The sequence below is a fragment of the Neltuma alba genome, unplaced genomic scaffold (genome assembly GCF_004799145.2).
Source record: "Neltuma alba isolate B1F8T4 unplaced genomic scaffold, ASM479914v2 tig00012416_pilon, whole genome shotgun sequence".
NCBI lineage: Eukaryota > Viridiplantae > Streptophyta > Magnoliopsida > Fabales > Fabaceae > Neltuma > Neltuma alba.
The window spans coordinates 121,909-182,856 of NW_021636907.1; the positions used below are offsets into that span (position 1 = coordinate 121,909).

The 60,948-nt window shown below is 32.8% G+C and overlaps 2 protein-coding genes, 1 long non-coding RNA gene and 1 pseudogene across 3 annotated transcripts; 3 read left to right on the forward strand and 1 right to left on the reverse strand.

Moving 5' to 3' along the window:
• Positions 1 to 17,158: 17,158 nt before the first annotated feature.
• LOC114726975 (uncharacterized) lies at positions 17,159 to 17,821 on the forward strand. The gene is made up of 2 exons (XR_003738548.1): positions 17,159 to 17,288; positions 17,449 to 17,821. It is a non-coding gene; the product is annotated as an uncharacterized LOC114726975 (long non-coding RNA).
• Positions 17,822 to 35,510: 17,689 nt separating this feature from the next.
• Positions 35,511 to 38,713, forward strand: LOC114726965 (uncharacterized). The gene is made up of 4 exons (XM_028913674.1): positions 35,511 to 35,820; positions 35,915 to 36,741; positions 36,880 to 37,083; positions 37,739 to 38,713. Exons 1-4 carry the CDS (start codon positions 35,511 to 35,513, stop codon positions 38,711 to 38,713), a joined length of 2,316 nt encoding a protein of 771 aa, XP_028769507.1.
• A 375-nt stretch (positions 38,714 to 39,088) lies between these two features.
• LOC114726966 (uncharacterized mitochondrial protein AtMg00240-like) lies at positions 39,089 to 39,472 on the forward strand. The gene has a single exon (XM_028913675.1). The coding sequence runs from the start codon at positions 39,089 to 39,091 to the stop codon at positions 39,470 to 39,472; it is 384 nt and encodes a 127-aa protein (XP_028769508.1).
• An 18,439-nt stretch (positions 39,473 to 57,911) lies between these two features.
• LOC114726958 (cytochrome P450 81E8-like) lies at positions 57,912 to 60,129 on the reverse strand (annotated as a pseudogene).
• Positions 60,130 to 60,948: the final 819 nt, after the last annotated feature.

The window sequence follows — 60,948 nt, forward strand, 5'->3', positions numbered from 1 at the left end:
ATTTTTAAACCGATTTACTTAACTTATCAATCACTATATAATCTAATGATATGTATAGGTATTTTAAAAATATTATATAACATACGTTATAATTAAGTAATTTATTTATTTTTTAATTTTTTAAATTAATTAAATGAGTCTTATATTAAGAAGAGGAAGTAAAATATCAAACAAATTGATTTAAATGAAAGAAGAAATTAATTAGATAATCACTACTTAGCTAGTATTATTGGAAGCAAAATATTCAGGTGGGTGGAAACTGGGAGAAACCAATACTGAAGAACTTTTACGACGAAGTCAAACTCACTTGCACCAATTGAAAGCCCTTTATTTCAATTGTGCTCCTCTCTCCTAGAGACTATAAATAGAGAGGAAGAGTAAGTGTAGTATACACACAAGCCAAATCACAAGAGTCTTATATTGCTGCAAAATATGAAGAACGCTATTCTAATTGCTTTTCCCATTTGGGTTTCTACCATATTTCTCTCCCTTCCCTCTTCCACTCATGCTCGTCTACTAAAAGGTAACAACTTCAACTTCGTTTGTTCTGCTGCTTAACTGCTTTATCATCATCATCTTACAATCTTAGTCACTGTGACTAGCATCTTCCCCCAGTTATGAAATTACTATTACGCTAATTAATTATTTTTCGTTGTGATTTCTGAATATATTAAAGTGATACTCCCATGGCCCAATTTATAAATCATTTATTTCCAACATATGTTTTCCTTAAACTTTATTAACTCTGCTTTAAAATTTAATAGCTTTTTTTTTCCCTTCATCTTTACATAATATATACACCTTTTAAGAAAATAATAATTTATACGTAATAATAAATAAAGAATAAAACAGCACATTCATATTAAAAATTTAATCACATGAGTTATATAAACAGAATCAGATGAGCATGTTATATTGATGTTATGTAAATATTATATATGATGACGATGCAGAAACGACATCAATAACCTCGTCAACGCCGGAGAAGAATAAGCCTGCAGTAAAATGTCCTCCTGATTCTCGTTATGCTGCTTGCCTTCCACCACGAGCAAAGCCAATTCCCAAAGCTCCTTGCAATCCCTATGGGCGTGGCTGTAAGAAGTAGGAAATAAAAGAAATATATGAATGATACGTATAAGGTATAATAATAATATATAGTCCTTTTGCTCGGTGGAAGATCATAACAGTCTCCTAATAATCCATTCTTAAATAAATTACTGTCATCTTTCTGTGTCACGTGTGTTGTTTCAGCTTTTGATTATCATTTCTCTTTTGAGGAATAATGTCTTTCTTCCTAGATTATTTCATGGGAAGTCGAGGTTGTTTCTCATGAATTCTATGTACATTTGAGTGTGAGAATTATGTAATTCTTAAATTTATGTGCTAGTGTTGTACTTGAAATAAAGAGCTAACTCCACTCCTGGCTTTTTTGCTATCTTTTTAATTAGTTAATTCGTAGAGTTACTTCTGGGAAGAAAAAGAAAAACCGAGGGAAATGGTCCCAATCTTGAATTATTGAATTTATTGCATCACTTGAGGAAAAAAATGTTAGAATTAGATCAATTAAAAGTGATAAAATTAAGTTAAGTATAGCATATTTGAGTAATGCGCTCAATTTTTTCTTTTATATTATTTAAATGTTATCTGGCCATCTTTTCTACTTATGCAAGTAGCTCAATTTAGTTTTCTCTAATCATCCCCAAGGAAAATTTCTCACGAGCTGAACCCTATGAGAAAACAGTTAAAAACATTTAAAGAAAGTGTCCATTTCTCACTCTAAATGTTCAAGAAATGACTCTTCATACATAAATGGAATTCGTAATCCCAACATTTTTAAAATAATTATTTCATATTAACAAATGTTTGCCATCTTTTGTGTTTAACTTACTTATATTAAAGGAAAAACGATACAAAATAATACCCATTTCCTAGAAATCGCCTTTAAATTGTTTTCATCAATTTCAAGTCGACGATCAAGTCTTTCTGTGACCTATTCAATTTGGAAGTTTATTTTAATATTCATTACTCATTGGTTGGACAATTATTGTCATGTGTCTCTTGTTATACATTTTAACTTCATGTTACTTTCTTCTTTGGCACAATATATATACACGTATATGCGTGCCTATGTGTGAATTTCCTAAAATAATAATATCGCCATCTTCAACATCAATAATACACTGTCATTTCGAGGTCATAATTAATCTTTTGTGGCCAAAATTTCTGGTTAATTGCGGCCGCCTAATTGTGGAGTTAATTTTAATCCTAAATATAAGACCTATTTTTTATATCTATCAATTTTTCCAAATCACCCCTATTGATACTTCCTCAACCATAATCAAATATGAAAAAGAATGAGGATATAATGAAGATGATTAAGGTATTTTAGGAAAAATATATTATATATATTTATTATACTTAACTAACTCATCTAACTTTCTCAATCTAATCAAATTAGTTAAATTTGTCTTATATTAAAGACCGGAGGAGTATAACTTTGTAAAATTATTTAAATATAATCCACAATTTCTTAAATCCATTTCTTGAAAATAGCCTTAAAACTGACTGCGTTCTCAAGTCAATGAGCAAATCTTCTCCAGCCAAAACTAGTCAATTCTTCCGTTTTTTTTTTTTAATATTAAGGCATTTTTATGCTGAGCAACATGTACTTTTTCTCATTTTCTGCATTAGAATTTGTTATTTACTTTTTATAATACTTTTTGACAGCTGTATTGCCTAAAATTAAAGAGTAAATTATATTGATATAATTTAGGTTTAAATATATTTTATAGCGTTTTCTATCCAACTCATGTTCTCTCAATTTTACCTCAATGAAACTATCTTTATATCCAATGTCTGTTCGTTTTAAAAATAAATTAATACATTAACACGCTATATTCATCATCATATATTAAATAAATCATAATATATCGTGTTTATAACATATTGTTTGAACAACAGTTTTCCTAGATAGTTTAACTCGTGGCTTATTTCTAAATATTATTTCTCACCTTTGTTATTTTTATAAGTAAAGATTATACACCATCACAGTCAAGTCTTTGTTTGAAAATTTTATTAATTATTAGAAGGACCTGAATTAGAATATTGGTACCTTTGTCTATGAAATCCTATAGAGTAATGCACTGGCACAGCCCAAAAAAAAGCTGTTAACGGAATTAAGGTTTTCCCCGGCAGTTTTAGAGGCGAAGTGGATACTGTTAAAGTTGAAAGGAGAATAAAATATGACGGTTGTAAACCACCATGAAATATTGACTTTCCACGGTGGTTTTCTAGACAACTGTCGTGGAAAGACATTTTTTTCACTGCGGTTATTAAAATAATCACCGTGATAAATGTTTTTAACAGCGGTTATACAAATAATCACCATTAAAAGCTCAATTTTTTTTAATTACCTCCTTGCAGTTTACAAACCCCAATCAACTAGTAGAGCAGAAGAATATGCAAAACAATTTCAAGATGACCATATGAATACTAACATCCAATTCTTATTGAATCACCTAATATATCAACAAATAATCAACAAGTTAATGATCAAACAATGAACTAAAATGTGAAGAATGACCTAACAATGTGAAAAGACTATTTCACATTTTCAAAAATCTCTAGCAATGTAGTTGACAAAGTGTCACTCATCAAGTTGATTTCCTCCATGTTATGTGACACAGCATTTTGGAATGCTTGTAAATCAAAAATAACATAGTCATTAGTCAACTTGATCAAAAATGTGAAAAGAATTGAAAAATTACATGCAATGTAACCTATATTTATTTTGTTTAATTTCTCAGTCACCCCTGTCTCAATGATGTCATTCATATAGTGGATGACATAATATCCGCATTCAACACTCCCAAGTTGACAATAGTACTAACAAAATAAAATATAATATTGAATATCAAACTTTGATTATATAAAAAAATTTATAAGCATTAACTTTGATTATTGAAAAGATCTATAAGCATATATTTAGCTCAAAACAACATACTTGCGGGAGAATCCATGTTGGTGGTTGCCTATTTTGCTGCTTGGCCATAACATTAAAACTATGAAAAGCCTTATCCGCAATGAAAAAATAATATTAGAATTTACACGTAATAAATATATAAACATAAACTAACGTGTCAATGACATCTCTGGTTTTTTTTTATTGGAAAGGAATAAAAACAATAGACTTTGTTATCAAAAGGAGTACAAATAATTAGGGTCCAATGATAACTGCAAAATACGAACCATGTTAATTATAATCATATATATAACTTGTGTATCTGAAAATATACAATAATATACTTACCCTTCCACGTAAGGTACAAAATATATTTTCTTTTTTGACTGAGTCATTGTGGTTATCATGTAGATCGACTTTACTTCCATAGTATTGACTACTTTCTGCACTTTTTGAAGACACATAAAGCCATATGTGCCCTCCAGTCCTCCTTGCCAACAGACTCGAGTAAAGTGCCTGTTGTTCAAATAAGAAACATTAGGACATGCATAAGTATAATATGAAACAAGAAAATGATATTGTAACTTACAAAATAGCTAGCTGCATGAAGACTATATCCAATTCTTTAAAGTTGAGGAACTGAATGAGGTTCTTTTTGTCAATGGTGAAGTGGTATGTCACATCTAAACCCATAATTCCTAGCAGCATATAAGGGGGCTTTCCATATTTTTCACCATAGAATAAAGAAGCACCAAACTTCCATACATAACCTTAACGTCAGTAGGAATAAGCTGGAGGACAAGATCTGCACTCCTTGTTGCCTTCTTCGATGGTGTAGGCTTTCGAACAAGTCTGTTTCGCCACAAAATGAAATTTCCTTTACCTTGAACCAGTAACATCATGGGAAGACTCGCCAATGATGGATATGGACAAGCCTGGAATATTAAAATGTCCTCCTGGTCCTGGTTATAATACTCGTTGCCCTTCCAGCATCAAACCCTATTCCAAAAGCTCAATGTGGTCTAAATTCTGGTCTTTTTTCAAATAAATTGCTGTCTTCTTTCTGATAGTACCTCTGGTCATTAATATACAACCCAAAAATTAAGAAAGTTACTAAATTATTTTAAAGTGTTTATATTTATCATTTTTCTTCCAACTAATTCATCTCACTTGTAAATTGATATATAATCTAATAATGTACAAAAGTATTTTAGAGAGATCATAGAACATATGCTACATTTAAGTAATTTAATAACTTTCTTAATCTCTTCAAATTAATTAATTAGGTCTCATATTAAGAACAAGAGGCGGTACCTTCTATAGCTGCCTACTAAATAAGTCATGAGTATCATTGTTTCTATTTAATTGTCATATGTGTGTGCAACTTTTAATGATCATTTCTGTTATGAAGAATAAAGTCTTACTACCTTGATTTCATGGGAAGTCGAGGTAAAGGTTGCTCATGAATTCTATATAATTTTGAGGGTACGTGAGACATATATAATTCTTAAGCTTATGTGCTGTTGTTGTACTTGAAATAAAGAAGCGGCCTCCTGGCTTCTTTATTAATTAATTTATTAATCAATCAATACAGTTACTTCTCTGCTGGTAATTTTTCTTTTGTTTTGGGAAAGACGATGAAACTGGCGGTGGAGATTCGCCGGGTAATTGAAAAGAAGTAGGGCCTGTTGTCATATTTCTGAATCTTCTTTTTCTGAGAAAGAGGTTAAGGGTGAGGAAGAAGGCAGGGCAAAGGATTGAATAATTGATAATGGAATTTGTGGACATTTTTTTGCTTCGTGCTTTGATAATTTGTGTGCTTTTCTTTAAAGGGATATGTGGGACAGATGAATTTTATTATATTTTTTTTCTTGTCTAAAATCAAATTAACTCACTATAAAAAAATTGACTTTCAGTGGCGACAACAAGTTGTTGCTAAAAATATAAAAGTCGTTGCAGAAAGTTTTCAATGATGACTTGTCGCCGTTAAAAAGTTGTTGCGGTAGCAACTGTGGCTGAAAATTTTCAGTGGTGACAAAAAAGGTCGCTGCTGAAAGACATTTTCAGTGGCAACATTTATCGCCATTGAAAGATACTTTTGGTAGCGACCTTCTTGTCGTCGCTAAAAGTCTGTCGCCACCAAAAGTGACTTTCAGCAGTGACAATTTGTGGCCGCCAAAAGTGACTTTCAGTGGTGACTTTTTCGTCACCGCTGAAAGTGATATCCAAGAAAAATTGGCTTTTCGAACGCCACATCATCACCGGCCACCTCCACCTCATCACTGCTGATCAACACATCATCACCGACTGGATGCCACATCATCACTAGCCACCTCCACGTCATTGTCAACCGCTCCACGTGATTGCCACATCACTCCTCCCCACCATGTCATCGTCCAAATATTTTCACCTTAAACATGTCTTCTTTAAGGTTCGAACTCGTGACCACCTCCTTTCATGTCTAATTTTTTTACCGTTGAGCTGGATTGAATTTGTTTATTACTATTATAAAATAAAATATATATTATTATATTATACTTTCAGTGACGATATTAGAAAGTCACTGCTGAGAGTCAGACCTTCAGCGGTGACATTAGAAAGTCGTCACTGAAAGTCAGACCTTCAGCAATGACATTAGAAAGTTACCACTAAAAGTCTACTTTCAGTGGTGATACTAATAGTCGCCATTGAAAGTGAACCCTTCAGTGATGACATCACCATCGAAGGTCTTATATTCAGCGGCGACACAAAAAGTCACAGCAGAAAGTCAACTTTCAGTGTCGACTTTTTTGGTTACTGCTGAAAGTCGCGCCTAAAGTCTTTTTTTGGTAGTGACTGTGCTGAGTCACATAAGATCACTTCAAACTATATCTTTCTCCATTAGAATAACCTCAATTTTTGTTAAAGAAAAATATATTATTTTAAAATATTTAATTTTTGTTGAAATCAATTAAATAGTTAATAAGACTAAAATAACAAAAGACCTAATAAAGGGGTATTGTTTAGCATCGTTTTGAGAATACGTATGAATAAAATATGTATATTTATACTGGCAATTTTTTTTAAATATACTTATATATTTTGGTCTTATCCTTTGCCAATATAATTTGGTCTTTGTTTATAAGCCAACTTTCAGAATGCTTTCATGTTTTTATTGATAAGCCACTGTACCAAATCTACGCGGCAGCTGCTTTTTTTTTTTTTTTTTTTTTTTTTTTTCATAACGCCCTTGCATCAAGAAAGTATATTTATGGTAGATAAAAGGATTAAAATATATGAATTAGATTGTGTTAGTATTTGTTGGCAAAAGAAAAAAAGAAAGATAGGGTTAGTATTTGCTATGATTAATTAATTAAGCTTTTTGGCCGAAAAGAATTAATTACGCATAATATTAAAAATGGGATAATTTTAAAAGCATTAACTAAATTGAATCATCCTTCTTTCTTTTTTCCCTTGATATCATGAATCATCTTTTTTATTCTTAATAATTTATTTAAAAATGACTTATATATAAGATGGAAGAGAATATATATATATATATATATATAGACACATACTCAAGTGCGCGTCACGGCAATGCAGATTTATGAGAAAATTACACACAGGTCTCACAGAAAACAATTAATTCTGAAAAAGTTCCTCAAAATCCCCAAATGCTTCCTAAGTCCCCAGAGACTTCAGAGCAAAAAATTAAAATTGTGAAATTACCTACTTGCCCTCACTGATGGAAAAGGTTGTGATTGGCTACTGTGTAGGTTGTGACTATATGCTGTGCATGTTGTCATTCGGTTGAGTGTGGGTTATGATTGGTTTCTGTGCATGTTGTGAATGGTTCAAATGTAAGTTGTGATTGGCTGCTGTGTAGGTTGTGACTGTAGCTGTACATGTTGTCATTCAGTGAGGGAAAGTAGGCAATTTCACAATTTTAATTTTTTGCTTTGAGGTCCCTGGGGACTTGGGAATGTTTGGGGATTTTTAGAGACTTTTTCAGAATTAATTGTTTTTTATGGGACTGCCTGTAATTTTCCCCAGATTTGTTGGCATTCTTGCGCACTATTAAATTCCACTGTGTACTATTCTGGATCTTTTTTATTCTTTAATCTTCTTTTATTTTATTTTTTGTGATAGAAACTTTTTTTCTTCCAAAAACTCGTTTTTTGGTCATTTAAGAGAAAGGGATGACGACTGAGACTCGTCGCATCATGGATGAGAAAGACAGAAACGTCAAGGGAGGGAGTTGGACAAGTCAATGGTTGAGTAAATGCTAAAATAGGCACTAATCTGCCTATGCAATCTATCCATATCGAACAAAGCGCACCCATACAATGGGTCGTTTCAAGATTTTTCTTTCATTTTATATACTTTTTTTTAAAAGATATTTACTCCTTTAGTTTCTCTAACTCTAAATAGTATCTATCTCCAATTCTTAATATATAGTTAAATTTTTTTATTAATTTAGTTATTTATAATAAATATGAGTCAGAACTTTTAAAATACTCTTACTAATCATGTATATCAGCTAGAACTACCAAATGATAGAATATTTAACATGTGCAACTACTATAAGGATTACTTTAAAAAAATAGAAAAATATGAGAGACAAAGTGTTTTGGGATTTTATATTTATGAACAAATTAAAAGTCAAACTGGCTCTTATATTAATGACTGAAGATATTATCAAAGATGGATTAAAGATTTAGTTTGATTTTAAATAAGATTTCAATTCAATTTGTCTCTCAAAATTATATTGTTTTTTGGCTAAAATATTGTAAATATTGTGTAAAGGACTAAAGGGGTTTCCATTAAGGAGTTGCCCTACTACGTATGATTAAATAAGATATTTTAGAAAAAATCAATACATATTTTTTATAAATAACTAATTTAATTACTTAATTTTTTTAATATTTATAAATTAATTATTTATATTAAGGACCTGAGGTTGTAAATATTTATTAATCTCATGAAACCACTTTAATATTATTTACATGATAGAGAGAGAAAATGTTTTTATCCGAGCATGTCATTATATTTCTAACATTTATTAAATATACAGACAGTGTCAATGAAAGAGGGAGCGAGAAAAAGAAAAGAATTATATTATTTACTTCCTCCATTCATTTTTATATAAAAAAAAACAATTACCAAAATCAGGCAGCTCAAAATATTAGTTAAATTTAATTAAAAAAATAATTGTATATATAATATAAACAAATATGTTCTATTTATGTCCTTGTTTATAAAAGGAACACATGGAAGCCAATAATTGAAAATTTATCACGGATAAATGACAAGTAGCATGTATTTTTAAAGGGAGTGAAAATTAAAAAACTAATTTAAAATTTTTAGACAAAAAGAATTTTGTTCTTATATTTAGAAATATTATCATAAGAGAAATTGTTGCTTATAACTAGAAACTGATGGTGTGTATTTTATACATAACTTTCAGCTAATAATTTTACCACAAATTAAAATGTTGAGTAAAGAAATTTATCTGCATAATATCCACACAAAGAAGTCAGAATTTTTTTTTGGAAGAAAACTCAGAAGTCACCTTAATTATTTATCCATGTATTTTCTTTTCATTATTGTTTAGTAATTTTCAAGAAACTATTCTTCATATAACTGAAATTTTTTATCCTAAATCATGTGAATCCAGTTACATATTTGAATAAAGTTTTAGGTTTGAATATGATATTGACATGTTTAAGTGCATGTGTATATTTAAATTGTATTTAAAAAAAAAAATACTAAACTGACTTGTAGTCGAAATAAAAAGTCTTGCTTTCAAGTCTTGTCGACAGTTTGTTTGATCGCCCATACGTGGGTAGGCCGCCTGGCGCAAAGTCCTTTGATAACTATGTACGTCAATTTGGACTTTTCTTTAAATATCAAGCAATTATTTGTAACTTTAAAATAATTGGTTAAAATTAAAAGGATAAATTGTACTTCTTTCACGATTAAATATATGGTCTTAATTAATTTTATCTCTCAATTTTGTTTTTTTTTTCCAAACTTTCTTCATTATATGTACATATTAAGAAAATTTTTCATCAATAGAATAGTTTTTAAGACAAATGATTAAAAAGAATATTTTAAAAAATTAATACTAGTACACATTTTCCATAAATAATTAATAATTTTTTAATGTATATAAATGAATTATTTAGCCCATATATATTTAGGACCAAAATGAAAATTAATTAAAATGAGAGCATTCGCTTTATATAGTAGTTAAGTTGACTATCTTTTTTGGAAGAAATACCTCTAATTAGGCTCGATACCATATTATACGAATTTGCACGCAATCAAATATCAATCAAATAGTTATATGAAAAGAAAAATGAGCTGACTATTCATGTATCGGTAAGAGTACATCTTTGTATCACATACCGAAATATAGATATTGTAGATATTATGTAAGTTCAGTTATATATATGCTTTAGAAATCTGTTTCCTTTCTTGGCCAAAAAAGCCTTAAATTCTAACTTTAATTTGCCTTCTCTCTTTTCTTACTCAGGACTATAAATAACTTATAAAATCCCAAAAAAATATTCTTAAAATTTTAAAAAGATATAAATCAGTCACTCTAATTTTAATAATTTCACATCGGCTCACATGCATTAAAATGGAGTTTAAAAATGTTACATTTTTATCACAGTGCCCTCTTTTTTTAAAAAAAACAAGAAGAAGAAGCCAACTCAACACTCTTGTCCTAATTATTTTTATAATTATAAAATCTTATTTGTAGCCTACAAACGATATTTTATAATTAAAACTAGAGGTAATATTTAAAACTATAACGTACCATTTAATTTCTGGGTTGTGTGGGTATGTTTGTAGTAGCTTTTGATTTCACTTGTCTCTTTTGAAGAATAATACTCCTCTGGTCCTTAATATAGGAACTAATTATTGAGTTGATTTTGGTCTTAAATATAAGGCCTATTTATCATAGTTATCAATTTTTTTCTAAATTATCCTTATGATACTCTCTCAACCATAATCAAGTAGAAGAGGGGGAGAGGATATTTAGGAAGATGATTATGGTGTTTTAGGAAAAACATGTCATATTTCTTATAATTAACTAACTTACCTAACTTTCTTAATCTAATCAAATTAGTTAAGTTGGTCTTATATTAAAGATTAGAAGAGTATCTCTGTTCCCAACTTGGCTTTCTCTGCAGGAAGTATAGTTGTATTTCGCTTACAGTCCATTTGGTTCACTGAACCGGAGAAAATGGAATGATTACGAGAATTTAATTTGTTTGGTATATAATTAAGAAAAGATGATGTATAGGCATATTAGTTGAATTACAACCAACATGGGAATAGATAAGAATAATAAATCAAGAGACAAAATCATCCTATCAATACATATATATATATACACACAATGAATCAAAACTGTATTTTTTTTTGCCGAAATATGTAATAACCCTGTTCATATATATAATAAATTAATTGACAAAATTACTCTAGATCATATATGCAATGTAAAAGTGAAATTTTTATCAATTAAAATTGTGTTTATATATATATATAATATAATAACGAGTATAATAATATGATAATATATATTATAATAACACTACAACAAAATGTGTTATTTACCTCCCTCATTTATGTCTGTTCTAAAAAACAAAAGAGAACTATATAGTGTTATCGTCTGTTTAATAAAAACAGACGTGAAGTCACGTCTGTTAACACAAAACAGACGTGAAGTAACGTCTGTTTAATAAAAATAGACGTGAAGTCACGTCTGTTTAGACAAAACAGATGTGAATTCACTTCTGTTTATCCTCACCAGACATGAATTCCCGTCTGTTTAATAAAAACAGACGTGAAGTCACGTCTGTTTACACAAAACAGACGTGAATTCACTTCTGTTATCCTCACCAGACATTACTTCACGTCTGTTTTTATTAAACAAACAAGAAGGGAGCCACCTTCTTGTCTGTTTTTAAGAAATAGACGTGAAGGTGGCTCATTTTTAAAAAAAATTTGTCGTCATCAGCTTCATATCAGTATCGCGAAGTAATTAAGTCACCAGCCATCAGCAGCTAGCACATGTGGGAACTCTGATTTTTCGCTCTCTCCCTCTCATTTTCGTCTTCTACCTGCATCCGTGAGCTACTCTGAAACTCTCCCTCTCATTTCAACTCTCTTAATGCCGTTATTCTGCAGCTAGCCCTCCCTCCATTGCCGTTGTTTTGCGTCATCTATCATTTCCGTGTTGCAGCAGCTCGTCGCCGTCTATTAACAAGGCTGAAGCAGTGAAGTTCACATGCACAGTAGCTTGCTGTCCTCCTCCTCTCTCCATCTCGTGATATACTCAGATTCGAAGGCAAGCTAGAACAGTCTCCATCTGCAGTGAAGGTAAGTTCATTCAACGGTTGCGTTGTGGGTTTAATATGCCGTCCTCCTTCTCTCTCCATTCCGTCAATTAATCTAAGGTTGCTGTTCAAATTTTTATTGAAGAATTGTGTTTAGATTTTTAAATTTGTATATATTGATTGGGTAGAAAATTTGAAGATTTCAAGCCTTGCTAATACTTGTTAGAAAAATAATGCATACAAGGTGTTTGTCAAAATGTCTAAAAGAGATTGCATTTAGATAGTTTCCTATATGCATTGAATTTAGATGAATGATTGGGTATACATTAAATTATTAATGAAAAAATTGCATTTAGATAGGTTGAAATTTGTTTACATTGAATGGGTAATGGATTTGAAGTTTGAAATCCTTATTAACTAACTTGTTTGAAAATTTACAGATTTTTTATAATGATTGCTCATATACTGTTGATGATATTGACTTCATCCGAGACCTTTTGGCATAGCAACTGCTTCAAGAATGGTGGTCTAGGGATTGATCAAGTTTATGTTTAGAGATAATAGGTTATCAATTTTGACTTTTGCAATTTGTTCTTCTTTTTGACTAGTTAGTTAATGTGTCAATAATATATTGATGAAGTTATGATCTTCATATGTCTTGGCTGAAAATATTAATCGGTTCATACTATTTCAACTTGTTGGGAAGTGGCTATTATGGCTATTGTGGCTATAGGGGAAGTGGCATTTAGGAAGTGAATTTTTTTTTTTTTAAAAAAAACGAGCACATTCACGTCTATTTTTGGAAAACAGTAGTAAATGGGAAAACTTTTTACTTCTGTTTTTCCAAAAACAGACGTAAATTTACTTCTGTGATGGCATTAAGGAAGTGAATTTTTTTATAAAAAAAAACGAGCACATTCACGTCTATTTTTGGAAAAACAGAAGTAAAAAGGTGATTTTTTACTTCTGTTCTAAACAGACGTAAATAATACCATTATTCTCCTCTGTTCAAAACAGAAGTAAAAAGGGGGTTACTTTTTATGTCCCTTCTTTTCATGTCCCCTCCAAAACAGAAGTAAAAAGTCATGCAAAATAGAAGTAAAAAGTCTTCATTGTAGTAGTGTAACAAGTATAATGGAATTAAGGGATTAATGAAATTTTTATTAATTAAAATTGTGTCTGCACTTTATGTGTGTGTGTATTAATAATCAGTTTAATTTCTATATAAACCGAACCTAAGCCAATAAATGACCGATAGGTTTATGAATCTTTCACCAAAGGCACTTTGATCAATTTAAAAGGGGGAAATTTCCGTCAGTCCCTTCTAAATAAATTTATTTTCCAACAATCCCATGATATTCTAAAACTTCATTTCACTCGCTTTCCTCAGAATGAAATTAAATATTATGGATGAAAAGACAATTATGCCCTTGCATTATTTTGGGGGGAAAAAAATCACCGGAGCTAATCATAACTTATGTAGTTGTAATCTAACAACTATAATTAAATTATAACTAAATAGTGTTAAAGTTGTTATGTGATACTATTTAGTTATAATTTGATTTTATGTAAAGGTTATATTATTCTATAAAGTTAATTGTCAACAGATACTACCTAGGTTGTCAACAACTCCCCTTGGGTTGTTAATACTCATAGTTGAGGTTGTCACTGCCTAGGTTGTCTACAACTCCCCTTGGGTTGTTAATACTCATAGTTGAGGTTGTCAATGAATCTCTACATTAAAATTCTGCTGTAATCCTATTGGGTCTAGGTAAAGTTTTTCATGCCTTTGAAAAGCTTCCCATTTCAGTGTTAAAGTTGTTGTATTATATTATACTATTTGGCTATAATTTACTCTTATGTGAAGGTTATATAATCCTATAAAATAAGCTGTCAGCGGATATTGCTTAGGTTGTCAATTGTAGTGGCAGAGAAAATGTGAATTGGGAATTTGAGGAGTAGTAATATCATTTTACAATTAGAATATAATACTCTAAGGTCTAAGGTCCCTGGAGACCTGCTAGTAATTGTGACATTTTGTGAGGACTTTATATGAATAAAGTTTACTCCTTGGGACCTGTGCATCATTTCCTCTTTTTTTTTTTTTTTTTTTTTTGCTAAAATATAGATATCTTTCTATTGAAAGTAATTCTATTCGAGGTACTGTTAGCACTAAATGTGGGAACTTCTCTCAGTGGGGATTCGAACCTTAGTTCGTCACGTTGTGAGGGACTGACTCCTTCTGCTAGACTCAACTCTCATAGATACGCCCAGGAGCCTTGTTGCCTCAAATATAACTATCTTTTGATGCCCAATCTTCATCCGGCATAGGGCTGGGTCCAAGATGCCTTTTTTAATTTATTTTTATTTTTTAAAAAACTAAGTTTCACATTAAAATGTTCCAAAGTTTAAAATGAGTTATACAAATCCAAGGCTTTAAGTATAACCACATATTCTAATAATAACGAATTTGGACTCAAGTCCTATATGCAATCATTAGGATTATTTGAAAAAATAATTATAAATTTGTGAAAAAAAAATGAATCATGATATTATATTTAGCTCATCTATATATTTATATTAGAGGGAGTATAAGTCAGCCTATATATAGTCAATAAATAAAGCTTCTTTTATTCTATCATTTATTTCGGCAATTGGCAGCGAAATGGTAAAAGCAAAAGCATTTTAAGAAGTAACAAATTAAATGAATGATACATGGCCAACAGAAACTTTATTATCGTTAGTCACTTGGAAAAACAAAATTTTTTAAAGCAACTTTCTCGAGTCACCGTCAAAATAGAGACACTTAAACGTCATTAAGCTAGAAGGTTCCTATAATTTGGCCACATTTAATTTGATCGTAAATGAAAGGAATTGAATTTGGGATGAGTTTGTTGGAAAAAAATGAAAAGCAAAAGGTGGAGGGACCCATGTGTTGAAGATAAGGTACGACCCAGTCAATTTAAAATCTTTTTCTTTTAATATGATATATCTTATTCTTAATATTAAACTTATTTAATTAATTTAGAAACATTAAGAAACAAAATAAATTACTTTGAAATATTTGTATTTATTACTTTTTAAAACTGATTTACTTAACCTATAAATCACTATATAATCTAATGATTTGCATATGTATTTTAAAGATATTATGTAACATATGTTATAATTAAGTAATTTATTTATTTTTTAAATTAATTAAATTAGTCTTGTATTAAGAACATGAAGTAGAATATCAAACAACAGTTCATATTTTGATTGAATTTAAATTAAAGAAGAAATTAATTAGATAATCACCAATTAGGCTAACATATAGATATCTTTCTATTGAAAATAATCCTATTCGAGATACTGTTGGCACTAAATGTTAGCACTTCTATCAATAAGGATTTGAACCTTGGTTCGTCACGTTGTGAGGGATTAACTCTTTCTGCTGGACTCAACCCGATTGATAGGTCTAGGAGCCTTGTTGCCTCAAATATAACCATTTTCTGATACCCAATCTTAATCCGGCATAGGGCTGGCTCCGAGATGCCTTTTTTAATTTATTTTTTATAAAACTAAGTTTTACATTAAAATGTTCTAAAGTTTAAAATGAGTTATACAAATCCAAGGTTTTAAGTATAACCATATATTCTAATAAGAACGAATTTGGACTCAAGTACTATATGGAATCATTATGATTATTTGAAAAAATAATTATAAATTTGTGAAAAGAAATGAATTAGGATATTATATTTAGCTCATCCATATTTATATTAGAGGGAGTATAAGTCAGCCTACATATAGTCAATAAATAAAGCTTCTTTTATTCTTTCATTTATTTCGGCAAGCATTTTAAGAAGTAACAAATTAAATGAATATACATAGCCAATGGAAACTCTATTATCGTTAATCACTAGGGAAAATTTTTTTTTTAAAGCAACTTTCTGGAGTCACCGTCAAAATAGAGACACTTAAGCGTCATTGGGCTAGAAGGTTCCTATAATTTGGCCACATTTAATTTGACCGTAAATGAAAGGAGTTGAATTTTGGATGAGTTTGTCGAAAAAAAATGAAAAGCAAAAGGTGGAGGGACCCATGTGTTGAAGATAAGGTACGACCAAGTCAGTTTAAAATTTTTTTTATTTTAATATACTATCTCTTATTCTTAATATAAAAATCATTTAATTAATTTAGAAACATTAAAAAACTAAATAAATTACTTTGAAATATTTGTATATTTTTAAAATGATATTCCATTCGGTCATAACTATAGAGCTGGACAACAAATTGATGGAGATGAAGAAAATTAATTTAGTTATATATAAAAAATATATGTTGGTTTTTTTTAAAACACCCATTTAGTCATTTACAGATTGAAACTGCTCCTAATATATGCAATCAATAAAAATACTTTTAAAAAAAATTATAAATTTAGAGGGAAAAGTAAATCTTAGTCTTACGTCTAATATTACTCTTCTAATCCTTAATATAGGACCTAATTATAGAGTTAATTTTGGTCCTAAATATAAGACTTATTTCTTATATCTATCAATTTTTTCCAAATCATCCCTATTAATACTCTGTCAACTATAATCAAGTAGGAGGGGAGGATATAATAAAGATGATTAAGGTATTTTAGAAAAAACATGTCATATTTATTATAATTAACTAACTTACCTAACTTCCTTAATCTAATCAAATTAGTTAAATAGGTCTTATATTAAGAATCGGAGGAGTAATATATTGTCATTTCTTGGATGGAATTCACCGGGAAACTCACACACCAATTATTGTTAACAATTTCAACTTCGATTCTCTTCCTGGAGCCTATAAATAGATATGAAGGGGTAGTGTTGTGTGGAGCATACCAAAGGCACTATTGACAATTATTGTTAGTGTTTTCTCTACTATCTCTCAAACAATGAAGAAGGCTATTATTCTAATTGCTTTTCTCATTTTGGTTTCTTCATTTCTCTCCCATCCTTCTTCCACTCAAGCTCGTGGATTATATGGTAACAACTCAAAACTTTAGTTTAATTTGCCACCTTTTCCAACCATGAAATTATTATGCGTTACACACACACACACATATATTCATTTTTCTTTCTTTTTTTTTTTTGGTTATTTAAACTGATGTTATACATTTTGCAAATATTACATGATATTTTGCAGATTTGACCTCGCCACCAAATAATAGGAACAAGCCTGCAGTTGAATGTCCTCCTAATTCTCCTTACAGATCTTGCCTTAAACCTGCGCCCAAACCAACTTGCCCTCCATATACACGTAATTGCAAGAAGTAGCAAAAGAAATATATGACTAATAATGATGAATATTATCCTGTAAAATATTAAATAAAAGGTCGTTTTCCGTATGTGGAGTGAGAAGTTTCTAATATCTTCTTTCTAGCTTTTATTGTCTCTTGACCATCATTTCTGATGAATTCTATGTATTGTGTTTGTCTGTGTTTTTGTAAGTGAGAGGTTCTTAAAGTTATGTATGTGGCCGTGTTGTACTTGAGAAGAGGATGATATCCTATGGTTTATTTGCTACTAGTCAATTCAATATATACATATATATATGTAAATATGAAGTCCGTCTTCTATCATGTAATTTTATTGTGCCTATTTTTACATTATTTTATATTATTTTCATTTCATATAATTTGAGCGATTCATATGCAGAAAAATAACGCAAAAGCATATTTTTATAAAAGCAACTGAAGCACTACTGATCCAAATAAACCGAAAGCAAATGAATTTGGACTCAAGAATGAAGGGTAAATTATCAAAGTAGGTTGGACTCAATGAACATGGAACATAACTTTCAATGTTAAACCTTTGCCAACAAATTGAAATACTATTTTTGAAAATTAGAAATTGTTGTAAACCTATTCAAATTGAAATGCTATAGGAATTTTCCCAAAGGAAGTGTGAACAGCCTTGCTTCTAAGTCTTAGTCGTAATAAAGGAATTTGTTCTATCAATATAATGCTGGCAATTTATCCAACTTTCTTTCGTCATTTTCCGCCACTATTATTTTGTCCCTCAAATACTAATTTAATCTGAAATCAGAAATACTTCCCGAAATCAGATAATGTCCTCTATAATTCGACCTACCAACCACTAAGTAGCACATTAATCTAATTCTACGGTAATTGTATAAAATTAAGATGAATTGTTATCTTCCTCTCTCATGCTTTTCTAACAGTGACTCTATGAATTTCCAGGAAACAGCATCTAAATTGTTTTCATTCTCGAGTCAATGAGCTAGTCTTCCCACGACCCAATCAGTTTAATTATCATATCTTCTTATTTTTAAAAAAATGTCAACAGTTAGTACCACTAGTCCAAAATAAAATAATATATTACGTTATAATAATGTTCTATGCAGTTGGACTAATTGGCGGAAATTTTTGTACTTTATAATTATAATTTATCTCTTTCCCTCTCATTTCCTTTTCTCACTGACCGCTATCAATTTCCTAGTGATGCTGTTTTCATTCTCGGGTCAATGAGCAAGTCTTCCTATGACCTCGTCAAAATAAAATTATTTTTAATATCTCTTTTAGCTCTTTTTTTTTTTTTTACTTTTTTACCATTGGTTAGAGAGATGAGAGAATAAATCATACTTAACATTATTCACATTTTAAAATGGTTGGCCGATGCAAGAGTTTCTTTAAAAATGTTAATCAAGCAATAAAGCTGAGAATACAATTTAATCAAAATAGAAATCTTGTAGTATCAACTACTCCTATAGTCCCATATATTAAGACACTTTTAACATGTTTTACTAGAAGTTAGAAAAATTTTAAATCTCATCATGTCTGTATTAAAATTTAATAAATTTTCTATCTTATCCCGGCCTATTTAACATATATATACACACACCTACCCTTTCCAACAAAATAACAATTTATACAACAATAAATTACAAGTAAAACTATGTATTGATATAACAAATTTAATAAGATGACTTAAATTAAAGATGTAAAAAAATACTCTCTCTCCCCCACCATAGAACCGGTACCCAAAGCTCATCCTATCTAGATCATTCAGATTTGATTTGAATGGTCCAAATAAGACATTTTTAATTATTATTTCCAAATAAAAAAAATCATTTTTTAATAAACTGATGATTAAGATGTTATTTTTATTTTATATTCTATACTCTTTATAAAAAAATATTTTTAAAAAGTAAAAATAAAAAAATTAAATCAGGACCATCCAGATCATATATGGACAATCCGGATGGAATGAGCTTTAAGATGAGCACCTAAATCAGCTTCTTTTTTCTACCTTATAAATAGAATTAGATAAGTATAAATGGAGCATACAATTCAACTATGTGTTTGCCTCTCACGAGATTAAAAACGGAGACGATGGGTTAATGTTGTATGAGCCTTAAAAGGCCAAAAATTGAGAGTTCTTATAACAATGAAGAAGGCTATTATAACTGTTTTACTAATTTTGGCTTCCACATTTCTCTTCCTTCCTTCCACCCATACTCGAGTATTAGCCGGTAATTAACAACCTAAGCTCAGTTTAGCTACTTTCTCTAGTCTCATTTTCCACAACCATATATCTTCTTGCATGAATTATTAAATCTTAAGTCATATATTGATTATTTTAATTTTAATTGTGAATCCAAATAATGTATATATGGGTATATTATTACATGATTATGCAGAGAAGACATTGCCAGTAATTAGGGGGAGCAAATTAGTTTAGGTCCCTGTTTCGGTAACGGCTGGCGGGGAGGAGATAGTGAAAAAAGAGAAACACTAGTATATATTTCAACCGGCTCCTCATGTTGAATTGAAAAGGAGGGAGTACAATACAATAAATTCTATTGCTTTCTGAATTGGCTTCTTATGATGTCTTCGCACTAAGGTCTTAGCGGTTGCTCATGAATAGTGCGTATTAAAATTCTGATTACATGTGAAATATATGTTCTGGTTCTTTCAACCCTTCTGGGTTATATATATAATATGAGGAACAGATGGGTCATTATTTTCTTAATTCAACTAGCTAGACTAATGGTCAAACTAGTGACATAATAATATTAAATTTTTAAATAATTTATAATTTAATTGTCTAGAAGAATAAAATAGAGAATAAATATTAAATGCTGTAGACTTACGGTTTAAAGACCTATAGTGCTAAGAAAGTGATTCATTAAGTTATGTGAGATTTCTCTCTTTAATGATTTGGATTCTCTGGGATAAGGTCATTTAATGCTAAAAAGGTGTCAATTAATTAATTTTCTTACCATTCTATTTTTTATTATAAGTTACTTGCATAACAGGAACAGAGCTTACCACAAGAATATATATTTTTTAGTGGGACAATAACTTTAAAAAGAAAGATTTCCTATCTTTTCTTTTATCTTAGGCGAAATATAATCGGGAAGCCAATTCAATATCTGAAATATTTTTTTGGCCAAAAAAATATTAAATATATTTTACCAATTTTATTCTAATTAGTCGCATCATCATTTTCTCATACCTAATCTTTTATCTTTTTCTCTTATTATTTCTCTCTCACCTTATTTAAAGGTATATTTGATTTTAAAAAAACACAATTCTTATAAACTTATTACTTCTAGTTAGGGAGAAAACTTATATCCAGTTCATTAGGTCCAGTCCAACCAGTTCACCAATCAACATGTGCTACCTGGATTAATTAAACACCTCACCATTTCACACTGTCTCCCTCCGTTAACCAGTCGCAAGTTCCTAAATCTACAATTCTGTTTGCTACTATCGAATTAATTACAGTACTCAGCAGCTATCAATTGATTCCCCATTCATGAGTCACGATAAGATAAAACAAATCAAAGTGGTGCTTCACTCCTCTTTTGATTAAAAGAGGGTGCTTGATTTCTCTCTATCGACGAATTGAAAGATGATGGCTGGTATAAGAGAAGTTTGCTTTTAGAATTATACTGATATGAAATTTTTATGCATGAAGGCAGTTCTTTGATTTTCAAAACCATGGGTACCTAAACATCTTTGGACTAAAAACAAGGTCTTCAACTCTTGCAATGATTGATTTCAAGATTAAAGAAAGATGATGATGAAGCAAGAGAGAGTGGTGAGAACCCACAAGGGAAAAATCCCACGAACCCACAACCGATCTGAATATACGCACCCCAAGAACGTAAACAAAGGTCTGGTGATCTACTTGAACCCTTGAACACGGAAGAACAAGGACCCGAAGTGTTGAAAGACGCCACAAGATTGATCAAGCCTTGATAAGTCTGTTAGTTCAATGAAGAACCCTAGAGAGAACTCCTCTCAATCAGAAATTGCAAAATGCAAGTTTTCATTCAAAATTCCAAATCTCCTCCCAAAATGAGGGTTACAATATCTTATAGAGGATACATTCAAGATCTGACCTAAAAAGCATTAAATGCAATCTAGAAAATCAAAACATAATAAATTCATAAGGACTTGATTTAGGTAACTTGGAAATTCAAAAGTCAAATCTGCCAACTAATTATGAATTTTCGCACAAATGCATTTAATGAAATATAATCAGCATATCAAGCCCAAAATATGATTAATTAGGCCCAAATGAGTCTTCTCATGTGTTGTACTTGATCCAAGCTCCTTAAATTGAAGTCTCCAAGCCCAAGATATGATCAGTAGCTCCATTTTCAGCCCAAATGACATTAGTGACATCCTCAGCATTTTTATCCAGATTTGATACTCCAATAAATGCCATTTGCTTTGTCAAGGTGTCTTGCACTAGCCCACTCAAAGCTTCCTTAATTCTTTTAGCTCTTGCTCTTGTGATTGGTCCAGTTGGGATTTGCAATGGATCATTGGAAGTTGAGGAGTTAGCTTGCTGTATCGCATCATTCCCCCTCTCCTCAAAAGGATTCGACCTCGAATCATCACCTGCATCAAAAGGAGATAAATCAGCCACATTGAAAGTAGCACTAACATTATACTTACCAAGTAAATCAATTTTGTAAGCATTGTCATTGATTCTTTCAAGCACTTGAAATGGACCATCTCCTCTTGGAGCTAATTTGGACTTTCTTTGAGCTGGAAATCTTTCTTTCCTCATATGCACCCACACCCAATCACCAGGTTCAAAGAGAACACGCCTTCTTCCTTTGTTAGCCTTGGATGCATATTGCTCATTTTTCTTTTCAATTTGTTGTTTCACTTTTTGATGAAGTTGTTTCACTGTTTCAGCTTTTTTTGTCCCATCAAGACTGGCCCTCTCATCAATAGGCAATGGTAATAAATCCAAGGGAGTTAGTGGATTAAAACCATACACTATTTCAAAAGGAGAATAATTAGTAGATGAATGCACACTCCTATTGTAAGCAAATTCAATGAATGACAAGCAATTTTCCCAATTCTTCAAGTTCTTTTGAATCACAGTTCTAAGCAATTGAGTTAAAGTTCTATTAACTACCTCAGTTTGTCCATCAGTTTGTGGATGACAAGTAGTAGAAAACAATAATTTAGTACCCAGCTTACCCCACAAAATCCTCCAAAAATGACTCAAGAATTTTGTATCCCTATCAGAAACAATACTTTTAGGAACACCATGAAGTCTTACAATTTCCTTAAAGAACAAATCAGCAATGTATGTGGCATCATCAGTTTTATGGCAAGCAATGAAATGTGCCATTTTAGAAAATCTATCGACAACCACAAATATGGAATCCATACCCTTTCTTGACCTAGGTAAACCCAAAATAAAATCCATTGATATATCTACCCAAGGTTCACTAGGCACAGGTAATGGGGTGTACAAACCATGTGGCAAGACTCTAGATTTAGCCTTTTTACAAGTTATGCATTTAGCACAGATTCTTTCCACATCACGTTTCATTTTAGGCCAAAAGAAATGTTCATGCAAAACATCCAAAGTCTTTTTCACACCAAAGTGACCCATTAATCCTCCCCCATGTGCTTCTCTCACAAGTAATTCTCGCAAAGAACATTGAGGCACACACAATCTGTTTTCTTTAAACAAGTACCCATCAATCCTATAAAACTTTTCAAATGCTTTCTTTTCACAAGCAAGAAACACTTCAGCAAAATCAGCATCAATGGCATACAATTCCTTGATATATTCAAAACCAAGCAACCTAGCATTTAGAGTAGTAAGAAGAGTATACCTTCTTGACAATGCATCAGCCACCACATTTTCTTTACCTTTCTTGTATCTGATGACATACGGAAATGTCTCAATAAATTCCAGCCACCTTGCATGTCTCTTGTTCAGCTTACCTTGACCCTTAATGTGCTTCAAAGATTGATGATCAGTATGAATTACAAATTGTTTAGGCCAAAGGTAGTGTTGCCAATTCTCTAATGCTCTTTTAAGTGCATAGAGCTCCTTGTCATATGTTGGATACTTCAAGGCTGCTCCATTCAACTTTTCACTAAAATAAGCAATTGGCTTTCCTTCCTGCATCAAAACAGCTCCTATTCCAACTCCAGATGCATCACATTCAATCTCAAAAGTTTTGTTAAAGTTAGGCAATACTAATACAGGTGCAGAACACAATTTATCCTTAAGCCTAATGAATGCAACATCTTGTTCTTTATCCCATTTAAAACCAACAGACTTTTTAATAACTTCAGTGAGTGGTGCAGCAAGTGTGCTAAAATCTTTGACAAAGCGCCTATAAAAACTAGCCAAACCATGAAAGCTTCTCACCTCAGTTATGCTTTTAGGTGTTGGCCATTCTTTAATAGCTCTTATCTTTTCTTCATCAACTTCTATTCCTTTAGCACTCACCACAAAGCCAAGAAAAACAATTTTATCCATACAAAAATCACACTTCTTCATATTTGCAAACAATTTTTCCTTTCTCAAAACATCAAGCACACAATGCAAATGATTCAAATGCTCATCAAGATTCTTGCTGTAAATCAGAATGTCATCAAAATAAACCACAACAAATTTCCCAATGAAAGCACGCAAAACATGATTCATTAATCTCATGAAAGTACTAGGTGCATTAGTTAACCCAAATGGCATAACTAACCATTCATACAAACCATGTTTTGTTTTGAAAGCAGTTTTCCATTCATCCCCTTCCCTCATTCTAATTTGATGGTATCCAGATTTCAAATCAATCTTAGAAAAGACAATAGAACCATGCAATTCATCAAGCATATCATCTAATCTAGGAATGGGATGGCGATACTTTATAGTGATGTTATTCACAGCTCTGCAATCAATGCACATCCTCCAAGTTCCATCTTTCTTTGGGACCAAAAGTACCGGAACAGCACAAGGACTCAAGCTTTCTCTAACATATCCCCTTGCCATGAGCTCTTCCACTTGCCTTTGAAGTTCCTTTGTCTCTTCTGGATTGCTTCTATAGGCTGGCCTATTAGGAATTGTTGCTCCTGGAATGAAATCAATTTGATGCTCAATTCCTCTAATGGGTGGTAATCCAGGTGGAATCTCCTCTGGGAACACATCAACATATTCCTGCAATAAAGAACTAACAACACTTGGAAAGGAAGAGTTAATGTCATTAGTATCCAAAAGGATTCCTTGTAAACAAGGAGAAGCAAATGTTGTTCAGCCAAAAAGGCATTCCTCACTTCACTTTCTTTTGCATAAAAACTCAATTTCTTTTTCTCTTTTCTCTCTTCATTTTTTTTCTGAAATTCTTTTTTTGAACTCTCATCTTTTCTCTCCTTTTCACTCCCATTTCTTTTTGATGTCTCTCTCACATTTTTCATATCACTCTCTTTTTTATCTCTCTCTTTTTTCATCTTAAGTTGATCCTCATACACTTGCTTTGGGGTCAATGGTACAAGAGTAATGGGTCTGTTGTTCATTACAAAAGAATATCTATTTGTAAGCCCATCTTTCTTTACCTTTCTATCAAATTCCCAAGGTCTTCCCAAAAGTATATGTCCAGCATGCATAGGAACAACATCACATAATACTTCATCACAATACTTCCCAATTGAAAAAGAAACAAGAACTTGCTTATCAACTTTAATCTCCCCACATTCATTCAGCCATTGCAGCTTGTATGGTCTAGGGTGTCTAACAGTGGGCAAATGTAATTTCTCAACCATTGTAGTGCTTGCAACATTTGTAACACTCCCACCATCAATTATCAAACTACATACCTTGTTATTAATGAGGCAGCGAGTATGGAAAATATTTTCCCTTTGCTCATTCAACTCATCTTCCTTCACTTGACAATTCAAGGCTCTTCTAACCACAAGGCATTCTCCTTCCACAGCATACTCAATCCCATCATCACTAGCATCTTCAAGTAGGGGCATGGAGTCATCACTTTCACTCTCACTTTCAGTCACAACTTCATTATTTTTCAGAATCATAACTCTCTTGTTGGGGCATTGAGAAGCAATATGACCTGTACCCAAACACTTGAAACATTTTATATCCCTATTTCTAGAAGTTTGGGAATCAGATTTACCTTTGCTCTTTGATGAAGCTTCTTCTTTGCCTCTAGTGGTCTCCTTTTGGATAGCTTTTTCTCCTTTCTTCCAATTCTGTTTGAAAGAAGAAGTTGATCCAGAATGAAATTTTGAAGCACCTTTTCGCTTGAGTTGCTTTTCCACCTTAATAGCCATATGCACCATGTCTTCTAGTTCTACATAATGATGCAATTCAACTATATCAGCTATATCTTTGTTCAACCCACTTAGAAATCGGGCCATTGTTGCTTCTCTATCTTCTTGCACATTAGCTCTTATCATGGCCAATTCCATCTCCTTATTGTACTCCTCTACACTCCTAGGACCTTGTGTAAGGGTCTGCAACTTTTGATAAAGCTCTCTAAAATAATGGTTGGGAACAAATCTCTTCTTCATTAGAGCTTTCATTTCGCTCCAAGTTGTTACAGGCCTCTCTCCATTATTCCTCCTATTAATACCCAATTTATCCCACCAAACAATGGCATAATCAGTGAATTCTATTGCTGCCAACTTCACCTTTTTAGCTTCAGAATAATTATGACACTCAAAGATCATTTCTATTTTCTTTTCCCACTCTAAGTAGGCTTCAGGATCATTTCTACCTTGGAATGATGGTATCTTCATTTTGATGCTCCCAAGGTTCCCATCTACTCTATCTCTCTCCCTTGGGTTATTTCTCCCATATCTTCTCCCATACCTATCCCCTCTATGCCTATTCCTTATCAGTTCAACTTCAGATTCAGAATTGACTTCATCCTCACTACCACCAACTTTGTTATTTTCAGATTCAAAGTCATCCATAGAAACCTCCCTTTGCCTTCCATGCCTTCTAGGTTTAGGTTGGGCTCTTTGCAGATTTACAATCCTTTCATCTTGTCTATCCATTCTATCCCTTATCTCTCCATAAACCACATTCATCCGTTGAAAATGTTGCTGCATTGCCCTAAGGGTGTCTTCAATATTCATTGGATTTCCACTACCACCAGATGTCCCATCTGCATTAGACATTGTGACTTCAAGGAAAATTAATTATGTTAGTGAAGTAAAGTTCCTCACAAATTTCCTCACGTGTTTCCCTCAAGAATGACACTCAACACTCGTGTTTCACTCAAACTTGGCTTTTAAATTGAGGTATATCACTCTTGCCTTTTTCCACTCTGAAATCCCTCTTGAGGCTCTTTAAAGAACTAAACAATTTAAACAAAGCAATCACAATATGCAGAATCAGCCAACACTTAGGAACTTTGAGAAATTAAGAGTATTGAATATGGACCTTCAAGAAAAGTCAGAAACTCAATTGACACAAGTATTGCAAAAGCCAAAATAGAATTTGGATATGAAGATGATTTGCTCAAAACACTGCCAGCACTATAATTTCTTTTCGTTTTTTTTTTCTGTCCCTTTCTTTTTGGGTACCTTTTTTTTTTCCTTTTTTTTTTCTTGTCTTTTCCCTTTTCTTTTCTTTTTTTTTCACTGAATAATGCAAGGAAAATCACAAAAATACCATAAACAAAACAGAACAAGCAATCTGAACCCAGAAATTCCAGAAAATGCGTCCTTTTCAAATGGGTATAACTTGCCCTACAAAAGTCAGATTTAGATGAAACCAAAACGAGACGAAAGAAGGGATTCCGAACTATGAAAATGACCTATTAAACTTCACAAAACTCAACGGAAAAGTGAATGGACAAGGATGACAATTTCGGTGATGAACAGAAACGCAGAAGACGAACAGACACAAGAAAAGGCACCAAATGAAGAACGAAAATGAAGGTAAACTAACAGAAAAATATGACCTGAGTTTAGATCCAAAGCTCTGATACCAAGATGGTGAGAACCCACAAGGGAAAAATCCCACGAACCCACAACCGATCTGAATATACGCACCCCAAGAACGTAAACAAAGGTCTGGTGATCTACTTGAACCCTTGAACACGGAAGAACAAGGACCCGAAGTGTTGAAAGACGCCACAAGATTGATCAAGCCTTATAAGTCTGTTAGTTCAATGAAGAACCCTAGAGAGAACTCCTCTCAATCAGAAATTGCAAAATGCAAGTTTTCATTCAAAATTCCAAATCTCCTCCCAAAATGAGGGTTACAATATCTTATAGAGGATACATTCAAGATCTGACCTAAAAAGCATTAAATGCAATCTAGAAAATCAAAACATAATAAATTCATAAGGACTTGATTCAGGTAACTTGGAAATTCAAAAGTCAAATCTGCCAACTAATTATGAATTTTCGCACAAATGCATTTAATGAAATATAATCAGCATATCAAGCCCAAAATATGATTAATTAGGCCCAAATGAGTCTTCTCATGTGTTGTACTTGATCCAAGCTCCTTAAATTGAAGTCTCCAAGCCCAAGATATGATCAGTAGCTCCATTTTCAGCCCAAATGACATTAGTGACATCCTCAGCATTTTTATCCAGATTTGATACTCCAATAAATGCCATTTGCTTTGTCAAGGTGTCTTGCACTAGCCCACTCAAAGCTTCCTTAATTCTTTTAGCTCTTGCTCTTGTGATTGGTCCAGTTGGGATTTGCAATGGATCATTGGAAGTTGAGGAGTTAGCTTGCTGTATCGCATCAGAGAGGGAAGAACCTACAAATAGAGACTTGAGCAAGATTTGATGACAATCACGATTCTAAAACCAAGTACCTCCTCAGAATCTCAGGCCATTGATACCCCAATACCTGCAAATCACGATCACCACTCCTCTTCACCGATCGTGAATCCATAACACAAATTGCTGTCGTCCTTTGCTTGTGAATCTTCCTCCGCTGACAATCTGCTTTGCCGAGTGCACTGCCACTGCCCTCTCTTCATCGCCGCTGCAACTGCTTGGCTACTATCGACATTTCTCATCGGCTGCCATCATTTCTTCACAATCACTACCCGTGAACAGAGATAGGGAGGAGAGATCCATAGTAGCAAATAGTATTGTAGATTTAGGAAATGATTGTATCTACAGGAATCTCCTGCCTTCTGTGAGGCTCAAGTTTCACAAGATCTTGGTAATCCTATCTCGGATCTCTTTCACCTGCTGTAATCTGTTTTGATTTGTTAATTTCTCAAGCTCAAGCTTACCTTGTTATTCCCAAAAAAAAAAAAGGAGGAAGGAGATGAGTAACGTTGCGACTCATTAACAGAGGAGAAGACGCTGTGAAGTAATGAGGTGTTTAGTTAATCCAAGTGGCACATGCTAATTGGAGAACTGGTTGCACTGGACCTAATCAACTGGACATGAGTTTTCTCCGTTTGTTAATTTTAACAGTAATATTTTTAAACCACGCAATTTAATTATTTGGATTTTATAAAAAGTACAGAGGTAATACATTACAAGTATGAAAAATCTGACAAGATTCCATTATATATTTCATTATTAATTTTAATGAGATAATGTTTTATGAGCTCATGAAAGAAAGGCAAGCTTTACGGTTTGTTATCGGATTTTGCCGTGACACTATATACATCTATATAAACTGATATAAAAACAATAGGATTTAAATCATTACTAATTCTTTTAATACAATAGTGCTTTATGAGACCATAACATAAACCCTAGATCTATCAGATTCCTTAGGGGTGGGGGGAAGAGAAAGATGAATCTAGTTTATATATTTATAACTATATATATAATTTGGAATTTGATGGTCTTCATCATCACCAACAAGTAATGTCACATTCACAAAGGCGATGGGCAGCAACGTCCTTGCAGGTGGTGTGGCGAGGCATCTGAGAAGCTGCATACTTAAGCAGGAACTTGTCCAGACAATTTATGGCTCCATCTTTCCCACACTTTCCCGGTAAAGTCATATTCACATGGCATACCTTCTCTGGAGATTCACCTATTCCTTCAATTGATTCATCGTCAAAATCAATATATTATTAAATATGCTTTCAATGAATTTTTTTGGTAATCAAAGATAATATTGGAGCAGATAATTAATCGTACCTTCAGTGTGATGGGCAGGGAAAGAAAGGATAAGTAAAAATAGAGTCAGTATGGCTCCCAACTTTATCATCTTTCCTTCAAGCAGTTTCTTGGTGATAAAGATGAGAAGATGACTGTTATATGAGAGTATTTATAAGGGGGTGTTTAAGTACATATATATGGCAAAGAGTATAATTTATTTTACTCTTCCAAATAAGGTATTGATTTCTGGCTAGGGAAAAGGAAGAGATTCATTAATTTGCGGATATGGAATTTGTTTGTTTCTTTGATCTCAGGTCCTCTTTTCTCAACAAAGGAAACGTTGATATTGAGATTCAATGCTAAATAAATGCAAATTGAGCTTTTATCGAAATTTGGTCAGACATATAATTACTTTATGAGCTTTGAATGCTGGACTGTTTAAATTCTACTCATTAATTAATTATGGTAAATACTATTTGATTTAATTGGACCAAAAATCTTATAATTAATTTTGATTGATTAGATTTTCTTTTACTGGAAATTAAAGTTGAATTTTATTATTAGTTACAATTTATTATACATTTAATTTGATTGCACAATTATTTGTTCAAATTCCACTTAAATTGCAGAGTAACTAATATAACTAATTAGCTATGTGATCATACGGAATTTAAAAGCAAACTAGAAATTTTTTCCCCGTGCAATGCACGAATTAGCATATTTGATTATATTTAAAATTTTAATAAATTGTATTATCTACTGTAGCTCAAGGTTTATTTTTTATAGGAGTATGATTTTTTTTATTTATTCAAATAGAACTTGAATTAGAAATATGAAATTTAAAAGGAATAGATGAAAATTTAAAATTATTTATTTATTTCTCCATTTAAACCTCCAATTGACATACTATTTAATTATGATGCTTCATATTGAATGTAATATATTCAAATTCCAATTAAGATATTATTCAAATTCAAAATTAATTATTAATTTTTTTATTTAAGCTTTCAACTGAAATTTTATTTATTTATTATGTTTCCCATTTAATTTAATATATTCAAATTTCAATCAATATGTTATTCAAATCTCATTAATTAAATATATTCGGATCCAATAATGTCATACCCGATCTATTTTTAAACGAATCGGATATTATATGTTTTTAAAAATATAGTTGATTGATTGATTGATTGATGATTGATAGTTGATTATTGATTGCCACTATTTATTTAAATCTGACTTACTTTTGAATTAAATTGTACTTTTCTGGTCCTATATATAAGATACTTTTAATATGTTTCATACATATCAAAAAATTTTTAAACTGTATTAACTTTTTATTAAAATATAATAACTTTCTAACTTTACTTCTATTTAATATATACACCTTTAAAAAAATAACAATTTACACTGGAATAAATGAAAGACAAAATAATACATCCATGCTAAAAATTTAATGAAGTGATTTATAAATAAGACAAAAAAAATTTTTCTCTCTTTGTTCCATAAACAGGATCAAAGAAATAATTATATAGTATCACCAAAAAAATGTATTTATTTTCTATCAAATTTATCTTTTGTAGTTTCTTGTTCATGATCTTTATAAGCGCTGCACATCGTAGAAGAAATAGAATACAGTCCATCCATCGTGAACCACACAACAAGATAGTTCATCTTCTTCTTCCCTTTTTTTTTTTTTAATTAATAACAAGAAGAGATGAGTCACCCATAACACACTATGCTAAATGTAAGAGCCCCTAAATGAATTATTTTAGTTTTAAATATAAAATTTCAGTTTACTTTCTTAAATTTATAATTTTTTTTAGACCCTCCCTAATTGCGAAGGGAGTTTCTCATGAGTACTTAATAAAAACTAACTAATTTTATTAATCCTTACAAACTAGCTATCTAATTTTTGCATTTAGGACCATAGGAAATATATTTTATTTCTCTTTTGATATGTTTGTTTCTCACAAACACGCAAGATATTTTAGTTTCACTATATTTTCAGCGCAATGTACCAAGTTTCTCACTGTTTATATAATCTTTTAGACTTAAGTACCAGAAACGGCATTACACACACACACACACACACACGAGCTAATTATTGACGATAATGTGAAGAGCTGAAGAGGGGGGAAAAAACAAAGTAATTTCACCTTACTATTGTTAATATATTTCCGGACAGTACATCTTATTCAGTCGACAGTATTATTGGAGTAGAATTTGATTAAATAAGACCGATTAAAACAAAACGGACAGAAACACAAAAGGTACATGCAAATACTAAAAATTATCATCGCCCATTTACAATCTCAAATGGTATCTGCTTTTGTATGCTATCATCAGGGATGGCAACAATTGAAATGCTAGGACAAGCGTCCCCATATCCATTAGGTACATGACCAATTAAGCAAGTATTTAGTCGCCGATATCTAGTGCTTTTTTTTTAATCCTATTATCAGATATCTGAGTAACTGACTATTTCAGATTGACCTTTGTAAGACCACTTTGGGTGGCAGGCTCTTTCAACAAATTTTAACGCAACTACATCCTTAGGACTCGAACACAACACTATTGGTTAAGCTAAACGAACCTTTTACCAGTTTGCCCAAACACTTGTTGGTAAATTTCTGCTTTATTCCCAGTGACTAGGCTACAAGAACAACCCCAAAGCTATAAACATCATTATTGCTCTCTAGTTTTAGTACGTCTTTGTGTGTGGCTTGTACTTGTTTCTGTCCATTTTGTTTTAAGAGTTCTTACTCAATTAAATTGTTCAAACTTGTGATAAGTGAACACGAAAAGCAACTCTTGTTCTCTGGTTCGGTTGCTTAATAAGCATTACATTAGTCTTATAGAAAGCCCCCAAGTTGTTCATATCTTATATTGTGATGTCGTCAAAGAAGCTATTGTTTTCTACAACTATATGCCATTCTAAATTCACTCTAAGATGTTTCTGAACTCATGAAGCTGAGTTCACTGGCGATTTGCAGCAGTTTTCTAAAATTTTGGTTGCAAAATTCATTACAAAAGCTTGATGACAAATTGTGTGATCAAAAGGTTTTTACTTAGAAAATCGAAATCTTTCTTCAAATCCGGATCATAATAACAAGGTCCATTTGATCGATGCAAAAGGGCAAATCACATTGTACCATTATTAATATCAGATACTAACACATATAGTTTCATTTCATGGACAAATAATATCACATTCGCATTGGCCTTGTAGAACAATGGTTGTACAATCGCAATTTGAAGGGTTTGATTTTTCTCCATACTTCCTCTTAAATTCAACCACGCAGTCATACACTCCATTGCCACCACAGTTCCCTACTAACATCAGCTTCTCGCGACAAATCTTAGGATCACCTTATCATTAATACAGCAATTATTCATTCGATTTTCGATGATAATGCATGTGTTTAGTAATGCCAAGATACATAAACACAGATGTCACATGGAATCAAGATGTTTAAAAAAGAGAGAGAGAAAACAATGTAACGGTGTAAGGTTTTCACTTATTAAACAAATGACAGCCCCTAGGGTTCTTATTATAAGGACATGTATTTAAGAAAATAATTATTAATATTTTGAAAAAAGGTTTAGAGGTTCTAATACTAAAAACCATGGAGAGTGATCGACCTTATAATGAAGACCGAAGGAAGTAAAAAGGAAAAAGAAAATGTAACTAGTTGATATTAATGGAAGAAAGAAGCATACCACGAACTCGAATGCAATGGCCAAAGAAGGAGAGAATAACTAGAAATAGATTGAGAATAGCTCCTGATCACTTCACCATTTCATGTGGGGTTTGTGTGTATGAGTATGACATATGTTGGCAAATGTTAACCCTAAATGTTATGATAAAGAGTGAAATTTTATTTGTCCTAAAGTGCAAAATTAAAAATATATGTATTCTATACTGAAGCATAGCATTTTATTTTGTCTCACTTAATAGCCTCACATAAACATACTTCAATTTAGAACCCATTAGAAAATCTCAGTCTCTCATCCTTTCCTCCTACATCGACCCATTTGAGAGGTTTGACACATAAAAAACAAAGAGCTGGGGAAGGGGATGAGCTTGGCAATTAGAGAGAGGCAGGGGTTCGAACTAACTTGGGCAGTAGAGAGAAGAGAAAACAACAGTCCGGTTAGCTTCCAAATGGGTTGTTAAATCAAAGCTAAGTGTGTTTATATGGATGTAATGTGTATAATTATATAGAAATTTATTAATAAGATGTTTAAAAAATGGCTAACCGATATTAATAGAAGAAATAATGTACCATGAACCCCGGTGTGACAACCAAAAATAGAGAGAATAATGACAAATAGAGTGAGAGTAGGTCCCAACTTCATCTTTTTTATGCTATGTGAAGATGATGACTGGTGGACGAGTTCTGGTGCATTCAAGTATTTATATTATAGGGGATGTTTTACCAATTTGGAAAATAACTAAACGTATTTTGGACTACTAAAATCATATTAGATGCATGCACGGACATTTAATTTAGGAGACTCTGTCTCCAAAAAAAACTGAATCATTCAATGGAAAATTATTATATTGAATGATAAATATATATAGTATGTCAATTAAAATTATATTGAATGATAAATATATATAGTATGTCAATTAAAATTATATTGAATGATGAATATATATATATATATATATAGTATGTCAATTAAAATTTCATTAACAATTGGTTACTGATAATAAAATTATTTCGACTTTGATATGCATTGTAGGTTTATATTTAGCCATCGGTACAAGAAAATAAATCAATAGTTCTTTCACAAGTTTGAAGGATACATTATATATTTTATCGATTCAAAAGGACAAATAACATTGTACTATTATTAATCTCATGGATATAATAAATATATATAGTTTCATTTCATGGACAAATAATATCACATTCGCATTGGCCTTGTAGAACAAGGGTCACTCAATTGCAGTTTGAAGGATTTGATTTTTCTCCAAACTTCTTAAACTCAACCATGCATCACAAACTCCATAGCCACCACAGTTCCCTGGTAACATCAGGTTCTTGCGGCAAGTCCTACAATCACCTATTACCCATTAAGAGACATATGTGTGTTTGTTTGTAGTAATTAATGCCAAGAGACGATATAAACGAGAAATCTCATATGAATCATAAGATGTTATTAAAAAAAAAAAACAGAGAGAAAAAGGAGATTTTGTTAAGGATACTGTTTGTATGAGTTGTATTGGGCCGGTGGTCCATTCGGTGTTCCATCCTAGTTAGCCCATTATGGGTTCATGTTTTGTACTATAAATATTCATAGTTGAACCAATAATATTCGATTGGTCATTTTACCAAATCCAAGTTTCCGTGTGCTCTCTTCTCATGGTACCAAGAGCCAGGTCCGATTGTTGAGCCTAGTCCAAGGCAAAAGTTGAAGGCCCTATTGCCTCCTTGCCTGCAGAACCGTAATGGTGTAAATGGTTGCTGCTGTCATCGTTTTGTCAAGGCAAGTTCTGGAACTCGTGCAACCCAAGAATCGCAATCCAGCTTGCTCCCCTTTCAATTAGAGTTTATCCTTGCGCCCTAGGAGTTCGCCCACCGTCAAGATTTCACGAAGGCGAGAATACTCACCACGGAGGCGCTAATAGTCATCATTTCCTACGTCCGTACGGAAAGAATTCAAGAATAGGCTATCCGCTGCTGTCAAAGTTTCCCATCATTCAGCGTTTTCCGTTCACCGCCTTGTTGTCCATCTCCCAACACGCAGTTGAGTAATCCACGACACTTCGTCGTTCTTCTCCCCCATCACCAGTGGTTGAACTGGTCTTCTCACTAGTTAATCTGTTCACATTCCTTCAAGAAATTATCGCGATGGCTGATAAGGCAATTTCCAAAGTTGAAGCCTCCAACATCCCCACAATTGATGCAAATCACCCTCTTTACTTGCACCCTTCGGACACACAAGCTACAACCTTAGTTTCTCAAGTGCTCACCGGTTCCAACAATTACTTGGTTTGGAGCTGTGCTATCCGTCTGGCATTACAAGGGAAGAATAAATTGGGTTTCATCGAAGGCACATACACCCGCACCAATGAACCACATCTCAAAGAACAGTGGAATCGCTGTAATGCTGTGGTCCTTTCTTGGCTGATCAATTCAGTGGATAAGGAGGTAGCTAATGGTATAGTGTTTTCTGAGAATGCGCACATTGTTTGGGTTGATGTCAAAGAGAGATTTCACAAAGTGGATGGCAAAAATCTATTCATTGCTCAAAGGTATTTCTTCCATTACTCAAGGGACAGTTACTGTGTCTGCGTATTTATCTAAGCTCAAGGAACTCTGGGATGAATATGCACTGTTAGTTCCCTTGCCCACCTGTCAGTGTGAAACTGCTCAAGAATACATTAGAATAGTAGAGCAGCAGCGGCTCTTTCAGTTTCTTATGGGCTTGAATGACATTTTTCAACAAGCGCGATCACAAATTCTTTTAATGTCTCCATTACCGACTCTCAACCAAGCCTATGCCATGATCTCCCAAGATGAGGATCAGAGGCTTATATGTTCACAGCAACCTTATAGCCCATTTGATGCAGCAATAACTAGAGGAAGGAGATCTGGAAGAGGACGTGGCAGGGGAAGATCCCAAGATGAATGCAGTCATTGTCATCGCAGAGGCCACAAGAAAGAGCAATGCTTTGAGTTAGTTGGATATCCTCCTAACTTCAGAGGAAGAAAGGTTCAGATAGGCCACCTGAATCGAGTAGTAGGAGAACAGACACCTCAGTCCTCTATACCTTCAAACAACTCGGGAAATCAAACCTCTATCACCCAACAGCAGTACAATAAGATCCTACAGCTTCTCAAGAGTGATGGTAATGAAGATATGATTGGGACAGCAGATTACATTGAGGAACACATTTCAGGTAATATTAATGCACTCCCCTCTGATCTCTGTAAAACCCATTGGATACTAGACTCTGGAGCATCTTGTCATGTAGTTAGTAGTCTTACTCTGCTTGATAGTGCTATGGTTTACTCAGGACCCCTTAGGAAAATCAGATTGCCTAATGGTGATAAAATTACGGTCACACACACTGGCACAGTAACACTTTTTGACAGCATTATACTACGTGATGTTTATTATACTCCTGAATGCTGTTATAATCTTGTCTCTGTGTCTAGAATAACTAAAGAACTGCAATGCATTGTCTCTTTTTAGCCTGAGTTCTGTGTATTGCAGGAGATTTTAACTGGGAGGTCTCAGGTGATTGGTAGAATCCATAGTGGGTTATACTTGATTGGAAAAATTTTAACCTTGGACAATGCTCTTATGAATCTTCCATCAAAAGACACAAGGAAAGAAACCTCTCAACTGTGGCACTATAGACTAGGACATGCTCCGTTAGAAGTCATTAGGCATATAGACAAGATAAAGAATGAAATTGTAGGTCCTTCTAATGTCAATTGTGATGTTTGCCCTCTAGCTAAACAAGCTAGACTTCCTTTTCCCCATTCAGTTTCTGTTTCTTCATGTTGTTTTGAATTGGTACATGTTGACATATGGGGTCCCTATAGGGAACCTACCTATCAGGGGTATAGATATTTTCTTACCATTGTTGATGATTTCTCTAAATGTACTTGGACTTTCCTAATGATCAATAAAAGTGATAGTTTTCAGTTGTTACTTAATTTTTTACAATATGTTAGTACTCAATTCTCTACTATTGTCAAAAGAATAAGAACTGACAATGGGTTAGAATTCACTAACACTAAACTAAAATGTATTCTTCTTGAGAGGGGCATTATTCATGAAACAACATGTCCCTACACTCCACAACAAAATGGGGTGGTTGAGCGCAAACATCAACACTTGCTTAATGTAGCTAGAAGCCTTATCTTTCATTCTGGTGTTCCGATTAAGTTTTGGGGGGAAAGCATTAAGACTGCCTCTTATTTGATCAATAGAACTCCTTTCTAAAATCCTGAATTATAAAACTCCTTTTGAGCTTTTATATCAAAAACAGCCTGACTTGACACATTTGAAAGTTTTTGGATGTCTTGCATTTGCTGTCTCTCATTGTCATAATGATAAATTTCAGCCTAGGGCTGAAGTCAGCATTTTTATGGGGTATCCACCTAATCAAAAGGGCTATTTATTGTATAATCTTAAGACCAAGACTATGTTTGTTAGTAGACATGTCAATTTTGTGGAAACCAAGTTTCCTTTTAAAGATATTTCATTTGATAATCAAGCATCAGGGACTGGTAAGTCTGCCTTGGATTATTTTGCCTATGATGATCATGTTTCCACCAAGTCTAATCCTAGACAGTCCATTATTAACAATGAATCTGCTGACCCTCCTGATATTCTTGATCACCATGGAGATGAGGTTAATATTGATACTGAACAGCATGTAGAAGGAATTGATAGACCTATTCAGAACAGTAAATCCCCTACTTGGCTCAATGATTATGTCTGTCTTGGTGACACAGTTGATAGTAACCAAGGAAAAGTCAAGTGCCGGTATCCCTTGCATGAATATATTACTTATGCTCATGTTTCTGCTGATTATAAGAATTATTTACTTTCCACTGACACTGTTGTTGAGCCTTATAGCTTTGAGCATGCAGCAAAGGATCCCAAATGGATGACTGCCATGAGAGAGGAAATGCAAGCTCTTGAGCAGAATCACACTTGGGATATTGTCGATAATCCAAAAGGTAAAAGGGCTATAGGTTGTAAATGGGTGTTTAAGGTAAAATATAACTCTGATGGTAGTGTTGAACGTTACAAAGCCCGTTTAGTAGCTAAAGGGTACAGTCAACAAGAAGGTATTGATTATTTTGAGACCTTCTCTTCGGTTGTCAAAATGGTTACAGTTAGGTGTATTTTAACTCTTGCAGCCATGCATTGTTGGCATCTTTTCCAAATGGATGTCAACAATGCATTTCTGCAGGGGGGCCTACAAGAGGAGGTCTATATGAAAATTCCTCAGGGGTTTGATCAGTTTGTCGGCACCAAAGTTTGCAAACTAAACAAGTCTCTATATGGCCTCAAGCAAGCATCCAGATAGTGGAATGCCAAACTTACTGAGGCTTTAATACAAGGGGGGTTTCGACAAAGTAGATATGATTATTCCCTTTTTGTTAAACAAAATAAACATGATATTACTGTGGTTCTAGCTTATGTAGATGATCTTGTGGTTGCTGGAAATAACATTGACAAAATTAATGAAACTAAAACTCATCTACACTAGAAATTTAAAATTGAGGATTTGGGGGGGCTTAAATACTTTTTGGGATTGGAATTGACAAGGTCCAGGAGAGGTATTGTTCTTAGTCAAAGAAAATATGCTCTTGATCTTATTTCAGATGTAGGTTTAAGTGGTGCCAAGCCATTGAAAGTTCCTATGGAAAGAAGTGTTAGACTGTCACGGGAAGGAATCCAAATGGCATCCAACAAGGCAAATAAGAAGAGACATAGTACCGAAACAGATCTGGATCCATTTCTTCAAAACCCCTCTGTGTACAGACGCCTAATAGGTAGGTTGTCTTACCTTACCATGACTCGGCCTGACATATGTTTTGTGGTGCAGACTCTCAGCCAATTCATGAGTGCTCCATGGAAATCTCACATGGAGGCAGCCACACGTGTGGTGAGATACTTAAAGGGCAGTCCTGGAATGGGCATCTTCCTTGCTGCAACCAATAGAACAAACTTAGAATGCTATGTAGATTCTGATTGGGCAGCTTGCCATGACACAAGGAGATCAGTGACTAGTTTTGTACTCAAATTTGGTGGTTCTCCAATCTGTTGGAAATCTAAGAAGTAGCAAACAGTATCTAAGTCTTCCGCTGAAGCAGAGTACAAAGCTTTAGGATCTGCCGTCTCTGAAGTTACATGGTTGACACGCATGCTTAGAGATTTGGATGGGAGAGGGCTTGAGCCGGTGAAGGTTTATTGTGATAGCAAGGCTGCTATATATATTGCTAGTAATCCTGTTTTCCATGAGCGCACGAAGCATATTGAAATAGATTGTCACTTCGTGCGAGAAAAACTACAAGAAGGAGTCATTGACTTACAACATGTAAATAGTCAGAATCAATTAGCAGATGTCTTAACTAAAGCTCTTGGGAGGGAAGATCATGAGGCCATGATACGCAAGTTAGGAACTATTAATCTGTATAGTCTCCAACTTGAAGGGGGGTGTTAAGGATACTGATTGTATGAGTTGTATTGGGCCGGTGGTCCATCCGGTGTTCCATACTAGTTAGCCCATTATGGGTTCATGTTTTGTACTATAAATATTCATAGTTGAATCAATAATATTCGATTGGTCATTTTACAAATCCAAGTTTCCGTGTGCTCTCTTCTCAGATTTCACTGCCTTTTGGTTCTTGTTATGAGGACATGTTACTATGCACATAAATATAGATTAAGAAAATTAGTTAAAATTAGTTATTGTTTTTGAATTTGTCAAAAGTTTTAAAATTTTTTAAAATGTCACCTCAATGAAGTTCATTAGCAAAATTGTTAATGATTTTGGGGCCGGATTTTTGCAGTACCAAAACAATCATTATTAATGTTTTGAAAAATTTGTAAAGGGTCCAATAATAAGAACCATCAATAGCGAAGATATAAAGATCAAGATCAAAGGAAGTCAAAGGAAAAAGAAACAAAAGAAAAGAAAAAAAATCCCAAGAAAATACCTTTAAAATCTTAAAATTCCAATTTAGGAATGGCTTTAAAAATGTGTTGTCATTTGCGTTTTAAAAGTATAGGAAACAAGATTGACGTAAAGTTTTAAAATTTAAAGGTATTTTTTTTTAAATTCTCCCAAAAGAAAAAGTAACTCTCATTGTTATTAATGGAAGAATCTTTGTCTTGTTTTTCATATCTTGATTTTTTCAGTTGATATATATAAATTATTCATCCATTTTTTTCTTTTTGGTTTCATAATATAAATCTGAAATCTGCCTAGTAAAAAAACAAATATTATTAAGGAATGTTCCGGCAGAGAAGAAATCAACCTCTTTTATGTTTGGAAAAAAAGAATATACAAATAAATCATTATACATTTCAATGTGAATTAATAATTTTGCGTTTAATTAAGTAAAAGTCCTTATCAATTAAATAACCATCTGATTATATTCATATATATATAATTATGTGTTACAAATTACAATAAAGAACAAGAATTGAGAAGCATACCATGAACTTGAATGCAATGGCCAGAGAGAGAGAGAGAGAGATAATAACTAAAAATATAGTGAAAGTAGCTCCTCACTTCATCGTTTTCATGTTACGTGAAGACGATGGATGAGGGTATGTTTGGCCCAAAAAGTAAAAGGAAGACCGTTGGTGATGTTGTATACGAGTATATTTATATGAGACTTTTAGTAACCAATTTGAAAAATAAATAAATTGATTTTACACTCTAGTAATTAAATATGCGTTTGTACCATCATTTATTGTGTGAACAGTTAATCTGAGTTTCTTTTGATTTGACTATGAAAAAATTGAGAGTTTCTGTTTTTATATGAAACGGAATTCTTGAATTCAAAACTGCCTTTATATTTAATGCAAAACATTTGTTAATTAAAATCTGATTAAAACTCAGCTAATTTTCCAAATGTATCCACATATCAGACAGAATTTGAGAAATGAATCACATTATCTATTGATAAACTTGATTGTGGAGATTCAAATTTGTCAAAGAAATGTTTAGGTGAGACACTGGGGATTTGAAATAGTGTCCGTTGGAAGATACTGCTAGCTCTCATTCTTAATATAAAAACTGGTTTGACTTTTAATTTGGTTTTAAATATAAGACCCCAATTCACTTTATTTTTTATAATTGTCCTTTTTTTTTTAAAGTAATCCTTGTAGTAGTTGCACATGTTAAAAATTTTATCAAATGATAATCCTAGCTAATACACATTATTAGTAAGTGTATTCTAAGAAAGATAACACATGTTTATTATAAATAACTAATTTAACAAGATTTCTTAATCTACTTTTTTTAAAAAATAAATACTAAAGCTTCATTAAATCAACAATAAAAGTAAAGCAAACCAAAAGACAGCCTTATCCTTCATCAATGTCCGCCTCCGTAGCAAAAGTTGCAGGCTGATCCAGAAGCACAAAATTCCCGTCTATTCTGTGAGCCAATTTAACTAGCTTATCAGAATTAGTTAGATCGTCTCTGTACATATGAGTAATGTTAATTTGTCAATCTCTGTGAATATTAAGCCTAATCTCATCCACCACTTACACGAAAGGACCAGAGGCAGTATTAAATATACATTTCCCTCAAGTGATGCGAAAAGTTAACTTAGGAGTTTCATCTGACCCGAAGAGGGGGAAATCTAGAATCCACCACTTACAGCTATCATTTATTTATTTGAAGCCTAATGCTTATTTTGTAGTATCAGATAGTAGATATTAAATAGTTAGTAGTTGTAATTTGTAAACCAAAAAAATGAAGGTGATGACCACTTCAGGGGCTCATTTACTATACGCATTGACATTTTTGAAATAAGATGAAAGAAACGGGCGTTTCATATTTAGATGCTAAATGGGCTCATTTTGATCTAATTATGTAAATTTGATGCTAAATGGTTTAGACTTAGAATTTTTAATCTATAATTTTTAAATGATTAAATTTTTTTTTAAGTTTTGTACTTAATAAAATATATAGGAAAATTAATCACTTAATTAATTTGTTCATCAGAGTTTTGACTTAGTTCAAAATAAGTTCATAAATTATTTTGATTCTGTGTATAGTTTCAACTTGATTAACATCAGTCCCTGAACTTTGATTCAGTATAATTTAATCTATTAATTGTAAGTGTTTAAAACATTCATCTTTTTTTAATTAAAGGGATAAATACTAGGCTACAAGCAACATCGAATGTGTGACCTTCTACTTGTAAAAGGGTCCCCATAGCACTAAACCGTAAGGCTTTTCGTATTTAACGCTCAATAAATAACATAAATCCTTATAATATTTTGGGAAAATGACATAAAAAAGTTAAAAATTATAATACTCTAATTCAAACACCTAAGACTTCAAAATCCAGGGGAGGAAATGATGCTTGATTAGGTTATTTTGCAAATGTAGTTAAATGATAAAAATACCCTTGTATATATCAAAAAGTTTATTAACAAATTATGAACTGATAATAAGAAGTATTGAAGAACAAATGACAAAAAATATATTTACAATGATAAGTTAATAAATTGTAAACTAACAATGATAGGTATTAAACAGTTAATGACAAGAAATGTATTAGTAATGACAAATTTGATAGCTTTTTTTTTCAAAAAAAATCTCATACAGGGGTATTTTAGTTATTTGATTATATTTACAAAATACCATATTAGGCACCACTTTCTCCTCTAGGAGTTTGAACTCCTAGGTACCTGAATTAGAATATTGCAATTTCCAACTTCTTTTTATGTCATTTTCCCTATTTGTTTTTTGAAATGCAAGAACTGATATATTAAACAATTAAAAATCTATTAGGACTAAATTATATTGATACAGAACTCAGTAACTGAGTTTTAAGTAAATGAAAATTATATGAATTAAATGATTAATTTTCTCAAATAAATAGTGTTAATTTTTGTTTTAATACTGTAAATACATTTCTCCCTATATACATAATTAAATAATCATTCAGTCAGTCGAGAAATGCTATTTTCGTGTACAAACCCAATGTTTTATTATTGCGTTCATCAAGTGCTTGGAAAAGAATATAATTAGATTATTTTAATATTAATTATATTTTGCAAAAAACTATCAGTTTGACCACAAATAATATACATCATTCATAATATATCTGACACACAAAAATATATGGTTAGACGTATATACATTGTGTACTATGTATTTAAATACCTATGCTCCTAGGTGTAAGAATTAATTAAACAATTAGTTTTAATCCTAAATGTAAGATCTCTTAATCTATTTTATTTTCCATGTTTATGAAGTTTCCCTAATTAACTTGTATAATAAATTGATATATCAAGTCAATTGTATTAGAGTTAAATAATTTGTTTGTCTTTTTTAATTTATCCCGGCCTGCTCTTAACTTGCATTAAGAGGATGAGAAATAAGTACTAACGATTGGTCCGCGTTGCGATCCAATGCATGGAGGTCTATCCCTGCCCTGTGATCAGACTGAGTAGATCACCGTGAGCTCTGCCCACTCATTTCCATCTCCATTACTGAATCTATCACTCTCTTAAAACCTGCATATAAGGGTTTTTATGAAAATGAGTTTACAGCGAACAAGATAAGTAAGAAAAGCTTTTATCTCGACTTACGAAAAAAATATTTTTAAAGATATTTTTGTTGTATAAACACCTCTAAAATTGTTTTGATTCTCTAGTCAAGAGGCACATCTAATGATTCGTTTTATTGGAAAAATAAAACGTCGTTAGTTTTCTTGCTTTTCAAAAAACGTCATCAACTTCACAGCCTAGGTAAGGGTATTACCAACAGTATAATCAACAACATGGTAATTAAAGTTCTCTACCAATTAGCTTCATCTTCCTATCCTGAAGGCCTTGCAGTAAACAAAAATCAAGGAAGAAGGCAACCATGCATTGTTGTCCTCTATTGAATCTAGATATGGACATAAGATTAAATTCTAATCGCGGAGCATATAAAACATCATGCATGACAATGTTATTGCTAGTAGTTACAATGTCTATATATGACATAGGGGGTTTATCTCTATTTGGTATTTTAATTGACTTAATAGGTCCATCATATTCTCTATAGTGATCAAACAATTCTAATTTACTAGCCATATGTGTTGCTGCACCCGAATCCAAAATCTAATGTGTAAACGGTTTTAAAGTGAGATATAGGAGTGAGCAGACCTGTACCAGTTAATGCATGAACAGCCAACTCATTGTCCCTCTTCAATAGCTCCGGGATCTTTTCATACTACTCATGTGTGAACATTAGAGCAACTATAGTTATAGTATGAGAGTGGACATCTGATCCTTATGAAGCCTCCGCTCCTCTTTGACCAGGATCCTTTCCTTGCTTCTCTCAATTGCCCTTGAAATTAGCTAGAGAGCCAATTATTTGGAAGCGATTTTCCTTTATGTGACCCGTCTTATAGCAATAAACGCATTCAAGGATAGCCTCCCCTCGACCTCTTCCTTTTTTACATCCTCTCCCTTTTGCTGCCATGGCTATTCCTTATGTGAGAATGGATTTCTCAGCATTGAAAATCAATTTCTACATTTCATCTTGCACAATCATGGCGTAGGCCTCATTAACCATAGGGAGTGGATTCATAAGCAAAATTTGGCTTCTTGCTTGGCCTAAAATTTTGTTCAGCTTCATTAGAAATTGTAAAAGTTTGTGCTCTTAGATTGCATCCGCATAAGTCTTAGACACCAAACAAGTGCATGAAGGGATCACTACAAGTGTTGTCTGCTCTTTCCACAGTTCCTTCAATTTTAAAAAATAAGAAGAGATGGAATTTGACCCTTGCCGGAGGGAGATTATTTCTCTATGCAGTGCAAAGATCTGCGAACCACTCTTTTTATCATATCTTTCTTTGAGTTTAACCCAAACATCATAAGCATTCTAGAAATAAATGATTTGCTTGCTAATTCTTTCAGAGTTGAGTTTATCAGCCATGAGAGTACCATGGCATTGCATCGCTCCCATTGGGGATGCAAACTTTCTTCTTGGTCACTCTTCTTCCATGTGTCATTGATGAATCATATCTTGTGTTTACCAAGCAGGGCAATCCGCATCGTGCATGGCCACATTGTGTAATTTCAGTCCTGGTGAGTATATAGGGAACAATTGTTGTTCCCTATGTGTGTGATGGGCGCAGAAAGAGAGGATCGGAAGATAGACACCCATTTTATTAACAAAGTTTTGTCTAGGGTTCCTGCGCGAGTCTTCTAGGCTTCACGATTTCAAGTCTTCTTTAATGAGACAAGATCCGAATCTGGCTCTAATACCATATAAAAAATCACAACTCAAAACTATCCAAACACGTAGCTTGAATAGACTTATCAATTCTTCATTAGTTGGAAATCTGTATATTACACCACACTAAGAAAATACAAGGGACATAGTATTTATAGAGTAGTACAAGACACCACTGATAACAAAATGCAGCATCTAACACTAGAACTATACAATAGAAAAGCTAAATGACAACACTAAAACTACATCCTATTTTCATCAATAATTATATAAAAATGCCAACCATTAATTAGGGACAAATTCAAGAAAAATGTTTTAATTTTTGATGAATTTTATTTAAGGTCGGGGGTTATAAAAGAATTACTTGACCATGGTAATGTAGCCCATTTCCCATTAAAAAAGATTATTTTTATTTTTATTTTCCCCCAAATTGCCAACTACGATATGATTATGGCCAAACTACCAAAAAAAAAACTAAAAATTGCGGCGGTTTATTTGTAGCGGTTAAAAAAAAACCGCTACAAAATATGAAAATTGTAGCAGTTTAAAATAAAGCCGCTACAAATCTATATCAGTTTGCTCTGCCATCATTTTGTGTCACACAATGTAGTGATTTTATGGTAAAATAACTGCTACAAATTTGGCGCAACCATCCTGCCAATTGATGGGAGATTGGCTTCATAATTGTAGTGGTTTCTTAGTTGCGGTTCATAAAAAATAACCACAGCAAACTATTTGTAGCGGTTCCTTTGTAGTAGTTCATCAAAAAGTAGAAGGCGAACCATTTTTAATGTTTGTAGCAGTTGGAATTAAACCACAACAAAGTTCATAAATTGGTCACGGTTATAGAAGAATCATTACAAATGTTGAGCAATTTGTTGCAACTTCTTGAACAACAATGAGAAAGTGTTGCGTTATTCAACACAGACATGACACATGTCATAATTTTGTAGTGGTTTGTCGAAAACTGCTACAAATATCAACATTTGTAGCAGTTTTATGAGAAGCGCTACAAACAATCGACATCTGTATAAACGCCTCTCCCCCCTTTGTTTCACTTTTGGCACGTGCATATAGGGAAGTTCAGCTAAAGTTTTTCCAGAATTTTACTGTAGCTCCAGATATAGTTCCAGCTACCCAGGTTTCAATGTATATTCATTTATTAGTTACTTTGTTTAATAGTTACAGCTTTTAAATATTTAATTAGTGTTGTATTAATTGAATATTTATTTTGGTTTGCTGATTATATTATTTGACTTCATGATTATATATGTTATTGTTTTTAATTTTTGTAGTTTGCATGTAAGTTTTGATTATTTAATAATAAAATATATTTATTTAGTAATTGATTTAATTAGACATTAGCAGTGATATTATTTTAATTACAATTTTTTGTATTTTATTTAATTCGAGAAAGTTGAATTTGGTGGTTTTTTTAATTATTAATTATAGTTTGAAAGATAATTATAAAATGTTTAGACTTTAGTAAATTGATATTTAAACAAGTTTGTATTTTGTATTTTGTTTCATTAGTTATATGTGATTTAGATTGTTCAATTAGTTAATTGTGATGATTATATATCTTATTGTCTTCAATCTTTTTTGGTTTACATGTTATTTTTAATTTTTAATGATAAAATTTGTTTATTTAGTAATTAATTTTATTAGACATTATGGGTGATATTATTTTAATTACAATTTTTAGTATTTTATTTAATTCGAGAAACTTGAATTAGGTGGTTTTTTTTAATCATTATGGTTTGAAAGATAATTATAAAATGTTTAGAATTTATTAAATTCATATTTAAACAATTTTATATTTTGTATTGTTTAGTTAATTATTTATGATTTAAATAGCATGGCTCGTCGACACGATAAAGACCCCGTTGAGTCTATGAGACGCCCCTGGCATCCTGAGCAAGCTGGGCTGTTCGAGAAGCCAGAGGACGATGAGGGGCCCATGATCAGCGTGGAAGATTAAGTAATCAATGAGCATTTCGATCTCAACCTGAAGGGGGATAATGGCGGATTCAAGGATGATTTGGATGGAGAGGCATGAGGCTCGAAAGAGGAGGAGGACAAGCAGCAGCAGCAGAATCAGTCGCGTCAACCTAGTGGACAATGGAGCGGTTGGGAGGTGGAGGTTGTGGGTAAGTAAAATAAGTTATTTAGTATTAATAATTAAATGTTATTGATATTATTTGATGATCAATTTAATTGTGTAGACCAAGCTAGCAATAGGTCCACGGGGAAACTGAACGTGAAGGACATGCATTACATACAGGATTGCATGTGTCACAATTCCTCTGAATGAGCACAGTCAACTGATTGAGCTGGGAGGACATCTATTCAACTGGTATTTGACTTATCTGGGTAGGCAATACACATTGTTTCCCATTTGCAAGTCAAACTAGAAGAGGATACCACGGAGGAACAAGAACGACGCTTGGGAGCTGTTAAAGGTATAATTAATTAGTAATTAAAATTTACAATTAAATATCTTTCTTTAAATAATTATGAGTGACATTATGAATTTAATTTCTTAGTGATTAATTATAATTTTATTGTTTAATTATAGAAAAAATTGATTGTCAAGGATAATATGAAGACATATGCAGTGAAGAAATTAGGGGAGGGCTGGAAGAATAGGAGGGGCCACCCATACAATGCAAAGAAAGGCGAGGGACGAGACCCTTGGAGGAGATGCAGGCAGATGTGTCAGATGGCATCCCTCTCAATGGCTGGGCATCATTTGTCCAGTTTAAGGCGACACCTAAGTAGAGGGTAAGACTTTATTGCATTATTGTTATGTTGTTGTCATACAAGTTAGCTAATTTTGTTATATTTTTGTTGCAGCATCTTTTTTAAAGAAATACCATGAGCCGCAACCATCAAGATATCCAACATACGGCCGGTTTGAAGACATTTGCTGTGACTGATAATGAGATTATGAGTAATACTGTAAATTTAATCAAGTTATATGTACATGTAGATATATATATATGAATTTAAATAATAAAAATATTTTTTCATTTTATTATAAATTTGCAAGGGAGGAAGATGCAGCAAGAGGAGGGACGAACACCTACCTATGGCGAGATGTGACCACAGCTCCATAGGCATAGGGACGGCACTCCTAAATCTGAGCAGGCTGAGGAAGTTGCTATTAGTATTTAATTATAATTTTATTATTTATTGAGCGTTTAATTTAAATCTAATGTTTAAATTTAATGTTCACATTTTTGTTGTTAATATTCTGTTAATTTCATTTAATTTAATGTTTAAATATTAAATTGATTAAATTGTCTTGGCAAGAGAGGATGACCTAGAGTGCTGCAGAACTTTGAGAGTCTTAAGGGTTAGTTGTGGACCCCACCGCCCCACTCAATGTAGGCTTAGCTAGACCCAAGCACCCAGGACGAGTTAAGGGACTCGGTTTTGGTGCCACACTTAGTGCCGTTTACAATTGGGGTCGTCATGTGTTGTCTGAGGCGAGGACCCCCAGTCAGCAGTAGCATCACACCAGACCCCTTTCTGGCACGAGGCATCTGAGAGAGCCATCAGTCGAGCAGCTTCATGAGGAGATATAGACTGTTAAGGCCCGGCTTCAGGCTCGTGAGGCTCGACTTAAGGCTCTTGAGGCCAGGATGTAGGCCAAATATGAGCAGCGGATGGAAGCTGTCAATACGATGATAGAGATTGTTTGGCAAAAGGTAACTCCTAGTATTCCTGCTCCTGTGCTGCCCGATATCATGATAGACAATGAGGACGATGATCTTCCACAGCCCCAGCCCCAGCCCCAGCCCCAGGCCTAGACCAATACGAATGATTTTGCAGAGTTGTTAGTGAGGGCCAACATTTAAGGATTTTTTCTATTTTCATGAACAGTTATCGAATAATTTATTTGTGGATTACTGTAATTAATACTTGAATTTTAATTTTTATGCGATTCTAAATAGTTTAATTAGTATTAGAATTTTTTTATTATTTATAAGTTATTCGAAAAAATTAAAAATGAATTAAATTTCTAAATTAAATTAACATGTAACAATTAAAGTTGAAATTGAAATTAATAAATACTAATAAAATAATATATAATTCAATTCTAAATTATTAAACAGAAATTATTAAATTATTATACTTATATAGAATATTTATATAAATATAGAGAATACTTATATAGGATATATAGAATTATATAGAATAATAGAAATTTATTTATTTAGTAGCGGTTAAAATCTGTTGCATTTAAGAAACTGCTACAAACTCCAAATTAGTAGCAGTTGTGACTTTTGAATTTTGAAATGAAATTTTTCTCCTCATCTAAACTTTGTAGCAGTTTATTAGCTGCTACAAATTCCAATTAGTAGCGCTTTATACAACCATTACAAAATTTAAAATTTGAAATACTCCCACGCTCGAGATTTGTAGCGATTATTTAACCGCTATAAATTTTTGACCGTTGGTCTTAGTAGTGGTTTATTTCAATTTATAGCAGTTTCTTAACTGCTACAGATTGTTAACCGTTACTTTTCTCCCCTTTAGCCATCTTAGGCGTTCCAAATGCCATTTACACTTCCATTTGAGCTTTTCTCTGAAATCTTTCCCTGCTCTTACTTGCATAAATCATGGATAAGACATGGATCAAGTTGCCGCATACGTTCCGGTGGTATTTGGCTGGATTAACCTCCTTCTTAGAATTTTCTTCTGCGCATGCAACTACTAATGGTAAGCTTCTTTGCCCGTGTCCTAAATGCAATTTCAACAAGTGGCAGCAACAAGATGTTGTTAGAGACCATTGAATTTTAAAGCCTTTCCCATAAAATTATACAATTTGGTCTTTCCATGATGAACAACGCAATATGATTGCTCAGTTAACTCCTGCAATTTCTTAAATGGGAGATGAAGCAAAGGAGTTTGACCTTATCAATGACGATGTGTGTGATGCATTTGGGGTTCACGAACACATATCAACTGAAGAAGCACTGGGACCTGAACTAGAGTTCGTAAGAAACAAACCTGCTTGAAGTTTTTTTGACCTGATAGATGAGGCTGATAAGCCTTTATATCATGAGTGTACAAAGTACTCAAAAGTTATCATTCTTGATAAAGTTATATCATATAAAATGCTTATGTGTTATCACAAACAAGGCACTGTCAATGCTCTTGGAATTACTGACAGATGCATTCCCTCATTTGGATTTCCCATCATCGTTTTATGAAGCCAAGAAGATGATTAACAAGCTTGGCTTGAACTACATGAAAATTGATGCCTGCCCAAATGATTGTATGTTATATTATGGAGAGCATGCAAGTAGGGAGACTTGTATAAGGTGCAAGACACACACGAAAGGGGGAAAAGTAGAAGAAACCTACAAAGGTTCTAAGGTATTAGCTGGTTTAATATTTGCTTTAATTTTTTTAAAATTATTCCATTAATAAACTAATATAATTGCTTTAATTTTCTTTAAAAATTATATCATTAATGTGCTAATAATATATTTGCTTTAAAATTAGTTTGTTAATAAACTAATATATTTTTTCATATTTCAATTCTTAGGTACTTTCCTTTAAAGCCGCGGCTGCAGAGAATATATATGTCATAAAAAATGGTGGAACATATGCGGTGGCATGATGTTGACAAAAATCTAAACGGCAGGTTAAGACATCCACGAGATTCTAAGGCATGGAAAGCATTCACCTCAGAGTTTCCAGATTTTGCTGTCAATCCTAGAAATGTTTGACTTTCATTAACGACCAATGGTTTTAATCTCTTTGGTAACATGAGTGCCAGTTATAGTATATGGCCTGTGGTGTTAATTTTGTACAATCTCCCGCTTTGGATGTGCATGAAACCAAGCTCTTTTTTGCTGTCCATGATCATTCCTGGCAAGAAAGCACCTGCAAATGATATAGACGTCTACCTACAACCATTGATATAGGAATTGATCAAGCTGTGGACTACTGGTGTGGAAACCTATAACTCATATGAGAAAAAAGCTTTTTAATCTCCGCACAGCCTTAATGTGGACGATTAGTGATTTTCCTGGGTTGGGAACATTATCCAGTTGGAATGTGCATACGAGGTTGGCTTGTCTTGAGTGTAACTTTGACTCCAAACTGTGTGCCTTCCACATAGTCATAAATGGTGCTTCATAGGGCACCGACAGTTCCTCGATTCCAAGCATAGATTTAGATTGCAATGAAATCACTTCAATAATAAACAAGAAAAAAGAGATCTTTCTCTTATTTTATCTAGCATAGATATATTTTGACAATAAGAGGGTGTTGATGTCAAGTTCAATAAGATTAACAAAGTTGAACGAGCCAAAACGACATTCTCATGGTACATCTGATAGTCAGCCAATGCAGTGACGAAAAAGAAGTATCTTCTTCACCCTTCCTTGTTGGAAATTTAATTTGATCTGCCACAATCTTGAAGGCATGCACATCAAAAAGAATGTGTGTGATAATGTGCTATACACGTTGCTCAACGAACCCAGAAAGTCTAAAGACCACCTCTACTAGGAAAGATTTACAGGCCCTTGGAATTCATCCAGATGCTTGGCCTGATGATAATGACAGGTTTCAACCAGCTAAATTCACATTGACGAAGAAAAACAAGGATATCTTCCTGTCAACATTAAAGAAAATAAAAGTCCCTGATGGATATTCTAGCAACATCTCAAGGTGTATTGATCTGTAGGCTCGAAAGGTTACTGGGTTGAAGAGTCATGACTCACATGTTTTGATGCAACAATTACTTCCTTTGGCACTTAAAAGCACACTCCCTCCTGATGTCTCTATGATTTTGGTGGAACTGTGTTCATTTTTCAAAAACTTACGTGTGAAGGTTTTGATACTTGAGGAGCTAGATCAACTGCAGAATAAAATAATTTTGACAATTTGTCATTTGGAGATAATATTTCCTCCATCCTTCTTCACTGTCATGGTTCATCTTACTATCCATCTTGTTCTAGAAGTAAAACTTGCTGGCCCAATTCAATATCAATGGATGTACCCTATTGAAAGGTGCATTATATTATCTCTTTCTATTCTCCACATTTTAATCTCAATTATAGATAATTATTAATTAATTAAACATGCAGGTGTTTAGGAAAATTAAAATCCTATGTCAGGAATAAGATGTGGCCAGAGTGGTCAATAGCAGAAGGTTATGCTGGAGATGAGGTCCTAACTTTCTATTCCAAATACTTTGACGACATTGAGACATCTTTCAACTGCCCCCACGTATTGATGATTGTCCACCAAGTCCTTCCAATTTGAGCAATTTCTTTCCTCCTGTTGGAAAACTAGTTGGAGCGTTTGAATACTTCAAACTGACTACTACTAAGAAGTTACAAGTACACAAACATGTTTTGATAAATTGCACTCAATTTGAACCTTTTCTCTAGTAAGTTATACCCTTATTTTCTTTTTTATATTTAAAATTGTTTCATCATTGCCTTCTCTAACAAATAACACCATAGGGAATTTAGAAGATATGTCAGGTGACAACTACAGGTTTATTCATAAACATCTGTTAAGGTTGACAAGAGAGTCTACAGAGAATTTCTGAGTTAGTTTACATGTCGAATACGTAATGACAACAATCCCCACATAGCTGAACTCAAAAGTCTTGCATATGGTCCGTTTGATGATGCCAGGAGGTTTACTACATATAATGTCAATGGGTTCAAATTCTATACAGTAGCGCGTGATCAGGGTTTGCTCCTACAAAACTCTAGAGTATTTGGCACGTTTGGAATGAGGAGTTATGCTAGTACTAGTGACAGTGACATATGATTTGGAGGCATTCCTTACTACGGAAAACTGATTGATATTATTGAGTTAAATTACCAAGGACTTTTTACTGTCACTCTATTCAAGTGTTGTTAGGCAAATACGACAACTTCATGTGGACTCACTACTAACGAATTGGGCATCACATCTATTAATTTCTCCGGGCCCATTCATACGGGAGAATTTGAAGATCATGAACCATACATATTCTTGCCTCTAAGGTACACCAGGTTTATTATGTTGAGAACGAGAAACATAAAGATTGGAGTATGGTGGTTCACCTCAAGCCGCGAGATCTTTATGATACGGGTGATGATGGTGATGACATCGCTTATGATAGTGAACCCTTCTAACCAACGAATTTTGAAAATTTCTTCTCCAAAGGAGATGACAATTTACCAATTGTTAGGTTTTTTTTTTACATATAATATCGGTTCATTTTTGTTACATTAATTAACAATAGATGTTTTAATTTTAATATATAGGTGTTATAATTATTTCTAATTATTTGATTTTATATATCTTCTTTCAGACAAGGTGATAAAAACTAAATTTTTAACAGTTCATTCCAAACAATTTTAAAAAAAAATTAGTAAGTTTTTTTTAAAATTTCAATGCAAATGGTAAAAAACCGCTACAAGAAATAACCATTACAAACTAAAATAAACTGCTACAAATTTCATCCACCCTCTATAAATACCTTCACCCTCCCTCTCATTTTTCACACTTTTCCTCCTCCTCTCCTTTGTTACTCCTCTCCTCTTCTCTATTACAATTTTATCAAATTGTAAGTATTTTCAATTGTTAATTTATTTTTATTTTCTTATATTATTTAATCTACATTTGCTAATATTTTTTTCCATTTTTTCATGCAAGACTTATTTACCTTTATCTTCTACTCTTTCTAATTTATTCCTTATCTTCATAAATAACATTTCAAAAACTTTTTTAACTTTTATAATTATAAAATTGTAAATCTTCTCATCAGTAATTTTTATTAAATATTTAAAATGTTAGAAATTATATAACATAAAATTTAATTGTAAATCTGATAACAAATTTAATTGCAAAATTATATATGTAAGTCATACTTAATTTATTATATTTTTCCTTCAAATTTAATTGCAAATCTGATAAATAATTTTTTTAATTTCAATTTAACATTTGTAGCGGTTCTTAAACCGCTAGAAAGGACAAATAGCTACCGCAAATTCCTACTGGCTGGTAGGGGTGTTCATGAAGCCCGGTTGCCCGCTATGCCCGCCCAAGCCCACAAAAAAATTGGCCCAAAAGAACTATTGGGCATATTCAGGCTGGGCAAATTGTTGGGCAGGACTGGGCATCGGGCACGGTATGCTGCCCTGCCCATTTGGCTCTGCCCGCAAAAATATATATAATTTTTATTTATATATTTTATTTGCCTCATATTTATTTTTCAAATCAAACTCACTGTTGCATCAATATTCAGTGTTTATTATACTTACTTATTTTTGAATGATTTTGAGAGTTAGAAACTAGAAAAACAATTAAGTTTAATAAAATATACAAACATTTTTTTTGTCATAGTCCACTCCTCCTAGCTACTACAAAAAGTAGTTTCATAGGATATTAATTAGCAATAACAAAATCAAGGCTAAGTTGCCATTTTAATATAAAGTTACATTAGATTATTCAGAGAAACATAAATAATTAGTTAATTAATATAGTATATTGACTTGTTGGGCATAGAAGCCTGCCTTGTCCAGCCCGTATTTGCCCTGCCCAAACTCAATAGGGCTTTTCATGGGCAGGGCCGGGCAACGGCCTACATTTTCCAGCCCGTTCATTCTTCGGGCTGGGCATCAGGTAAGGGTCCTGTCCTGCCCAACCCTGCCCATGTGCAACCCTACTGGCTGGCGCCATTTTTTGAAAATTTTCCCATTTGTAGTGGTTAATTTTGCTGTCAAATTGAATTTTTTGGTTCTTGTTAGATGAAGTTTTATGCCCATCATTAGTAGCGGTTTAATAAACTACGACAAATTTGCAAATTTTATTTCCCACATTTACACATGCCTTTGTAGCTGTTTTCTAACCGCTACAAACTACCTCAATATCATCACATTCATTGCATCATTACTAGCAGTTATATAGCTGCAACAAATATTTGTAGCGGTTTACTATTTTGCGTAACAATTTGGAAAACATGCTACAAAACTATTTGCATCAGGGGTTTTTTTAGCAGTTTTAATAACCGCTACAATTGGCACTTACAAATCAATCATTTTAACCGCTACAAATTACCTTTTTCTTGTAGTAACGGATGTTTATCATAATTAACATTATTATCATTTTTACACCCATTTTAAATTTGCAAAAGTAGATTTATACCCAAGAAAAGTAGATGGTATTTGGCACACATTAAGGATAAGTTAATGGGTAAATTTACACCTTAACCATTTATTTTATTATATATTTTTAATACAAGATAGAAATCTAGAATTGACAAATATACTTGCATGCGAACATTTCTTCGCCAATCAATTTGCAATGAAGAAGTTGGCAATGAAAAGAATTTGGCTGCTAAATTCCGTCCATAATCATCTATTTGTTTTTTAGTGTAAAATGTGAGGTCGTGCTTTACATATGGAATTAGGAGTGAGCTGAATACTGATATCTTGTCTATTGCTTTACATATGGAATTAGGAGTGAGCTGAGTTAGGAGTATTACATATAGAAGAGCCTGAGACACTTTCATAACCCCTTTTGGCCATTGAAAATCCATAAAAGAATCAAAAACCTCAAAACTCAAATTGATTCCCAAGTTATTATCCACTTGATAAATCTTGAATTTGCGGTCACGTATGAAAAGTCATAATTAGATCTAAAAAAATCAGAATAAAGTGGTTCAAGTATCTAATTAAAGCTCTTTAACTTATCTATAAGTGAAAAATACAACTGAGCTCATTATCTTTCCCTCTTTTCCCACAAGATCCTCGGGAAAATTACTGTTCATTTGCCAGAACTGCAATTCCGTATTTTTTGGCTTATGATTGAGAAATCATATTTTTTAAAATCCAAATCCAAATTGCAGGCTCTGGGACTCTGTCTGAGAGCATTTATGACAAATATTAAACTCTCTCTCATAAGCAGTAAGTGTGGGAGCATTTCTGTCTTTATGCTCCCATAAGTCCCTTTTTTTTTTAATTAAAACAAAGTTCTACAGCCAATGAACAAGGACAAACAAGACTCAATATAGCAAATTCATCCAAACATAGACATTGATTCCATCGAACTCTTGTATATATATCAAATAATTAAATCCAACTTCTTTAGTTAGTTATTCTTTCACCGACTGATATATCTCTATTAAACTTCATTAACTCTCATTTAAAATTTAATGACTTTCTAACTTTATCCCTATTTAATATACATTATACTTCATATAAATAAAGTCAATACAATAATAAATGAGGGATAAAATTATACATACATATAAAAAATTTCTCTCAGTGCCCTATAAATAGGACTGAAAAATAACTTTTCTCTCCACCCTATAAATAGGACCAGAGGAGTAACTACTTGAAACACATACCATTGTTGAGACAGATGAAAGGACATCATTGCTGCGATCAATGAAGATGATACATGGATGCAATTCAGCGAACTGATGAAATATTATTCATGCAAAACATGAAAACAGAACTAGAAGGAAATTATTCGTGTGTGTTTGTATGTTCCCGTTCTCTTAACGCAATAGATATAGCAAGAAATGTTGGAATATTTTTAAAATGAAAAGATGTGTTTTCAGAAAAGTTATATTCTTATATAAATTTATATGAAGTGCTGTGCAGAGAGTTACAACTTTAAAAGAAATGTTGGTTTCTTTGGTTTCTAAAGACATCAATGAAAACGCGTGACAACGACCACTTTGTGAAATGTTGTGCTATTTTTTAAGGAAATCCTATATATTAAAAAGGTGTAATCCTTTATGAAAAAATTACTAAATAAGTAAACCTTTCGTTATTTAAGTCACATTGGTTTATAAATCGGTTACAACTGTTAGTTAAAGAAGTATTGCTTCAAGAAGCATTTCCTCAAGACATCACTTCATGGTCTATAAATATAATACTCCTCGCTTTTATTTATTTAAAACATCCAACAACACATTACTACAACAAAATCAAATTCATTGTTTTTGTCTTTAAGTGCATGTAAAGATAAATACAATTTATCACTTTGTAAAAGTCATTGTTGTCTTAATATGAGTATTAATAGTGTAATTTATATTCAAGGGTCTCCATTTTATCCTAAAAAAAATTTCCATTTAACCCAACTTACATCTTATAAGATAAGGATATGAGGAGCGAATTAAGCGTAAAGTAAAATGTTCTCTATGGCTTAAAAACATCATGCACTGCTTTTTTCTTCTTCTCTTCTCTTACTCTTTATAGAAACATTCCTGGCAACAAGACACTCCCACAACTCCATGTCTTTTGATGCACAAGCTATCCTCTACAACATTTTAAGAAAGAAGCATGTTAATGGCTGGATGGCGTGCTCTGCACGTGGCCTCCAGAGGAATTACCTTTGGCATGGTGGCTCCTGCTCCTTCTGTCATGTCAATTTCTTCCTCACTTACTCGTTTCCATTCAAAGCACTTAATCAACAATTCCAAAGTCAACCCCACTGTTCGTTGGGCTAAACTTTCTCCAGGACATGCTTATCTTCCCAACCCAAATGTAATTAGCTTGTTTGCTTCTCCTTTCTCAAATCTCTCTGGCTTAAAACTTGTGGGATCACTCCACACTTGGGGATCTCTATGGATGGCCCAAGCATTGATTAACACAAGAGTTCCGCGCGGAACATTGTATCCTGCAATGGTGCAATCATTCGAAGCCTCGTGTGAATTCAACAATGATGCTGCAGTATGTAATCGAAGTGTTTCAGAGTCGATGCTTTGTACGTACGGTAGTTTTGAGATGTCTCGCTCATCGATTAATTTTTCTTGCCTTATATGAGTGTCTATTTCTTTTTTCGCTTTCTCCAACACATGAGGATTGTTTAATAAACTAGATATTGCCCATTCTAAAGTTACAGCTTAAGTATCCGTTGCAGCAAAGACCAGGACCTATAAGTCAAAATTAACAAAGTAAAATCAGTTAATACAAATTTTATATTCAATTTTAGACTAAATTTAGTGAGTGGTCACACAATTAGCATTTTGAAGTATATAGTATATTTTGCGTTATTCTGCAATACAAGGAGAAGTCAAATTCTTAATTACAAGCTGAGCCGCCTATTTCGATAGATATTTCCCTTTCCCTATTTACTTAATCCTTTCACAATATAGTATTAATTGAATATGTGCAATAACATCTTTAACTTTTAAAATTTAATAAGAAACCCCTAGCCTTTCGAACCTACGCATAACTTTAAACCAATCAATTTTATACCCCTTAAACTTTAAATTTTTATATTCATATGTAACCCCCTCACTTAGAATTATATGCATATAAACCCCTAAACTTTAAACCATTTGCAAATAAATAATGACAAAACTAATAGCATGAAAATTATCTACATAAATATAAAATTTTAAGGAATTATTTACATATGACATAAAGTTCAAGAGAATTTTTGTATAATTTAGCCCTTTTTTCTTTCAAATTCTTCCATAATTAACCATCATAAATTTAGAATGAGGCAGATACTGAGCATACTCTGTACTCACTCAACTTCAACATAGGTTGCATGCACGTCTTATAATACAATGCAATCAAAAGATATCTAACTGCATGCAGTAAAAAAGGTAAAAGCGTAACATTATTTATTATTTCACTTACCAAAATGAGGTCTTTAATAACCTGATCCGTATAGTACCCAGGCTGTGATTCTTAGAGACTGAAAAGATGGTCGATCATAGTATTTGCTCTCTGCTTTGCATTTCGATGCTCATCAATGAGACCTTGCAAGAACCCATCGGCTCTCTTGGCAAAACTCTTGAGCCTCTTCTCCAAGTGACCAAAATCAAACCACCTGAGTATGGGCAAGAAATCTGCAATGTTATTTACCCCTCCTAGAGACACCAGTTGTTTTATAATCTCTCGAATCTTTCTTGCCTCTTCCACATCCCCAACCTCATTGTCGTCTCCCCAGTACCTTTTGCCAGAAAGCATTCTCATCATATTGTTGAAGGTCAACTTATAAAATCTTGATTTCATCTCCACTTTGGCGAACACCGTATTATTTGAGTCTTGAACAAGTTTTTGCACCAGGCGCTTCACCTCGTCTCTTCGCATTTCCAAGAATTTGTTGAGACGGTGGTTCGAGAGCACCTCTTCCACCGTGATACGGCGGAGGTTGCGCCAGTGGTCGCCGTAGGGAGTGAACACTAAGGTGGTGGAGTTGTAGCCAATATGCTCACCGAGGAGAACGCGAGGTCGGTTTGCCAGGACGATGTCGTTTTTGGTGAAGCATTCTTGGACTGCAGAAGGCGATGACACAACGATCACGAGACGAGAGCCAAACCAAACAGAAAAGATTTGGCCATAACGTTGAGAAATCCGGTGAAAGGCGTGATGAAGTGGCTTTTTCAGTTGGTGGAGGTTGCCGATAATGGGAAGAGAAGGTGGACCAGGTGGGATGTTTTTGAACTTCTTATTTTGAACGAAGAGCTTGAGAGTGAAGAAGAAAGCAAGAGAAAGAAGGAAATAACAGAACAAGAAGGTGATCATCATTGTTTGGTACTTCTCTTTTGTGGAGTACTTTAGTGATCCGAATGGATTTGAGTCATGGAGACGTGTTTTGGTGTCGTATATATATAGCTGATGACCTTGATTGACGAATCGTAAGAGCCCGTTGATTAAAATCTCATCGGGGTCCTCTTTTTTTTTTCAAAAAAAAATTGTACACAATTAATCTGAATAAGATCCGAATATTGATTAATAATCATTAAATAAAGATAAAATAAAGTGTCATGTAAATATTTTTAGCAGTGGTATATTGTAGGTGTGGGGCAAGGGTTATAATGCGCTACTCTCTAATACTCTTTATAATGCAGATCTTAAAAAATTATTAAAAAATTCAAAACGACATCAATTTATATTAGTAAGATATTAAAATATTATTAATTTTATATAATAATAAAATTAAAGAAACATTTAAAAAGTTGGGATGTTATAAAAATATTTCCAATAAGCTGTTAATTGAAATAGTAAGCAATCTCACCCTAGTAATGAGGAGAATGCAAATTCGAATCCCAAAAATATACTTGTTGATAGGACTTGAAAATACTTTGAATTTACACCCAAAAAAAGGTATATTAAAGAGTGAGGACATTAAATATAGTTTATCAATTTACTTTATCCAATTTTTATTGTAAATTTCAAATAACTAATTTGTGAATAACAAACAATTAGTTAAATGCAATAAATAGATTGGAAATACATTTTTATTCTTAAATATGCCCTTATAATAAATAGTGACGATATTAAAAACCATTGCAGAGGTGGTCAAATATTATTAGAAGTTTCAAATAACTAATTCGTGAATAACAAGCA

What these genes read in the sequence shown, in the direction of transcription:
- LOC114726965 (XM_028913674.1), top strand. Translation starts at nt 35,511, where the DNA reads ATGGCTGATAAGGCAATTTCCAAAGTTGAAGCCTCCAACATCCCCACA. An exon ending in CGGTCACACACACTGGCACA is followed by an intron (nt 36,742 to 36,879) that starts GTAACACTTTTT and finishes TGTGTATTGCAG; the next exon opens with GAGATTTTAACTGGGAGGTC. An exon ending in ACAAGATAAAGAATGAAATT is followed by an intron (nt 37,084 to 37,738) that starts GTAGGTCCTTCT and finishes GATAAATTTCAG; the next exon opens with CCTAGGGCTGAAGTCAGCAT.
- LOC114726966 (XM_028913675.1), top strand. Translation starts at nt 39,089, where the DNA reads ATGGCATCCAACAAGGCAAATAAGAAGAGACATAGTACCGAAACAGAT.